Source organism: Ornithodoros turicata, chromosome 4 (assembly GCF_037126465.1).
Source record: "Ornithodoros turicata isolate Travis chromosome 4, ASM3712646v1, whole genome shotgun sequence".
NCBI classification, from domain to species: Eukaryota; Metazoa; Arthropoda; class Arachnida; order Ixodida; family Argasidae; genus Ornithodoros; species Ornithodoros turicata.
In genome coordinates this window covers 12,131,970-12,199,479 of record NC_088204.1, presented here as the reverse complement: position 1 = coordinate 12,199,479, position 67,510 = coordinate 12,131,970, and the positions used below count along the sequence as shown (strand labels likewise).

At 44.3% G+C, this 67,510-nt stretch overlaps 1 protein-coding gene across 1 annotated transcript; it reads left to right on the top strand.

Moving 5' to 3' along the window:
- Positions 1-13,051: 13,051 nt before the first annotated feature.
- On the top strand, positions 13,052-15,477 carry LOC135392716 (solute carrier family 22 member 7-like). The gene has a single exon (XM_064623437.1). The coding sequence runs from the start codon at positions 13,086-13,088 to the stop codon at positions 15,267-15,269; it is 2,184 nt and encodes a 727-aa protein (XP_064479507.1). The 5' UTR covers positions 13,052-13,085; the 3' UTR covers positions 15,270-15,477.
- Positions 15,478-67,510: the final 52,033 nt, after the last annotated feature.

Sequence of the window (67,510 nt, the reverse complement as noted above, 5' to 3'; positions counted from 1 at the left end):
AATCAGATGGCTTTAGATTTGGCTTGTGTTGGCTTAGAAGTGGATTGTGTTGGCTTATAACTGGAGTTTGGCTTACAATTGGATTAGAATACGCCATCTTGGATTAGAAAAAAGTGGTCGTTGTACAGTACGGTTCTTATACAGTATTAAACTATACTACTGATGTGGAGCCGAGACGGTGTTGAAAGGCAGGTGTAAAGGCAACGTTGAGCCTCATGCGGTGGAAGAGAGCAGTAAAGGGGCGCGGTAGTCGCGGAGGAAGGACGAGAGAAAGCGTGGGGTCTACATCAGAGAGAAGGGAGTGAGCTATGTCGTGTTCCCACTGAGTCTGCATCTTGGGACCGGTGAGTGTCGAGAGGAGGTGTCTTCGGTCGCCCGACGACATCATTAGCGGGGAAAAAGTTGCATGCTGATGGGTGCTCAATGCGGGTTAGGGGAGGAGTGTAGGTCTAAGGGGGAAAACGGGTCGCTCGGTTTTGAGGGTCAGTCTCCGCAACGTCCCAAATACTCCAATTCGGGGACTGTCAGGGCAATGGACGGACAGCTTATGCAGCGTTCCGTTCCAAGCTCGGTAATAAGGGAGGCTTCTATAACTTCTCGAGTCGTCTTGTCTTTTGCCCTCGCCACAACTGAAGTCTGTTGGAAGAGGGGATGGCATCCACAATTCCGGCAATGTAGTGCAAGATGGCCCGATGGGGTTCTGTTGGACACCAACGTCTTGTGCTCATTCAGCCTGGTATTCAGGAAGCTGCCCGTTTGCCTGACGTATTTCCTGCCGCACCACATTGGAATCGAGCAAACCACCTGTTCTTGACATTCTACAGCCTGGAACCTATGTTTGAACTTCAACATTCAATTGGTTCCCGTGGTTTATTTACCCGCCGACACACGCTTTGCAGTTTGATCGGTGCTGAGATGACTACTGGGACTCCGTGTCTTCCCCTACTTTTTTGAGGTTATTCCAAAGCCTGTGTATATATGGAACCGAAACAGGCCTCCCTGGCAATTTTTCGCGTGTGTTTTTGTTGTTGCCTCTCAACTTCTGTAGCAGCTTTTCGGCAACGTCTAAGAGAAGCACCGTGGGATATCCTGCTTCCTGCAATTTGTCAGTTCGCGATAAGGTAGCCGAGACTCTCTTTTCACGATCTTGGTGTGGGCAGAACGGTACGGCAAAACCCCTTTCATGGATCTTGGGCTGGAGACCCAGCACACGTACGTAAGGGAGCTCCTGATGTTCAGGTCGAGGAATTGTAATGATCCGTTCTGAGGGAGCTCAAGCGTGAAGTTTAGTCTGTGGGAGGAGTCTCGAAAAACCTGTATCAGGCTATCTAGTGTAGTCTCCTTGCTCAGGGTCACAATCTTGAAAAAAAAATCGTCAACGTAGCGGAATATCCTGAACTTACAGGAACCCGCGTTGAGGGCTTGCTGAATGCGAATGTCAACTGCACTGAAAAGAATATCACACAGGGCAGGCGACACTTTGGATCCTATTGGGATGCCAGTCTTCTGCAGATAGTTAAGACATGTGGACAGTCTATCGGAATGTTGCACTACAGTATAGGAATACTCTTAAAAATGCTAGAACAAAGTTTTATAGTGTAGACCTTGGTGGTATGTTGGCCGCTAACCCTAAAAATTTTTGGTCAGTTGTGAAAAGCCGAGCGGGTGCGAGTAAGCCTGTGATTGTTGATGGCACCAATAAACCCCTTGCAGACACAGCTGCTGCTAAGAAATTCAACGAATACTTTTCTTCGGTTTTTACTTGTGAAAATGAACCATGTCCAGTTGGTGTTGCTGACACTTTGCACGAGTACACTGTTGGTCCAGTCATAATTTCGATTTCGGGTGTTCTTGAGATTATTAATAATTTGTCATTATCATCATCCCCAGGTTGTGACAATATCTCTTCAAAGATTTTAAAACTTATAAGATACTTTTCAAGCAAGATTCTTGCTATCTTGTTTCAGCAGTCTTTGGACACTTCTGTAGTTCCCAATGACTGGAAACATGCAATTGTCGTACCAGTCCCTAAGTCAGCTCATACTTCAGCCGTTGAAAACTATAGGCCCATATCTCTTACATGTGTGTCTTGCAAAGTACTCGAACACATTTTGTACTCTATTGTCGTGAAACACTTGGTTCGATGTAATTATCTTTATAGCAATCAACACGGCTTTATGAGTGGCTTTTCCTGAGAGACACAGCTTTTCGAATTTGTAACTGACGTATGTACCTCTCTTAATAATGGTAACGAAGTGGATGCGATATTTATAGACTTTAAAAAGGCATTTGATCGCGTACCTCACTGTCGTCTGATTCAAAAGCTTTATACTCTTAATCTTCACGCTACTTATGATTAACTGCATATTTACAGAACAGGACTCAGTGTGTTAAGTGGGGAAATTCTTTTTCGGACTCTTCTGTGGTAATATCAGGTGCACTCCAGGGATCGGTTTTAGAGCCGTAACTATTTTTAATTTACGTAAATGACTTACCCTCTTCAATTCAGTCGTGGATTAGGCTTTATGCTGATGATGTTGTTCTTTATCGGTCAGTCAGGTCTGAAGATGACCGTACGACATTGTTGTTTTTTTTTTTGTCATACGTTAAAGACCCAAAGGGTACTACATAACGGAGGAGGGAACGGCACCACAGGTGCGCAAGTAAAGAAAAGGAGCAAGCAGAACGTGACATGAATTGTAATGGTCAACACACAAAGATTATAAGAATATTAACTTGGTAACAGTGATGCAAGATAACACTTGCGCACTCGTTCTCTGTGGTACACTGAGGAAATTCGACAGACAACATACACAAGGGCAACTAGCCATCAACAAATCGGCTTACTGCAGCTTTAAAATCCTGAGGGTCACGGAGATCAACAATGGACTGGGGAAGAGCATTCCAGGCCTTAGCCGCCCGAGGGCAAAATGAGTAGAGAAAGAAATCGTGGTTGCAGTGAGTCATCCCTACCTTGTAGAAATGATCAACCCTGGGAGAAATAAATGATGCTCTCAACAGTAGCTCAGAGTGTAACATGTGGTTATGAAAAATCTTATGAAATAGGCACAGACTGGAAACCATTCGACGCCTGCTGAGATTAATGATAGAAAGCTGAGTTTTCATGCTGGATATACTATTCTGGGAACTGAACTCGTTATAAATGAAGCCGACAGCTCGATTCTGTACTGCTTCGTGAACATGCGCATAAAGTGACTTGGTATGGATCCCATATTGGAGAGGCGTACTCAAGCTTAGGCCTTATAAGAGTGATATAAGCAAGTTTTTTTTACTGACAGTGGGCTCAAGCGAAGATTGCGACGTATGAATCCTAGAGATCGGTTGCCGTTAGAAATGATATGAGATAAGTGTTCTGACCATGACAAATTACAAGACAGATGAAGGCCAAGGTACTTGTAAGAGGAAACACGTTCTATTTCATAACGACCCAGAAGATATGATTCATGACCCATTGCAGTTAGATCTCATGAAAATTCAAAACTGGTGCGATGAATGGTTAATGGAGGTGAATGTGTCAAAAACAAAGTGTATAGTCTTTTCGAGGGCAAAGGAACGAATTTTGTATGACTACCACTTAAATAGTAAAGTAATTGAAAATGTAGCTAGTTTTAAATACCTAGGTGTGCATCTTACGAATGACCTCACTTGAAACAATCATATTACAGAAATATGTCATAAAATTAATCAGGTATTGGGTTTCCACGGAGATCGTTGTATTTAGCTTCACCCACAGCTAAATTGCTAGCCTATCAGACACTCGTACGCTCTAAATTAGAGTACGCTTCGCTGATATGGAGTCCCTATCAGAAGTACCTCATTGATGAGCTTGAGTCCATTCACAACACAGCTGTCCGTTTTATATATAACAAATATGACAGGCAGACTATCACAGATTTAAAAGAAAATGCAACTCATCCCTCTCTTAGAAAATCGAAGAAAAATACGGAGACTCTCATTCATGTATAAACTTTTCCATCATGGGTCTCATTATTTGCAAATGGCACATCACTCCTCAAGACGAGTTGTATGTAAACTGCAAGCAGCTTTTGGTTACACTGATTACTTTTATTACTCCCCAATGCAAACATCCATTCGTGAGTGGAATGCCCTCCCTGCGAATGTTGTAGCTTCAGCATCTCATGAACATTTTGTGAAGCAGTGCGAAATGTTGTATTTGTTATGATTTGTTTCTTAACTGTTTGCGTGCTATTTGTCTCATGTTCGTTTCTGTTACTATTTGTTCCCTCTTTTTTCTGTTAACCCCCCTCATGTAATGCCTCTTGGCATATGAGGTATATAAATAAATAAATAAAATAAATATAGCTGTTTGTTATCTGCGATTACAGTGGAGCTAAGATAAGCTCGTAGAAACTCAATGAACGACGGAGCGCTCATACCCGCTGCATTCTGGAATTGTGTTAAACCCTGGTTTTCGATGAGGTCTTGAACGGCGCTTAGAAGTGGGACCTGTGGTATGGAATAGAAAAGGTCCTGTACGTCTATCGATAGCATTTCATATTTGCACGGGTTGTCCTTTCGAAGAAAGTCAATCACATCGGAGGAGTTCTTTACGACAACTGTTAGTTGTTTCAACTTAGAGAGTAGAAAGGTAGACACATTTTTTTGCCAAGTATGTTTCTCAGATACTATGGCTCTGAAAGGAATATTTTCCTTGTGGGTCTTGGCCGTGTAAAACACATCCAGAAATTTGTTTGCACTGCATTTGATAGAGCGGCTCAGGGAGTTGAGATCGTTATCGTCACAGATGCATAGAACCAGCTTATGGGCTGCTTTCGCTTCTTGCTGGGTCGCGGGACGGAAATGTTTCGACAAGGCCTGCTCGCTTTTTTCTTCGTAGACGCCAGACGGGACGGTGGCAAAGCCACCTTCCTTGTCGGCCGCCAAAATCCTGGTGTAGGTTGTACGGCAGAACAGCACTACCTTGTTGAGCGGCGTGGTCGTTTGTTTGGGATCAGGCCAGTTCCCACATATAGCGCTTTGCTACATAGCACTAGAAAATTACGCTATATTTTCCTCCTCGCATTGCTACGAACCGCTATAAAACCGCTCTTGTCGAAGTAGAGCCCCGGTCAACTTTTCTAGCGCTATATTGAGCGGTGAGTCTGCGTTAACCAATCGTGAGCTTCTTTCAGCCTTGACGTCGCGGAAGCTGGGGTTTGTTTTGCTTCCGATCACTCGAAGCAGCAAGACGGGAATGCGACGACGACGACGACGACCACGACGACTTGAGAATGGCCACGAGTTTCATCGGCCGATGCATGGGTGTTTAGTTACTATAGTCTGGTATCACGGTCACAGCATCGAAAGTGTCATCCCCCTTGATGCTGCGGATACCCGACGCCGACAGTAAGCAATCACGGCAGCACCGGTGCATCACGTCGCAAAGAGATATCCCATGACCCCAGCAGGATAGCGCTATGTGCTCGGTTGTATGTGAGAACGGCAAACGGAAAAACAGCGCTAGGTTTCGAGCGCTATTTTCTAGCCCTATAGAGCGAAGTGCTATATGTGGGAACTCGTGTAGCGGCTTTCACAGCATCGGCTATGCACGGCTCTTGTTCCTCTCCCGGGGCCGTGCATATCGATTCGATATAGCCGTGCAGTCGTCACTTTCAAATGCCAGATTTCTTTTTAGAGGAGTATCGCTGGTACGAATGGCATTCCCAATGCCATCATACCTCCGACACTTTCTGTTTTCATTATTGTTGAACGAAGTTTCATTTAAAATGAGTCAAAAATTTTTATAAAAATGGTGCATTGCACTTGAACGAGACGTGCGTAATGTTAGAAAGGGTGCAGAGATAATCAGTCTATTTTTTGTTTTCTCGTAAATTACATAATTCGTTAATTAAAATTATTTGAACCTTTTAACTGCAGGGACTATAGCAAAATTCTCAATGACGGAGTTGTAGAGGGGTAAGAGGGTCTTGGATTCTCTTACCCGTGATTATGTACCTCCTCTCAGTTCTGTTTCTTTTTTTCCCCGGGTTAAAAAAAAAGTGCCCTTAAAGTTTCGAAATACCCCCCGACAGCAGTACAAACGCATACGAAAAAAAAGTGATTTGTTCGTTCAAACAAGAGGCGGCATCAGCGCATGGGCGGAGTTGATGTGGGAAAAACCAACACCTTCTAGATAGCATCAGGTCTGCTCCCGCATGACACGGCGTCACACAGGAAGGCCTGCTGTGAATGCTGCTATGATGTCGATGAAAAAGCAAACGAGAAGAAAACTTGAAGCAGGTCGCAAAGCCGTGCAGGCCTGCTGCTAAAATGGTGCAGGCGCATTTGCTAAGCAGGCGTGGGGTGACGTAAGCACTCAGGCCTGATGCTGTCTAGGAGGTGTTGGAAAAATTAAATGAACGCAGCCGTGCGAATGCTTCCCGCAGGTGCGACATCGGCTGTGTTGCACTGCTACACCGCTCTCGACTGTCCCCTTCCACAATACCAGTATAATTTAGAGCTATGAAGGAATCAGACAAGTGTCGCTAAAAGACCAAGTTGTTTATGAACGTTATACAACGTGACGATCTCTTTGCGCTACACATCGACATCTGGACAGCCCACCCACAAAACATGCCGCCGATCACAATCACACTGTAGTTTAATATTTTCGCCGAGCCGGTTCATTGCTGATATTGTGAAAGCGTACAAGTCACTGGAAGCACTGGGACGTTTCGGGAAACAGCGCTGATTTGGCACGGTGCACCGGTTCATGTTAGCGTCGTTTTTTTTGTACACAGGTATCGTGAGGGAATCTCACAAATGCGATGTCAGGGAATCTTACCGTTTACCCGATCGAAACGACTCCAATCAAACGATTTCTTCGTTCTGCGTTGCGCAGAAACTTATGAAAAGTTATTTCAACCTCTTATCAAATGATAAAAAGTTGAAAGTTCGATATTTCCTGTCTGCCTCTGTGTTGCTTTCGATCTCTTGGCTAATGACTCTCTAAACTTGTCTCAGCGTCAAACTTTTACTCGATTAGTATTACTAGTACACTCCTACCAAACTTCTGAGCAAACCCTGCAAGGCCGATTTGTAATATTAGTGTCTTCAAAGCTACTAGACACGGACCGGTAGGCCTGGTGATCTCCAAGATCCCAGATGATGTGTCAGAAAACGGCAGAATTCGGCAAGCTCTTTATGTTGGTGGGGTAAAAAACCGACCTTTACTTGGCAAATTTCCGAGTTCGCTTCGCAAAAATTTGCATAATTAAACTTAGGTTACATGACATGCACATCAGGAGGTGGCAAGAGCCAAGTAAGAACAAATGCCGTTGACCGCGTGATTCAAGGTGGCGTAGTATTTTTATTAGAATTCAATGACACGTTTTCTGGGACACCCTGTATACCAGAAGCAGGCTACCCCAGAGCAGTCGTATGCGGCCCGCAGTACACGAATGAGTTCGGCACCCCTGGTGTACACACACACAAAAAAAAAAAAGAATAAAGAAAAAGAGGAAAAAGAAATGATCGGATGTCGCCATGGTGATGGGAATATTGGGGTAACATTATCTTAGGCTATTGACAGTCCTTTGTCGAAGGCGAAGTACAACATCACCTCGAGTGTTTGCAAAACTCGCTCAGGGTGCACCATTTCACGCGCAAAACATGCTGATAAAATAAGCAGGCAACTGCACAGAATGATGCATATCTGCGATCATTTGCTTAAAGCAATGATCAAAAAGCGCGCTTCTGGCAATGTTTTAAGTTTCTGCACACGTACGCCGCCATGATCGGCTTGAAGTCAAGAAAACATTGACACAATACGATTATATGCGCTAATTTAAGTAGTTGTACGAGGGGCATATGCCTTACTTAGACGACATACGCATTTTGTTCGTGAGTGACGCTCCCGAACAGCGCAGGCGCAACGGCTCGGCCATGCACAGTTTAAGCATGTTGTCGCCGAGACAAGTGTATGCATGAAGAAAAGAAAAAAGAAGAATTGCCTTGCCTTTGCTTCTCCTAAATAGAGGTATATAACGTCGTTAGACAAAATATGCGATTTTACAGCCACTAAGGTACCCATCAAATTTGATACTGTTGGCGACCAAGCTTCCCCGTGGTGTTGCGAGGAAAAATTAAGAAAGAGTGTGAAACATCAAAGTAAGCATACATTGTATACATACAAAAAAACATGACGGTCGAAGATAAGGTAAAGATGAAAAGGACATCATCGACGGGCATAACACAATGCAATAACGGTACACTACAGCCATAATAATTTGTGTACATCTTTTTAATGCCATAAGTACAATGTCAGAAAGAGTTTAAGAAACTGATACGAAGAAGAAGAGAGCGTTCGATTTCCCAAAACGTGAACCTCAGTGGAACGCGGTATCTGCAGCCTTGTCTTTTCTGTTGTTAAAGCAGAAGTCAAAAGAAATGTTCTTCAGCCTCTTTGGCCGAGAAAGCACACCTTTATTTTGTAGATGTTTTTATCAAACCCGTCTTGCGGTGCTGGTTATCAGAGGAGAACGGGCGCTGAACTCTGACAATTCCCCTCCCTTTCGAGTTTCATTCCTCCTCCCATTTACACGTGCTCAAATGTACAGTCGGCTTTCCTACATGCAGAAGTGTCGATAGGCTAAGCCCTCTTTAAGTGTGATGTCTCACATTTTAGTCGTGCTTTGGTGCCCCCGGGAACAAAATTGGCTCGCTACAAAACCAAGACATTCACTTTAGGTTCCAAACATGGTCCCCCTAATTGTGAAACTGCAGTGGAAAATTACCTAAAGCGGATATATTTTGATGTATAAGACTGTGAAATCACAATGGAGTGCGAATTCTACTCCTGTCCCATTCAGTACAATGTGTAAGATTTCAAACGCCGGGGGAATAAAAGCCTTAATAGATATACGTATAATTCATTTTCGGCATAATTCCTTGTATATAGATCTCACAGGATCCAGTGGCGAACCAGTGGAAAGTGTAGGCGTTCTCCGTCAAAATGAAATTATACATTGAAATATATGAAATTATTTTCTTATGCATTGCGTCTATGGGTGTAATGCAGGCGAAGCACGCCTTAAGTTTTTGTCCGCGAATCTTGGGCATGCTTCGGGTAGCAACACACATTTGTCCAAACCTGCAAGCTAAACGTCTGGTTCCTATTTACCGGTACCGCTTTCTCAGCAGATAAATATTTCTGGCGTAGCCACAATTTCATTTTAGGACTCGCCTGAAACGCCGTGAGGATTGTACGTGTGGCGGTTTTACGGTGGAGCCCTTGCAGCTCAGAAGAATGGTACTAGTATAACCCGATATTCATATTTAGTTATTTAGTTATGATAGACACCTCAAAGGTGCCCGTGGGGCTTTACATTGAAGTAGGTGGGGATAAGATTTCTTACAACATACGACAAGAGGGGAAAGAATACGTAGATAGAGCACAATGCGAATTACACAAAAATGGAAGTTTATACAATACAGAGATAGCGGGCGAGTTCTTGCTTGAACACAACATAGTCCACAATTGAGACCATCAGCTCCGTAAGATAATACTCGTGTGGGGAAATAATGAACGATGGAAGTGCACTGTTTGACACCACGTGATCCGACTGACCATAAACTGATGATCCAGCCTTGATGATATGTAGCACGCAGGTTGTATGAAGAAGATTCTCAAAGAAGGGTTATGGAAAAACTTGTGGTAAGCACAAAAACGAAAATATTTCCCGCGCATTGCGAGCTCAGGGAGACCAAGAGAAAGCCTAACAGTCACGCTTCGTAATTACGACTACGACTCTGCATGTAATAAAGGCTCCACGATTCCATAGGAGTGAAACTAAATGGACCACTAAGAATAATTTAATTATTGTTCCATCTTGAACTTTTTCTTATCTACTTGTCTTTTTCAAGAATCAGTATCTGATGGCTCGTAAGGTCAAACTGCTGGAATCCTCGTTTAGTTTTCGAACAACAAATACGCAATCGAGCCGTCTTCCGCGACATACAAAAATGACGCCCTTTATTTGTAATTATCTAGCCATGAGATTGAGCTACAATTGAACTCTTAGAACACCGACGCACTTTCCAAGTGTCCCAACGGCAGTGCTTCTAGAAGTGTTTCCAAGATTACGTGCATTGTTCGATATAGTCGGAAGCCTTTCAAAGATAGACAATTTAGTGACCTGAGAGAATCAGAGAACTGATTGTGTCACTGTAGCGCTCAAGTCGGCTGCCCCGTGCCCATGTTTTGTTGTTATTACGTTAGGATTTTTTCTTTATTGTACGGGAAGCAACATCGAAAGGTACGTTGTAGGGTCGAGACGTGCTTTCTACCCCTCTACTTAGAAAACTAATTAGGAAATCGTCTCGATGTGTTGTGGGCTGTTCTTCAAGTTAATTCAGCGCATTATCGGCAACATTTCTAACATACAATTATCGCTCATTGCCGGCAAACTGCTTAATTAGATCCATTAATTAATTGACCAATTAGTCCACCGTGGCAACGATCATTATCACGGCAATGGATGAATACACGTATATCCCACATATATTTAAATAAGAGTTACGCAATACAGCCAATACGGTCCTGTATGTGTTTGTCAATAGTCGTCATCATCATCATCCCATTTATGTGTGTGTGTGTACGCGTGTCAAGAGACCTCTGAATTCGAGAAGATACGTGATCCTTGATCATCGTTACAGTCTATGACCAGCGAAGCTCTTGACCATCTCCTTGCGTATATTGAACTGGGTCTTTCGTCTCAAACCGTTTTCCTCGTTTCAGCCAGCAGCTAACAACACATGAATGCAGAGCAGTGGGTCTTATATGTCGTAACATAACCCCTTTGCGTCATCTTTTTATTACTATCACCTCCCCGACGGGGCTCTGCGAACTACTGAAAAGTTACTGTCGCAAAGATATAAGAAAAATCGCAGATTGGGTTTCGCACGACGTCTCTGAGCTGACTGAGACCCTCACACTGTTTTACATTGCTATGTAGTAGTTTCTGCTTGTAGGACAAATACCGTATTTTCCGGTATATAACGCGCGTTATACCATAAAAAAAAAGATGCTCTGAAGAGGTCGTGCGCGTTATCTAACTGCACTCGTTCAACCTATTGCACTCCGAACCATGAAGTCTCCATTTACTGTGTCAACTGGCACACGTTCAACCTATGAGCACGCGGTTCTATTCGATATGTCTGCATTGTAAAGTTCCCGAAAGGATATCATATCACCTGAAGAAGGCCTCTCTAACTGATGGCCATTTCCACCATGTCTTATTTCATCAGAGTAATTTCGCAATCACTTGTGTCCAGCACAAAGCAAACAAACCTCTTGCAATCGTACTTTGTCCGTTTGGAGAGCCTGCTTCAGTCAACGGGGGGGGGGGACCGTTTAACTAAAGAAATAAAAAAATAAGAAAGAGAGGGCGGTCTGCCTGCCGAGACGGGCGGCAAGTTGTCACAGAGCAAGAAAAAAAAAGGCAAGAAAACAGACAAAACGGGACACAGCAACTAGACTAGACACACGACACATGGCGATGATATGTTCAGTGCAAAGTTCGGTGGCTGTGCCATCTGGTGGTCACCTCCGGCTCACACCATACAGTTCACCATAATCACTTTCAGCTGGTCACAGGTTCGTTGTTCACAGTTGTCATAGGTTGTTGGTTACTCAGTTCCCAGCGTTGTCTATTTCTTCTTTGCTGTCAGAGAATACCTATAGGAGGTTACTCTCCTTCATGAAATCTAGGACTATGGTTTGTGTTGCCCGCCGCGTTGACATTGGTCCAGTAGGGTAAATGAGTGACTCCAGAAGGGGGGGTTTGGGTGACCTAGGTTCCTCATTTTTTCCATTAGGCGTTTCCTTTGCTGTTCGTATGTTCTGCAGTGACGCAAGATATGTTCTATATTTTCTATGACATCGCATCTTTACTTCGTCCTGTGATGCAGAGGACGTCCTTAGTCTTGGCGCTTCGAGTTCGCCATCTCATTAGAAGTGAAGTTTCTTCCCTTGTGAAACCCCTTGTGACGCAGAGTGGGGGAGCTGTTCGCATCGCTGTCCTGGCATCGGGGTGAAAGCGCCATACATGTTCATTTATAGCAGTTTGTGCTTGAGCATTACTTGGAATAGCGGGGAGTGTAGGAGGAAGCCTTGCAGCCTCCTTGGCTAGTGTGTCGGCTCTTTCATTTCCAGGTAGGCCCTTGTGCAACGGCACGCCAAAAAGAAGTAAACCCTGTAATAAAAGAGAGGTCGCTATTTTATTAGCGAATCGCCAATTCATTCTTTTCTCCGAGACGTGTTCGATTACAAAGCTTGAGTTGTCACCCTAACGCGTACAGCTCAAATACATAAGGCTTCCAAAAAATGTAACAATGGTAGAAACATGTAAGTGGATGTAGTTCTTTCATTAATTTCTATCTATTTTGCTGGTAGTGTCTAGTACTTGAGCACTTGAAGCACTCCCCGTCACAGATATCGACCCTCCCCAACTGGTCAAGACAAGAAAGAGCAACGCTTCATGGAAGTAAATATTGGATTGAATTGAAAACGAAGAAATATACGAAATAATAATTCATCATTGAGCTGGAGCTCTACTGACAGGCAGGAAATAGATTGGACCCGAAAGAGTGAAATAAGGCAGACGTCGAAGAAAGCCAGGCCGCACTCGAACCAACACTTCTTGATTGAATTTCGTACCGATCATACACGCTGGCACGATTTCTTGACGGCTTGCCAAGGGGCCTCTTTCAGTCGTTCAGGCGCTCTCACTCTCTCCACGCTTTCGCTTACACGAGGCTAGCGACACCTGGCGAGCACCATGGAAATTTACCAAACAGAGGCTGACACACAAACACACAAACATAACAGAGAGCCCTTCTTGTTCAATGTTCTTAGGCTTTGAGGGGCGTTGTTTGTGAGCCCGCCCGACGTCACCTAGGAGTGATCACCTCCCAGTTTTTACGTTGAACATACATCACTTTCTCTACGTAAGAATCGAAGTTTAAATAAAAATGAAGAGGAAGAAGAACACACTCTCGCGCTGAAAAATCTCGCGAAGATAGATTACACGTCAGTTGAATTCATGCTTCCGAAGAGAATGCAAGACGAGAAGATGGAAGGGCCACCTTTGGACAATGTTGAAGACGGCGGCCTTCCTCTGCCCACGGAGCACCCACGTAAGGAAACAACGGAATCAGTACCACCGAAGGGCACCGGAACCATTCCACAGCAGACGCGGACCAGATTTTACCCAGTATGCTTTTCCACCGATCCGTCTCCACCAGCGCAGTCCTTCGTAAAGAGCGACGCTTTCCAATCGACACACGAGGAGTCTACCATCACTCGGAAGTCTGCCCTTCTTCATTCGAGCGGCGGAACTTCCCCCATGCCCTTGGAAGTCTACGATACCAAAGATGAAATCGGACGGGCCGACCTCTACGGCCACGGCTATTTCCAACGCATAATTCTTTTCTGCTTCATCGTCTCCGTGATCGTGCTTCACTGTCACACCCTCGCGTTCACCATCATCGCCCGTAGGGTGGAGCACTGGTGCAAGCGACCCGAACGCTTCGACCACCTCACAGTTGCTCAGTGGAAAAACGTCGGCATACCGCTAGAAGCCGATGGAAGCTACAGCCGTTGCCGAATCTACAACGATCCCCTGAGCGCGAACCGAACTCCAGTATCGTGCACGGCGTGGGAGTACGAAAGGACATCCATTGTTAGCACTTGGGACCTCGTCTGCAGCAGGGAATGGCTTGTATCGTACGCGTGGGTTATCTACATGTTGGGGGCGGCGACCGCTTTGCCCGCCGTGGGAACAGCGGCCGATCAAATAGGCCGATACCCCGTCGTGTGCCTCGCCGTCGGTTTCCTCCTTGTCAGCGGTTTCGCCACGTACTTCGCCACAAACTTCCACTTCTTCGTGTGCATACGTGGCGTTGTGTCGGGGGGCGTCAGTACCATCTTCGTCAACATCTTCATCCTGCTGTTTGAGGTGACGGCCCACGAATATCGCACTTTCTACGTTACTACGGGCGCATCTTTCGGATTCGTCATCTCCGGTATCATATTGAACACCATCGGTCAATTGCGCCTGCATTGGACAACTGTGCAGCTTGTTTTGATGCTCATCTCTTCTCCGCTCACCTGTACGTTCTACTTCATCGAAGAATCCCCTCGGTGGCTTCTCACCGCGAGGAAGACGAAACGAGCCGAGAAAGCCCTTCTCTGGGCAACGAAGCTGAATGGCGAACCGTTGGAACGTGCAATGGAAAAGTACCGGATGCTCAACGAAAGCTTATCGAAGCGAAACGACTTCCGTACACCGCCGAAAGCGACACCGGCGGTGCTCTTTAGAAGCACCGTTCTACGATGGCGTTGCGGGATGTTGTACCTTTGCTGGTTCGTCGTCATGTTCTCTTATTACGGGATACTGGAGACTGACGTCGACGAGTTGAACTACTGGGCGACCATCGTTAACATCGTAAGCCCGGCCCCGTTGGTTGCAGCCGCTTACTTCGCCATGAACAGAGTCGGCCGCAAAATAGTCTTCGTAATGGCCGTCGGCCTCCTGGGACTCTCAAGCATTGCCTTAATTATATTGAGCGCCGGAACGTTCCTTAGCAACATTTTCTTCGTTGTCGCCCACGGTGCGACGACGGTGGCGGTGGCGGTGATCATTCTTTACACGGCGGAGCTTTTCCCCACTGTGGTCCGAAGCATCGGCATGTGCTGCGCGTACTCTTGCGGCCGGCTCGGAGCGGCTACCGCTATCATATCTTCGCCCAACATAATTTCTCCCAACATAACGATGGCCCTCATTGGGATCTCGGTTGTGATCGGCGAGTTTGCCCTGTCCAGACTTCCAGAAACTCTTTCGAGGCCGCTGGCAAACACCGTGAAAGAGATCGAAAGAGGCGATTTCAAGAAACATTTGCAGGACACTCTCCCTTCTGCCGCGTGCGGAGCGACGGAGAGGAGGCGAGCGTCGTCGGTTTCGTCTAAGATTCGAAGACCGTCGCAGGTCTCGGTCGTTGCTCCGAGAGAGTACAGGTCGAGGAGGGAATCGGATGCGTCTATTATATGTTCCAGAGTATCCTACATGGCTCCGAGAGAATATTCTACGCGAAAGGCGTCTCAAGTTTCCATGCAGTCCTTGTCGAGCGGAAGGCCAGCGCGGTCTTCGAGTAGTGACGGAAGGTTGAGAAGGTTGTCGTCGGTGTCTTCGAGACAGTCATTCCAAATTGAGTCTCCTAGGGACTAGAATAGTAAATATATTGTAATTTATGTGTCACGTCAGAACACAACATAAAACATGCGAACAATAAATTTCAACGACAATTTTCATTGTGGTAATAGCCAAATACGTAGACTGACTTCAATGTTTCCATATTACCTTGTTGCTGATGCAAGGCCATGTTTAGCAATGTTGTATGCCCCCTAGTGATACCTAGTCTTACCATGTATACTAAGCATGCGAGCAGGCCCCACAGTTTGCTAATCTTTCTTCTGACTTTTGTGTCCGCTGACCAGCGCGTTTGCGTGCCGCTCGTGATTGCGCTCTGTGTAGTATTACCACACATGCCCCACAATGTTACACGCAAACAAGACACACAGAAAAAGTACATATCATAAACCGCGTTAAAAACAGAGGTGAACAGATGAATAAAGTTGAAAATTTTAAAAACTAAAATAGATAAATAAAAGAACGGCACTTTTTCTTATCGATCTATAAACAGCTCTCTCACCTTTAGTCACCAATCGCGTTCATCTAAAAGCTGACGGCAGTATATTTTGAACTGGCGCCTTTACGACTACACATATTAAAAAGATTTGAGTCCTTTTCAAGATCAAATGCATTACCACGGCATGTCCCTTTCTGGACTAAATGCATATTACTCGAAATCACCGAGGGGGCACTGCATTTCACACTTTGTCTTCACACTATATGCACATAATTTATGTGCCTAGAAATCAGAGTACTTTGGAAGTGTAGATTTTTGGGCTTGTTGGTATATTATATTCCATGGTAAGACTGAAGCACTCAAAGTATGGACACACACGAGCACAGATGAACACAAACGCCTGTCTCTCGTTTTCTCTCTCCGTCAATGTCTCTCCCTAGAGATTACTTTGGCTCTGAGTTAAACGGATACAGTGAAAACCCTTTAATTTCGCGACCCCAGTTTTCCGCCAATCGAGCACATATTCACGGCCTCTAAATTTCACAGAATACAGATGCCACAGTACGTGTGTTCATCGTCTCACTTTGTGATACGCCTTTACTGGGTTGCCTTTACTACGTTAATAAAAGCGGCATTGCACTTGCTTGTGCGTTACAGCTGTTCGAGCGCTTACTAGCAACCAAGTGCGAAAATAAAGTTTCCGATGGTATCCTTGTTTCCGAAGTGTCAGTTCGGGTTTTCGCGTGCCCCAAAAATTCGTAAAACTCGCGAAAATAAGGGGCGCACGTAAAAAGAAGGGAAAAAAATGAAAGAAGAAAAGGAAAAGGAACAAGATAAGAGTTTTACACATGTCAGGCTATCAAATTGTTTGACATGCATATAGGGCCCAATTTGGCACGAAAGGATCACTACGCATTTCTTACTCTGTATAGGCAGAAAATTGGTTTATTATATTGCCTTGCTCCATCAAGTTCGCGAAGGACACATATTTACGTAGACTGTTGCATTCGGAAGATCATTTGGGAGGTTTAGGGACTATATATGGTGATAGGGAATATACATCAGGAAGAAACTAGAAGAGGCAATTACTACCCAATAGACCTCTCCCCATTTGTAAGCAAATGACGTCACAGTGTTGGACAGCGCCACCAATTTGGTAGAGTTGACCTACGCCGTCGAAGCTAGTGGCGAACAACTTTGCGCCCGAAAGCCACGTACTTGAAGGGATTACGTTGGTCCCTGAAACGAACGCGACCGTCTGTCCTACTTTTCTTTCAATAGGTTGCAGCGAACAATTGCCCATTCGTGGAATCCAGCCCCCCCCCCCCCCCCCCCCCCTTCCGATTTATTTCGGTTTCAGTCCGTCCACCAACGTCATCATGACGTTTCTCGGGTAGAGGTCTATTTTTAATACACGCCTTTTGACGCACTTTTTTTTTTCGCAGGGTGTACTTATACCTGCATAGGCCCCCTACATGGCGCAGCTTGTTTCGAGGATATTCTAGATGGTCGAGCGGCCCGACTGGAATGACTCGGGAACGGGGGTGCCTGTTTTCTTGGAATGACTCTGTTTCATAAGGTTTGGAAATGGATAGTGCAGGTAGGTGTAGTTGAGAACCGTACGTGTCGTCGAGTATCACTGCAATATCAGGGCTAATGAAACTGGACCCCATCTGAGTTTATCCTTCGTGGTTTTTGACCTAATATCACTCCCTTTCTGTTTCTGCCCAATCATTTTTCCTTTAGCAAATCATCGTCAACATCATCCGGTCGCATTCCTGTTGCTAGTACACCGATGGTGCATGAAAGAGATTTTGTGTGAAGGCCTTTTCAAGCACTGACCTCCACCCTTCACTGATTTAGCAATCACGACATATTTCGATCACGTTGCAAAAATACAAGATTGAGCTTACCCCGTCTCAAACTTTGCAGATTGATGGCCACTTGTCTGAAGTTTTATAAACCTTATTGGTTCTGTAGAAACAAAAACTAACTTCTTCGTCATCATGCTAAATCACCAACTATCCAGACTTTCTACGTTGGTACTAAAAAATAAGGAAGATCTGAGCCCACACATTTTGAACGGCCTATCTCACTCAAAACCTACCGGCGGGAGGCAAAGCAGAGCCGGTCTTGCATATATTGAAGAAAGGCCCCTTGATAACAGGATCCGTCTCCGGGGAGGCCGCGTCTTTGATGGCGCGGCCTATAAAACGGCCGTCGGGGCGGTGCCCTTTGTGGTACTGTTCCCGGCAAGATATTTTCCCTAACATTTTTGCTTTAGTCTCCCTTGAAATCCTCGTACGCGGTGAAAGGAGGCAAAGGGGGGCCAGTTGGATCCTAGGGAGTGACGTCTTCTCATTTTTCCAGAGAGGGAATTCCGGCATACTCTCAACATCCGGCGTCTGCTCTCGTCATGTATTCCGTCGAACTACGTCACTATTTCTAGCGGGATTTTCGATACGGTGGTCACTGGTCCAGGAGGAATAATGTAACACTATAGTTTGGAAATCGACTAGAGCGGATGCCACCGTCCCTTTAAAGCGCGTTTTCCCGGTACAACGCAGAAGAATGATGCGACTGCAGCAGCGCAGCAGGGAGTCTCATGTACATGATATACTTACATAGCGGAGACGCGATTCGAAATACCGTCATTTTGTTAGGGCAAATGCATGTTGTTACTCCCGGGCATTAAAAAGGCGACACTTGAAAAGAAAGTACACTCGTTCTTACAAGATTTAATGCCTATTATACTGTGTAACATTTTACGAACGTGAGACCAATACAACCGCACGAATGTCCTCTACTTAACAGCAATAAATTCTGAACAAGGCAATCATCCCGCCACCCACTTTTCCATAAATTAAACCAGCATGTACCTCGCTGTCTCCTTTAGCAATAATATCCCTTTCTTTCCCCTGCTTTTTTATCCCTACGTTTTCTTGACGGCGTACGTATACCTAAAAGACAGCACGAAAATTTAGAGGGGCATGAAAAGAAAAATTAAATGAGGTCGAAAGAGAAAATTCCGCGTGATCATTATTTCCCAAGTTACGCTGTATCATCATCCAGCCTCCTGCGGTGTACACAAGCACGGCCGCTCAGCTATATTAGCTATATTAAATGGGCCGCTCATAATTCAATAGAACGTTGTGCTTTTTGAAGTCGCTGTTCAAGTGACCTCTTATTTCGTTACAGTCCGGCAGGTTCGTGTAAATCGAATTGTGTTCCAGTGCTGCTCTGGATGTTAGAGTGTAATGCGTAGATGGGACTCCTCTTCAGGAGAGGGCCATTACTCATTGCAGTGTCTGGGTTTTCGAGAGATTACCTTTTATGCGTGCGTAGGCACTTGTGAGAAGGAAGAAACGTAAAAGGCAGGCTGCGCGCCGCGACATAAAAGCTTACTTACTAAAAGCTTACTCAAACAAAACCTGAAAGTGTGCGTAAATCAACATGTGCGAAAATTTATAAGGTGGAACAAGGCGGAACGGCGTCATGCGCGTGGCGGTAGGTCCATTGATAATGCTGCCATGCTGCTGCTGATGACGAAGAATCAGTTACAATAAAATAACGTCTCTCCACGAAAAGTCGCAAAGAATAGTTGGGTGAAGTTAAACAAAACTCGCGATTTCTGGTGTGTCTGACTCAACACTGCAATATATTTACTAATTAATGGTAATAATTAAAGTATACCCCTTCATGAGGCATTACATGAATTACAACAATACAACGCGACGCAACACTGACATTCAGTCATCGCACAGAAAAATAGCAATATTCTTTCGGAACGCATGAAAATCTGCAAAGATGACTATTAACCATTTCGAACTCTCTTTTGTGTTGCTTCCGATTCAGTCAACCGACGCTTCATCCTGCACTTTACACCACCGTTTTTTTTTTTTTTGTTTGTTTTCGCTCGCGCTAGTCCTCAATTCTCCCGGAACTCTTTCTGTCGCGCAAAATGAAGAAGCACAGCGTCAATATATTATCGCAGCAGGACCACGGGAGCGGAATTGTCGCCACGGGACCGGTCTGGGCCGGTCGCCTCGATATTGCACCATATCATCCATTGCAGCAGTTCGACCGCAGAACGCCATTTGACTCCCATCCAAGCACTTACGCTCGAGCACGACATAAATGGCGCTGTCCATCGATAAAGATAAATATTTCGCCATTTTCTGTCCATTTTCTCAGCGGCGCAGGAACAACTGGTGAACGTGTAGTCCATGGTTCGACCTGTGGAGTGAGGCTGAGTAGAATGGACCACTGATAATGCGTCACGGTGTAAACGGGTGAAGACATTAATGCGCTAGCGGAACATAGAGATGCAAAATTTCCAGAATTATGAACATCTAAAAAAATCACGTTCCGGAAACTTAAAAAAGAATACACGCGCGCTTTAACAATGAATATCATGCTGCTCGATGTCAGCGGCTTCTTTTATTTTTATTTTTATTATTATTATTCTTTTTTTTTTTGGGGGGGGAGCACGTTGTGGAGAAACAAGAAAATTAGCTGGCTTTCACCGTTTCCCGTGATTTGCACCATGCGTATGAGTATGACAGTATGACAGTAACTTGGGTCCCGTCATCAAGCCTCCTAAAGTGTAACTTGCGTGTCTCTTTCGATTTATATAATGCCTAGCTTGTTACGCACCTATAGGAAAACTCCTCACGTCTGAAGAAGCGTCGCTTTATTTCTCAACGGCTGTCGAGGTAATAGCGCTTCGATTGTTTCTGTGGAGAGTCCTTATCAGGCTGCGCTGCCAGTTGCTCGTAACAAATCAATCGCGTTCGTTGTGCAACACATTGAGAACGGGGCAATAACGGTGGAAATAATGAGCCAATTGATTGAAACAATGAGATGTGATGTGACTGACGATGAGTTCCCATTGACTCTGCCGCTACCACGCTAACCAGACGTGCGCTAAAGAAAGTTTCACAGTGGTCGTTTTGAGCTTAAACGATGAGTGTACGATAAATTCGGTAGCAGAAATAGAGTTTCAGCATTGCGGTTAACAAGGGCTTCCACGGACATGGTATATAGACATAGCTGTATAGACATAACATATATATACGAGTATATATATATATATATATATATATGTGTGTGTGTGTGTGTGTGTTATATTATTATTATTATGTATGTATGTGTATGTATGTTATATTATATATATATACATATAAAAGTAAAATAATGAGACGTGGACGATATTATATTACATTATTTTATTATTATATTATTTTAATTTTATTAAACTTCTCGTCAGCCCTACGCCGGGCTGACGAATCCCATGTAGGACGAAACAGCTCTACTCGGCTGGGAGTGCACGGTCAAACTGTAAACATGTGCTCAACGTGCAGCTACAGAGCTTCGGCTATTTACCCTTTGTGTATATATATGTATGCTATATGCTATATGTATGCTATACGTATGCTATTTTTCTTCATTTATATATATATATGCTGGAAGAAAGGGGTTCGGGCGACCGCGAAATTAAATAGGTACTAACAAAATATGAGGCAGACAACGAAGATGTAGGAAGTAGAAAAAGGGGGGGAGTTATTTATTTACTAGTGGAAAGTTAAGGGGGAAGTCAACGGTGCCTGTCCTTCAGTCCTGACGAAGACGGAGCTTCCGCCGCAACGTTGACTTCCCCCTTAACTTTCCACTAGTAAATAAATAACTCCCCCCTTTTTCTACTTCCTACATCTTCGTTGTCTGACTCATATTTTGTTAGTACCTATATAATATATATATATATATATATATATATATATATATATATATATATATATATATATATATATATATATATATATATATTTATAGCTCTATCGAGGTATAAAACAACAGGTCGTATCCTCTCCATACCTTTGGGAGGGGTGGAACTAGAGAGGAGGGCATAAAAGAGGTATAGTGACTGTTAATCATACGTATTCTGCACCCCTGTGCAAGGAAAGCGGTTGAGTTTGAGTTTCATATGAAAAAAAAATGGGAGGAGAAATTAAATTTGTCACCCGACGAATTCTGCTACTACCACAATGAACCACTAGATGAATGAACATCACAGAAAATAAATCAGGTATAAATCAGCACTTCGTACCCTTTCATACCTTTTTCAAGTGTACAAATTCAATTTCTCAACTTTCCAACTTCAAGTGTCAACTTCTCAACCTAAGGTGTCAACTTCTTCTTCTTTTTAAGTGTCGAGAGAAGTCAACCCCTCAAACTACTTCTCAACGTCTCAAAGAGCATTGGATCGACCTGACCACGATCTGGCAGGTCGAGATGTTACACGCTAGGTGGCGCACCGCGCTTGTTCCATGGCAATTGAGTTCGATTATCATTGAAGACTATCCGCGTGACAAGGGTGCCATAGTATATGCGACTTGCATCATCCACAGCGCTAGTCATGGCTTCTGATTCTCAGATGTGAATTAACTGCGACTGCGATAAGCATCGGGTGCGTGATATCAGAGATGACCTTTAAAGACATATCTGAGTCGTACTACAGCACTGCATGAAACATCAATATAAAAGGATGCTCACATTTCCTGCTAAACCCCGCAGGATCAATTTCTATAAAGTTTTGTATATCAGGATTTCGAAGCGTCTTGAGTATGACGTACAACTTGTGGAGAGGCAATGACTCGGAAACGCTGACAGAGACACACACACACGTTCACTCCGTGCGTTTCCTGGGAGTAAGTGATTGTTACCCCGGATTGACGTTGTCGTGCTGAAGCGTTTCGGGTCGTTAGCGTTGCCTAGTGAGTAGAGGATGCTCGGTCGCAGTTGCGTTAAGACTTTCTTGTATGTGATGAAGGAAAACCTAGCTAAGAGTGGGGGGTAGAGAAAAATACGCACACAGAAACAAACACAAATAGAAATTACAATATGTGCATGCGAAGAGTTGAGTAGTGCAATATATGCGCGTGTGCGTGCTCCCTTTTTGAGCTGTCTGGTTGGCTGCTTCTTGGAAACGAACGGAAAAGTAAAAATATAAAAATAGAATAAAGATGTGCTGGCAATTCATAAGGGGCTGACTTATGACGACTTGTCTTGGATCAAAAGCGCAAACACACACACACAAAACGATCCATCATACATTGCTGATATGCGAAGTTGAAATGCCAGGCGAAGAAACGAAGAAGGAATCGCGTAATGAACGATTGCCGTTTGATTCAACACATGGCGGGACGTCGTGTTCGTTATGAATTGGAAGGAATGAGTTCTATGTACGGGTGAGGGCACATGAGAGGGTCGTTACCCCATGTTCCCTAACCTGTCCCTTTCGTTAGTGAACAGAAAAACTAATAATAAAAATCTCTTAAGGCAACGAAACAATACTACGCAGAAAAGTTTCACGCTATCTTACGTTTCACATTAAATGGTTAGCTTTTTTTTTTGTATTATCAAATAAGCGATAGAGCAGGTCCTTTTTTTATTCCGTGTTAGCACCCGCCGCGAAGCAACTATGGCTATAAGCGTCGTACAGACAAGGACAGATGGAGAGAGGACGGCAGGAAGGAGTAGGGGCCGACTTCGGGGGCAATTGTGTCGACTTTCGTCTGGAAAGTCTGCCGGAAAGCCCAAGAAACACCCCAGACAGCACAGCCGGAGCGGGGATCCGAACCAGCGTCCCAGTCCTGTAGTGGAAAGCAGGTCCCTTTGATCTTTCGTCAGTCAGTAAGACAAATACGACTGTTCCCGCAGATACAGAGTGAAGATACAGAGAGATTCCTACAGAGTGAAATGCAAAGAGGACATATTCACTGACTTTAAATGTGTGCACACTATTTGAAGAATTCGTGTAAAGCACGGATCGCGTAAGGCGTAGACTTGTGGCAGCCATCGAATTTTTGGTGCGTCGTGACAAAATGTAATCTCTCTGTAAAATTCGCTGAGCACATTCTGAGTGGGAGGATTCTTTTGTGGAGCACTATTGCGCTGACTCCAGCTTCTTCTGAAATGAAACGAGATAAATCCAAGACATATTGTCCGTTGCTTGATGAGAAGCAGCACCTTTGTATTATTATATCCGCGACACATTCCTTTGACTTCAGGGAAGCAGGGTACTTCGAAGATAAAATGTACTCACTGCACAGCATTATTATGAGAGGGTTGCTTGTAGGAAGGGCATTATTCTGAAGTACCACCTCTAACTCTTACACCCTTTATAGTTCAAGTTGCACCTTCCCAGTCAGTTAACCACCGAATGCAGTGTGGACAACGCATCAACGATGGGGAAAAAAATCAGTATTATGGAAAACATAAACGCTGGATCCGCACAGCTTCGCTTACGTTGCTTTGGCAAGTAGCCTGACTTCAAAACAAAGGGACATTGGATAAAGTGTCACTCGGCACAGCTAAAAGATATTTCTGCATCCTTCTTGTTTCTGCGCCGTTGTTGTAAACATGTGAACCGTCAGCTGTTTGCATGTGTATCACTCTTACGCCTACTCGTGAACAGGATTGCACGAACGCCAAGAAGGTTCCTCAATGCCGTCCTCAAGTACATTAGATTAGATTAGATATAGATTAGGGAAAAAAAAATAAGAGTAAAGGTTTCCTTGGTAGTGCTCTACGCACGAACAGCGTTGAGGGCTGTAGCGGGTGCCCGGAGCACAATCGATGCGATGGAGAACACCACTGAGGAACCTCCTCAGTGTGCAAGATTCACGACTCACATATAAAATGAAGTACCCACTTAATGCACGCCTTATGAATATCGTCTCACAAAATATAATCAGTAAATAAGACATACTGGCGTAATGCAGTTTGGGGAGTACTGCAGTCAGTTGCATGCACTTACATTTACAAAGAAATAATAATAAGAAGAAAGTATAACCATATAGCCTTGACACCATCCGTGCAAAATAGAGCTTAAAGAAAGAATGAAGGATTTGCTTCAATAACTGTGTTTACGTGAACGGATATGTCGACTGAAGGCCCCAGATGACTGATCGTTAAAGTCGACTGGCGACGGTTTGACGGTGATGACTGTCACAGAGCTCTGCAGGATTCAGACACGGTTTCACGAACGCCGATTAACATTTAAACCGAGTAAATCAAAGAGGGATATTAAACGGTACGAGCAACTTATTTATTTACACATAGTAACGAGACTTTCGTGCGCGAGACTGTACTTCTTCAGGTTACAAAAATATGAACATGGTACAGGAACATATATACAGTTGACGGGGGAGTTTTGGCATGAGAGGGTAACAGCGTGATGGAAAGGATGCAAATACAGGTAAAAATGAAAAGAACATAAATACAAACGCAGGGGTACCAGAAGCGCAACATAATAATAGCGCAACCGAGATTAACAATCCATTAACTTGAATTTAATTGCTTAACTCTTCTTCACCAAACGAAGTTATTGTCACTGAAACGTTCATCACGTCACGAGCTAACGTTTGTAAAAAAAGAATTCAGTTCTAACTTCAAGTGTTAGCAACCCTTAATCTCGGTTCAAAGTTAACAAGCGTTAGTGAAACGGGGCCTCAGTTGACTAACCCCCCACTGAAGCGCCACCCTCGTCTTTGAATTGTAACACCGAAATTTAGATAGGTCGCACACAACTTTGACGCACACAACTTTTTTTTCCCGGCCCCACCCAGAGCTAAATGGGAAACAAGCAATTTGAGTTGAACTTTGACATCGCGTGGATTTTTTTACTTGTCAAATACTTTTGCAGCCTTTCGGCACGTCATTCTTCTATCCTACTTCTTCTTCTGCCTCTGTCTCTGGCCGTCATCCACCTATTCTTTTCTGAGATGAGGGAGGACGAGGCATTCCTCAGTGACGTATGGAAAGTGACTGAATAAGTCGATTGACGCGATCCACATGGAGGTGTTCGGTCAACATTTGGCGTCTTAACTACCCAGCCCGAGCGACTTGCCTTTTATTCCGTGTTAGTGCAGCGAAGCAACTGTGGCTATGGGCGTACGTACAGACGTGGACAGGTGGAGAGAGAACAGCAGGAAGGAATGGGGGAACAGGGCGTGGTATGCGTCCAGGGCCGACTTCAAGGGGAACTGTGCCGACATTCGTCCGGAAAGCTTAGGGAAAACCCGAGACAGCACAGCGGGTGGTAGGATTCGAACACACCACCTGACTTATCCTGCATCCTCTTCCCTTTTAAAGTCAATATAGGCCGGTTTACATGCAAACCATATATCGGTTTATTCAGTTGAGTCGACTTGTGTCGCCTTAAACGCAGTAATTATCTAAACTTCAGGATCGAAATTAAAAATGTCCCTCCGTCAGGTAGCATCCTGTGACTACCACATCCCATGTCATCATCTCTTCTCTATCACTTATTGTTGTTGTTGTTGTTGTCCCTCCGTATTCACGCTGTCACTACACCATGCGAATCATGACAAGATCGAACCTTCCTATCTCCACCGCACAACTACTTCTGTACGTGTAGAGGTTAATGAGAGCGTCGTATATACAGGCAGCTTCGTGTGTAGAGGCAGCGTCATATATTCAGCGGGTGGACCGGATGTGGGTAAACCTTGCTGTCATCACGTGACACTCGATCGTCATCACTTCCCCCACCTTATTCCTTGCCAGACATCGACGTCGGTGCAGAAACTACAGTTTGTGTACTGTTGTTGTTGTTGTTGTTGTTGTTGTTGATAATGATGCGCGCGCGTGAGGTACTTTCGTTCCAGAGTGGACGTTGCAGTATACGCGCAGCGTAAGAGTGGCGGAAAGGCCCCGCTATATTACGCGGGCGGATAAGTAAGTGCTGAGAGTACGATGATCCTTTATGATTGTCTAGGAATCCCTTTCCTGAATTGGCGAGTGTGAATATGTAGCTGCAAGATAGAAATTGGCGTCGGCGTAGTTGTAGGAATTAATGGAAAAGCGGCAGACGAAAGTTTATGTAGTCTCAACGCGTCGATAGTTATTGTGAAGTTTACTTACTTAACGATTGTACCTTACTAGCGTATGTGACGGAGGCAAGCGGTGTGAGCCCTGAACACGACTTCCAGATTACAGCCTCAGAGAAGACGTTACACCCTCTAAAATAACCCATTTCATAGGTAGGACGGCTGGCTTTTTTTTTTCTATTTTACTCATTTGATGGCATCCAGTTATATGAATTCTAGCAAAAAATAAGAAGAAAAGAAAAGAAACTGTGCTTGAGCAATAATCTCACAAGCCTCTGAAGAGACGATAAATAACAAATAAGATGGCTTTGCCGTCTGTCTTTGAGGTAGTACACCTAAGGTCACCGTATGAGGGGAGAGGTATGCGAAGATGCGAGAAAAAGATCCTGAATCGAAAGCTTTCCCCCACAGCCAGGTGTTTTCTTTTCAAGAAACGGGTGACACTCGATCGGTGACTCGCGCTTGGGGCGAACATCGCCCCGAGCGCGAACACGGGTGCCGCTCTAATCGGCGCGAGCGTGACGTGGTTAGTAGGATTACGAAGGAGACGTCAGTGGGGTTGTCAGCTTGTGGTCAGTGACTGCGGTATATCCACCAACTATTTAATCGGTAAGTTCATGACAGCAAGGCACTTTTTTTGGGACTATGTCGTCTGACTAAATGTATTATGCACTCTAAATGCAGGTCAGGCAGATAAAGTTCTAGTACATGTAGTACCTGTCGTTCCATATCTCATCTGGCTTTCATAGTATTTTTTATGTGTGTGTGTGTTAGACAGAAGCGTCAGGTGCAATAGAAGGCGTGACCTTATCAGAGGGAACAGGTTTTGTGCGGCGAAGGAATGTCAAGAGGGTGGAGCAACGACGGCCTCTTGGCGCTGAAATACGCGCGCTCGGCAAATTGCGAGACACAAAACGGCGGCTTTTTTTCTCTTCTTCTTTTTCTTTTTTTTTTTCCTTGTGTTTCTGCTGTGATGCTGGATGTCATCAGTGATGTTTCGCGGTAAATCATACATGCGCTTTCCATTGCCGTTGGATTGACTTTGCAAATTAACGAGATCAATTTAAAAAATTCAATTTCTGTTAGTTGAAAATTAGCAAAATCGGTCTTTCCCGGTGGCAAAAGTGCAGCGGAGACCAATGGAGCAAGCGGCATCCTTGTACAACGTCTAGATTTTTAAATATAATTCGTGAACAGGTTACAGCAAACACCCTGTCCAAGCTTACGGGCACACAATTTTGAGCACGACCGTTTTACATAACCTTGAATCCTCGAAGTATTCGAAGCAACTCGACATTCCATAAGCAATAGGACGCCGACTCGAGACGACTCGAGAACATCCAGCACTTTAGGATTTGTTTACGCTGGAAAGTCCCACGATGCAGACAGGGCAAATACAGGCATGTTGGCCCGACTTTCCCGAAAGAAATACGCAGTGTCATTTAGTAGACTTTCTTCGTCGTCCTGGCGATAAAGAAATGAAGGGAATGAGAAGGCATAATGAAACCGGGACTGAGGTTAGTCTGCTCTCAAAAGCAGGGGTGCGCCTCCCTAATGCGTGTTTTGAGCAGCAAACGAGGGGAATTTGTGGTTCCGCACTCGGCTTTGCGTGAGAGACTTATTGCGTCTCTTTCGCAAACCCACATGTATACATATGCGTCTGCTTTTCTTCTGAGCTACGTCGCCGTTGCATCAAGAGGTAGCCACAGCATTCAGTCTCCAGCGGATTCCCCGCGCATTTTAAAACTCGTATAACGTCGCCCGGCATTGTTGAGTTTCTTGTGAAATATGTCTTCGCTGGTAGATCTCGGTGATTTACAGTGCTCAATGATGATTGAGTTTCGTTGCTGCATTAGAAACTCTCCTACGGCACTCTGGAGATGAGAGAGAATCGCATTTCCAGCTTCATTCTGCGCTCTTTGAGCACTCAGAAAATAAACGCACCTCAAATGAGGATTTGAATCTCATTCGGCCCTAAAGTATATGTCTAAAATCAGTCCATCCAGTCCAAACATTGCTTCCAGCACCGTATGTCGCAGATTTCTGGCGCACGTCAAAAAAACCCCAGGTGGTCCAAATTATCCGCAGTCCTTCCCTGCGGCACGTGCAACCATGTCGCCACACTGCGCAGACAAACCTTACGTGTAACGTCACGGTACCATTACCATTACCAACAATATTTTGTGTACGTACGGCTATGAGTCTCCTACACCGTTTTTTTTCTCAGCTGTGGCTAGCTAACAAAATTCGCTAAGACCTCGGGTCCGAGCTATGTGTAAGTAGAAACGGTCACCCATAGCAGGTATATAACACATAAAACGCATAAAATGGGTAGTAACATAGCTTCCGTGTAGAGCGGGGTTGGAAAAACAAAGACGGAGGCGTGGTGGTGGTGATGAAAGGGCTCGCCATTGTTGGCATCACAGATGTGGACAACGTCACGACTGACGCCCTAGGGAATGTGCGTCCTGGGCCGACTTCTAAGGAAACTGTGCCGACACATGTCTGAAAGCGTTTCAGGAAAACCCAGGAAACACCCCAGACAGCACAGCCGGCACCGGGATTCGAACCCGGGTACCTCCCAGTCTCGACATAACATGGCCAGCAGGCCAGCACGATGGAGGCTGTACGACCATGCAGCTTGGCCGTGCGTGGACATGGATGCCCCCAACCCTCATCGTGCTGTATACACTACGCCGGTATCCCCTAAAGGCAAAGTCAAGAAGTTCCTTCCAGCCAAAGTCTTCAATTACTCTGCGAGCAACACCTTCATGGAACAATTGAAGGAACACAATAACATACACATGATTGGCATGGGAGACTTCAATAAGGACATTAAGGTGCCCCAGAACAACTGGTTCGCAGACTTTATGAAGGAAAGCTTCGACTAGTCTGTGACGATAAATTACCACAACTCGTACGCGAAGAGTTATAGATTGTGTCTTTGTCGGGAGCATGGACAAGCTAGCGGTGGTCAAGTACGTGAGCTACTTGAGACTTCACAGGCTTCTATACTGGCCATCGTCGGAGAACGCCAGCGATGAGCTCTTAAATGCTATCGCATTTCAATGACAATGTGCACAGCGATTTCTGCCGCAACTTTTTCTGTCTTTCTTAATTATGATGCCCATATGGACAACTTAGAGCAAACGATCAGAGCATGAAACTTGATCCCCTTAAATCTAAATTTTTTTTCTTCCTCTATCACGTCACATCACATCGCATGGAATTTGATCATAAACCTTTTTTGTTCAATGAAAAGGAGTGTAGTATGTCAGGTAATTTATTCTGACGTCATAATTCGATGCTTCCTTGAATGTCGCGGCATGAAGGATGTTTTGAAAGATGTCGTAAGAATAATTTGAGCAGCTCTCCAATTTCAGACTCTTCAAGAACCAGATGCAGAAAAAGAAAAAAAAAAGTGAAGAGGAAGACCACACAAAGAAATATTGGATGAGCTTTCATAATGTACCTTTCAAGCGAGTTGAGGAGGTGAAACATTTAGGGCTCATATTTCAATCATGCTTATCGAGGAATTCACATATAAATTATATTATTAATAAAGCACAAAAAAAGCTCCCGACAAAAGCAATCTAAAGCCTTTAAACAGAGACTCGAAGCCTTCTTTATATAAAACAGTTATTAGGGCTGTATTTGATTACGCGTGTCTAGCCTCAGAAGCATAGTTTTGCAGGACGCAGAATCGGGCATAGAAGTATATACATTAACGCCTACGGTAATAAATATTCCATATACAGGAACTTCAGTATAAACCTGATTTGGATAATATTCAGCGTGGATTTAAACTTGGAAGGGTATTATTGAAGGCATGGGGGGGGGGGGGATATACATTTATTCAAAGGAAAGGTCTGCCAGACCAAGGTCTGCATGCTATTCCATTAAAAAAAACGAAAAATAAATAAAAAGAAAAGAAAACGAGGAAAAAAAGGATAAGGTGAGAATTCATTAAAAAAAATGAGACAGAAGAAAAGAAGAGAAAAAGAAAAGAAAAGGTGAGACTCCAGGAGCGCGCAGCTCAGAGCTTAGAGGCCAGGCCAGAGCACTTTAGAAAGTGCAATAAAGCTTTATTATTGAAGGCTAAAATTGAAGTCTAATACTGAAAGGCACCGATGTTGCTATAGGATAGATCGACATACTTATGTGGGCTAAAGTTAGTAACCTGCGTCTGATGAGAAGTTTTTGTATCGATGTTACAAAAAGACCTCATTCACTAATAAACACCTTTATGTATTCTTTCCTCGCACGTACCATACGTGGTTGAAACAAACTCTCTTCGTCTATATCAAGTGCAACAACTGTTAAGCTGTTTCTTGTGGGAAGCTGTTCTGTGAGCAAAGTGTTTGTGTGTTCTGAAAAGGTTACTCCACAGGGGCATGTACCAGGAGCCACATGACCCATATAAGTTGACCATGATCTTTTCTGTCTTCTATAATTTACGTTCACCTGAAATATTAAAAAAATCTACAGAAGGTGCTGTGCAAAACGAAATATGCTCTTGTTTGATGATGACCATAAGACATATGTCGTCAACCAGACATAATTTTTTTCATATACTCAAGACATATTCAAGAAGATATGGACATCAATGACAATTGTCGTAATGATGCAGTGGTATACTACAGTATTACTGGCCATAATCGGACATCGGACAATTTTCTTTTTCCAACTAATCAATCGGCCCTCCTCGCGGCCGCGGAATGAGAGGTCTGTTTTAACGTCAAGGCACGAGTACTCGATACTGACCCATCACTCGGCTTGATCTAATTATTTCCCCATTTTAGTCACCCAATCAGGTAATCCTCAACTACAATTCAAGGAACAACAACAAAAGTCATGTAGACCTTTGTGTCCGAGCATCGATACAGAAGCGTCGACCAGACGCGGTATATGACTAATACGACCAGGGCCAACAGGTCATTAGACGCATGAAAACTACACAGCGCCTAGAGAGAGAGATTTCTGCCGAAACGTAATGGAATTATCCTATAGCCTGCATAGTAAAGGCGGAAGGGCAGTCATCACTAATGATGGAGTCATTTGCCAAGGGTAATGCGACTGAAAGCGTTCTGGGCCTGCATCGCATGCAGAAAGATATATGGCGCCTTCCTCTCGCATTATGGGCCTCGTCTTTGTTATTTGTCCGATAATCAGCCCGTAGAAATGCTGCTCTTTTCCGCTCGGTCTTCCACTTCACCCTTTCCTCCTGTCCACCATCTTTCCCTTCCCGAGAAACATGCCGCCTAATCAGGCAGGCAGACCTCTCGGGTTCCTCCCAACGACACTCCTCCTCCTCCTCCTCCAAGACCGCCTTTTCAGCACCAAGAAAGTTCTTGGGTGCTGGCTTGCAGGGCACCAAGTGCCGGCCATGCACACAGTTGTGTAACTTATGCAACCATGTGACCTTCACGACACTCTCTGAGGTCTTTGTTTGTTTGTTTGTTTTTTATTGCGTGTTAGCGCCGCGAAGCAACTGTGGCTATGAGCGGCGTACAGACATGGACTGATGGAGAGAGGACAGCAGGGAGGCGTGGGGTACAAGGGGGTGAGGTCTTTGTGTGACTCGGCTATTGTCCTCAGGGCAGTGTACATTCTTCAATACACATTCTGTGGGCTGTTGCTGTATTTGGATATACGGTATTTTGAACTATGGTATCATTAACTGGGCTCACTCATTAGTTGAATACAGAGGAATGTATGGAAGAACACGAAACCTACAAAACGAATTTTTGACATTCTGATTTTAACAATTTTTTTTTTAAATTTCAGCTGCAGCTGAAAATCGGTGCTTACACACGTGATGCACGCTTAAAGTTTGCACCTTGCAGCCGTTATACTTAATGTTACATTACGCTCGTGCGTACCGTCGGTAAATTAGTTTATGTACACACACAGAAAAGCACAGTCTATTAGTCAGGTTCTAACAGCCGCGCTCGGTCACTTATTCTCTCATGTCATCCGATAAAAGATCCCCCCCCCCCTTATCTCTCTTCACGTGGCCATGACGCGGTGCATTACTACCACGTGGTGCTATGTGATAAGCACGCGTGTTCAGTGCAGACGGGAGGATGCGTGTGACAGACATCGGCAGGATTCTGTTCGGTGGTCTTCTTCACGCTGCTTTAATCGATGTGGCATGAAAGGTATGGTGTTGAAGTAAATGGCAGCTGCGAAGGCAAGCTGTGAAGCGCAGTGGCTTTGAGTTTGATGACGTGTCGCGTGATCGAGTTCGCACGTGCGGTTCTGAAGAAAGTGAGAGATGCAGTATAGTGACATTAGAAACGTGAATTCACGTCGTGAACAGCTACAGCAAATCACTTAAAAAGGGCTCTCTTAGTGGACTGCGTGAAATGACCTTCTGGTGGTGAGTACAGGAGTTTGCTTTGATCACAGCTGCAGTGAGACGCGCGTGAGCAAAAAAAGATAAATAAAGAAGTAGGATTCTATTCCTCAGAATATTGTGGGGAATAACTTTTTTTTTTCACGTGTCGTAGATATTGCGAAAGAATAGGTCGAACTAACTGATGTCAGAGGAGCGACAGCCTCGGACATTCCTATTGGTTCTCCAAAGCACGTGATCGCGCCCGCTGCCGTCTCACCGGCGGTAAGACCCGCCGTGATGAGTTTCAGGATTCGCGGTGCAAATTTTTTATTCGTCTGCTGCCCGCTTTGCTATAAGACGTGTAATACAAGTTCGCATCGACGCATATATCTTTATTTTACTAATTTATTAACTAACTAACTAACTTTATTTATCGTACATAAGTCCGGGCGAAGTGTCCCGACCGCTTTAACGAAACCCTAACGTATTCCTAACGTGCCACGCCCCTGTCTCAGTCCGCTGCGTGCACTACTTATAGTGAGAGAGAACTTAAGTCCTACAATTGGGGACCGCCCACTCATCCGTGGAAGCCTCCTGCAATTGGCTACCAGCTTTTGCACGACGCTTCCGCTTCGCGACCTAGTGCCGGCTCTCTCTCCTCCAGTCCCCAATTGGCCGCGCCGCACTACATTCGCGCGTGCGGAACGATTCTTGCGTGGGGGCGGGGTTAAGTGTATGACTTTTGTTGTCACTGACTATAGCAGGGCATTAAAGCGCAAATATTTCTCCTCGCGCAATGAAAGATGCCGTTACCCTAAGAGCAACACAAAAGGAACGGCATTCATCAATTGCGTCATACGTGATACATGAACGAAAGACACCACAATGTACGATTTCCTTCTTCGTTTCTGTTAGTATCGTTACAAATACTAAACGCATAACGATAGGCGTTTTTTTTATTTTTATTGCCCTAATGTTTGTGCTGAGGTCGGTCATCAAGGCAGGAGGCGTCATCATCAACAGAGGGCGTTCCTTTGGGCAGAGATTGCAGAGGGTCAGTTCCAGCGTCATAAACAAGAAGTAATCGTGAAAATGAAAGGGCGTCTGTTGACAGCAAATGGTGCCGTGGCGTGTGCACTCTTCATCGTCCCTTCAATGACAGAGCTAAAAAAAAAAAGAGAGAGAGAGAGAGAGAAAGATATTCATGCGTGAAAGAACAGGTTTCGTCGTGGTTATTTAGGTTGCCATAAGACTATATTGCGGAAAAGCGACCCCCAGCGCAAATGATGTACCGCTCCGCACTGCTCTGTGGCCCCCGCAAGCTGCCTGCTGTGATCTGCAGTAAATAGCTGTGTACGCTGTTCTTACCTTGTTGACATTCAAAAACATTTTGGCCAGTACTACTGTGTTTATTGACGTTAAGGTCACTGTATGAGGGGAGAGGAACACGAATGTGCGAGAAAAAGATCCTGAACCGAAAGCCTTCGCCCACAGCCAGTTTTTTTTTTTGGGGGGGGGGGGGGAGGGGGGCGGGTGACACTCCCGTTCGAAAGCTCTTTCTGGTTTTATCGGCGGGTGCGCGTGGATATCTGCACCACATCATGGTCTTGCGGACAGAAATAAAATGTGTAAATCCAAAGTGGTGTCGAAATTACTCGCATTATTACTATTACTATTATTAGCATTATTACTATTATTAGCCAGCTGTGAATGGCATAGCGCCCCTGAGAAAGTTTGTATGCTGAAAAGTAAAAACGTTTGTAATATAACATTTTATCGTGCAATTTTTCTCTTGCAAACGCAATTACCGCAGATGTGCGGTATACTCAGTATCTGCGCGGATGTGGTACATTTATTTTAACTAGTGCGGATACGCTCGCGAATATTATGCGAATGTAGATACTGTCAATCTTGTATTATTGAGTGATTAGATGAGTCACAAAATTAGTGAGTCCATCTTCCTTATCTTTTAGCCTACCACTCCCTATATCCTTAGTTTACTGATTTGCTTTATTTTCCCCAACCAAGTCAACAACTGAGGCCAGTTCTAAAACTTATCCTTATCTAAATCTTATCCGAGCTCTCCTCGAGCTATAATATCAAAGCAATCGTTGAAAACCGAGGCATCCCATGCAATGAGTTTATGTAAGGTTGGAAGCTGAATAATTGGCCTGGTGTCTGAGCTACCTTTACTTCTACAGCGTGCGCGAGCTCTGCGATATCGCCCGGAAGAGGTCGTTGTTTTTGGTCAACTTGGCATTTGAGCTGGTGCTGTTTTTGTCTTCTGGTACACAGATTGGTTGCCACTAAAATGAGGCTCACGCAAAGGTTAAAAGTGATCCTGTTCGTGAATACCTGCAGCGTCCAGCTTGCACGAACGTCGTGGGAATCCGGCTCCAAATTCCTTCTGAATTACCCCGAATCTGCACACCCTTGTGCGCTGTAGACACCCACACTTCGCGCTAAAAAAAAAAACTGGCAAGATGGCCCAGTCGCGTGGGAGACTTGAGCATCGCACGCAAACAGAAAGTTCCCCCGTTGTATCGTGGACACATAGTCAAATTCAAATTTCTTTCATCATATGATGATGAGGAGGCTCGACAAAAAGCACCAAGGCTGCTTAACAAGTACTCTTGACAAGTCTAGTACTCTTTTGTCTGACGTAACTTTGTCGAACATTTTTCCTGTTTCCTTTTTTTTTTTTTTTTTTTTGTCCGTTTCGAGTAAGCACATCGAAAAGCGTTTGCAGACTGGGCTATCCAACGGAGATCTTAGCGACGCCCAATGTCATTTTACTGCTTTCGCTAAATAGCTTTGGAGTAGAAGCAAGGATTAGAGCTCAAAATAAGTAACTAAAAATCGTAGGCTGTCATCCTCGTGCTATGATGGATTATAGTCATGTGCTGATGTCATGGAGTTATGAGGACTGGGACGAGGTAAACGATGGATGAACCTTCGAGATCCAATATTGCGCTTTCTTTCCGTGCTTTCGTGTAGTATCGAGAGCATTACAGGGAATGGAGTCATCAAAGCAAAAACAAAAAAAATAAAATGTCACTCAAATGTCATCGCACAACAGGAATAGTCATTACCCGAATTCAATACCGGACGAAAAATTCGTTTCCGTTTCTGTTTCCCGTAATGGACGACCGTGGTATGCGTTTCCGTTTCCGTTATCGTTACCATCTCCAATTTCGGTAATATACCGTTTCTGTTTCCGTTACCATTACCGTTACCTTTCCCTGCTTCAAACATTATTTCATTCCCCGCATCACCATCCAGCAACTCCCCATTCATCATCTCATAATAAACTTGTTGTTGTTTTATACTTGAGAATGGAACATGCCCAGTGGCAGCTTGCGTGTCGGGGAGCTGTGCAGCTTATTTTTCTTGCAGAGGTTGGTGTTAACTACAACGAGACAAGTTTCAACTGCGTGCAGCGTATCCGATTTATCAGTTGTAGTGGAATCGTCTTGTCTTCTATCTCAATCTACTTAAACATAGTGTGCCGTATGTAACGATAGAGGAGACGTAGAAACGAGAAAGTATACAATGCTCACTCTATTCCTCTTTGCATTCGTTGGCGCGTTAGCCATGGTGAGTCGAATAATAAGCAAACAAAACAAAGGAATAAAAGAGTGCTAGTTGTTCCTGACCAATCAACCTTGTTGACTGCGACCATCACCTACGGGAATAAGGAATTTTCCTTGTGTATCAAGAATTTTCAAATTTCGAGGACATTGACCCACGGCTTGCAGCTGTAAGCTCCAAAACGTGGCCCTTAAAACGAAATATACCTCGTTTGTCAACCGTATAGAAAAGAGGCCCCAATCCTGGTGTTATCTCAATGATGCTGTCAACCGCATATGCTCCTTACGTCGTCCCACGTTGCAAGAGCAGAAACCTTCGAGATGTCCCAATTGCATCTGCTTTGGTTTTCATCAAATCCACCGTCTGAAAAAAAAAAATAATAAGATGCAATGGCATGGGTGCAGGTTGGCGTGTAATGCTTAGCATGAAACTATAGCCTGCGAAACAAAATCCGATCCCATGATTGACTTTTCATTTAATTTTTTTCACCGCCGCAAGTCAAGCGTACGCGTACCGAAATAAGGAGAGCTAAGGTACGCTAGCGTGCGTACTTTATGCGGGTTGGCGATGGGAAGATAAAAACTTCCAGAAAGCTTTCAGAAATGCTCAAAAATGTGAACTCGGGAAGCGTAATCAGAGTGGTTTGAAGAGCCTAGTTACGAGGGCTTAAAAGCTTTTTCTGCACTTATCCTTTCCGTGGGGAACCAATCAAGAATCACTTCGCCAGTGGACGCGACGACTTTTGCACTTTGGGGATATTATCGACCGCTGTGGTGTCAATGGAACTTTTGAAGGCAAGCTCGCCCTTTATTAGATTGAAAGGTCTTCTTTCATCCCGCTTTCATTCTGTTTCCAAGCAGGAAGCGGTTTCACAACAATGTATCATGGATTATTCAACAGGTCCCAGGAGTTCAGATTCCTTGGTTCGTAGCATACCTCTACACCCTCAAAAATGAACTTCACCGCATAGCACGCTCCTAGCCAACCATCATCTCAAATGATGTCGTTATCTGCCCTGATTTGTTGAAAACGGGAGGCGTAAGCCTTTTTTGTGACACTTATACTGTTCATAATTGTCCCACAAAAAACGCGTACGCCTCCCTTTTCAACCAATAAGGGCAGATAACGGTATTATTCGAGATGACAGTTGGCTGGGAGCGTGCTATGCGGTGAAGCTCATTCTTAAAAGTGTACGTCTGTCCTCTTTTTTTCTTTTTTCTTTACCATTGATTGATTTTATTATTGATTTCAATCGGAACCGAACATTAACGGAAGCAACAAAGATTGGTTTGGAGCGGGCACATGTGGCATTGGTTTAAAAGTACATTTGAAGGGGCTATACAATACATTTTCTGTGTAGCCTCTGTATTGCAAGTGTTATTCCGTCCGATGCTACGTCTGCACTACGAAGGAACATTTTACCACGGAGACCACACACACACACACACACACAAAAAAAAAAAACGTTCTGGCATTCGTTCCCCGCAACACCAAAGGACATCACCATGTAACAAAGGGTTAAAATCTCGTTGCGCAGGTTACATTCCATCGTACTGCACACTGTTAAAACAGAACTTCACCACATAGCACGCTCCTAACCAACCATCATACTGAATGATATCATTCTGTGTCATGATTTGTTCAAAACAGGGGGGAGGCGCCTATCTGGGACAAGATAATCTGTCTCAGGTAGGCGCCTCCCGCCTGTTTTGAACAAATCATGACACAGAATGATATCATTCGGTGTGATGGTTGGTTAGGAGCGTGCTATGTGGTGAAGTTCTCTTTTAACAGTGCATGCGGGATTCGGTCGCTGAATAGACGCATTGATATAACGGAACATCAGCTGCATGCTTCTCCTGCGCACATCCGAGTCGTGCAGCAAAAGCACGCTTTACAGGAAGCTGCACCAAAAAGGGGGGATATGTTTCATGCTGATCAGAATAGTTAATATGACCAAGTAAACTTGTGTAGTACAAGTTCGATACAACTCAATACAATTCAATGCAGTTTCAATATGATGTAATAATATTTAAAAAATAGTAATAAAACAACCACCAGAAAGACGGAGATCCGGCTTCTCTCCTGCACTAAATGGAAGGAAAGCTATGGAGAAAGACGAGAGGGGTTTTTAAAACGAGAAACCGCGACACCTTATTCCACTTCTACTGTGAACACATTGACAGCGCAGTGTTGTGGCATATCACTCTGCGTTAACGTATACTCTAGTCGCAGATGCGCCCATACTTACTATTTTCGTTTCATATTTTCTCATCCTCTTACTATGATACTTGTGCGACTCTTGTATAGAAAAAAAAAAGAGAGAGAGAGAGAGAAACATCCTTATCTAAGCCAGCACGTGCGCACCACTGGAAAAACGAGAAAAAGAAAGTTCGCAGTTCGATTTAAAGTTGTTTATTCTGCATTATCACGACACGTTTTCAGCATTCTTTCTCTCTCTTTCTCTCTGTCTCTCGGTAAGAATAACAACCTTATTTTTTCTACTGTAAGCTTTTACAGATGTAAAGACGAGCACAGGCGGGGAGGCGCCTCCGCCTATGAGTGTTATCGAAAGTCGATCGGCGCTGCTGTAAGAACGGTGGCATAGATGCTGACTGTGCTGTTGATTTGTAGGAAAAAGATGGATGAGAATGGATGCAAAAAAAAAAATATATATATATATAACGCAGGTTACTACCCCAAGGGCCCTGCGTTGGTTATTCGCGCTGTTTACGATGACTTGCTTGAATGTCTCTTCTCTCCACGCATTAAAAATCAAGGAGTTCCGATTTAGGTGCGGTATCAACATGCAAGAAAGAAAAAGTAAGAAACAAGGTGGGGGCAGTCTCAGTAAGGCTGAAAAGTCCGCGAGGTTTTGGACGTAGAATTTACTATCTTGGCGTAATTCCACATAATCAATGTAGTTATTTATTAATTAGTCAATGTACTTTAATTATTAACTATTTAATTTAAATTAACCGACTAATTAACATTTTCTATAATTTCAATAATGTGTTTAGTTTGGTCCAATATCAAACTGTAACGGCAGAAGGTTACATGAACTTTCTCATGCGTCAGCACCATGAAAGATCGAAAACACAAAAATTGTACGTAAAAAAAGAAGGAAATACGCAGAAGAATCACAGACGATTTGCTTGGTCTGATGAGATGCTTTACGCCAGACTTGCTCGATGGGGAAGTTCGGAGCAATTAGCAGGTTTTCCACACGCTCAAGTAGGTAGTAGATGTGACTGGGGTTAGAAAGACACTTTTTTAAAATCCTTCCTCCTTTCGAAGAGTGATAAAAATGTTGCAAAAGAGAGAAATTAAGCTGCAGCGAGGAAGCCCATTAAGAAGCTCATGTTTTCTGACACGTTCACTTTCTCGATAATGCCACTGCGAAGGCTTCTTTCGCGGCCTTCGGGTGTTCAGTTGACGTGTGGCTTAATGCACACGTTCGTTCACCCTCTTCGGTATTGCTCCCTGCGGGAGTTTTAACACTACTTGTAATGGGAAGCGGGTACCGCTTGAATCTTCATTAGCGCGATGCGCGCGCGCGCAGGTGATAGCGGCCTGTCGTTAATGCAGAGAGAAGCCATATTCAACTATACATGATGCATGCGGGTTGTTAAGCAACCGATATCCGATGCGCGCAAAAGACGACGGCAGCGTACGTGATTCATACCTGTTTGATGTAGTTGTCGGTTTCTAGGTTTATTACCCTCACTCTCTCGTCCTTGTTCTTGGGTTATGCTCCGCAGTACCATGGATTACACCGGTCTGAACGCTCAAGGGTGGGCGGTATTAGTAACATTTTGAATTGTAATATTTATTTCCTGTACATATGTTTGAGTATTTGTACTACGTATTACATATTCTCTAAATATATTTGATGCATTTGTATATGTATAACAATGTACACAATCATCGTATTACGTGTATTATAATGCTCAAAAAGTTGCGATACTAACTGAGATGTCCTAAGTCCAACCCGGTTCACTTCTTTGCTAATTTTCCCAACAGGGACAGGAACACAAAACACAAGTAGACCTTTGTTCATCTACTATTCGTCTAGAATAAAACGTGATCGGAGAATGACTCCCTCAAGTAGTACGCGAATTGTGCTTAGTTTTTCTTGTGCCTCGGCAGCTCAGTCGGTAACGTGTTCGGTTCAATCCCGACCGAGGGCGGTCGCAACGTGTGGGAGGTAAACAATTGCTTCCAGCGCCGCGTGTCGGAGATTTCCGGCGCACGTCAGGAGAACACCAGGTGATCAAAATTATCCTCAGTCTTACCCTACTGGAGCATGCCACCACACATTGCATCATGTCGCCACACAAATTATCCTCACTCCTACTCCATTGCAGCATGTCCCCGCACAAATTATCCTCCTACTCCATTGCATCATGTCCCCGCACAAATTATCCTCAGTCCTACTCCATTGCAGCATGTCCCCGCACAAATTATCCTCAGTCCTACTCCATTGCAGCATGTCCCCGCACAAATTATCCTCAGTCCTACTCCATTGCAGCATGTCCCCGCAGAAATTATCCGCAGTCCTACTCCATTGCAGCATGTCCCCGCAGAAATTATCCTCAGTCCTACTCCATTGCAGCATGTCCCCGCACAAATTATCCGCAGTCCTACTCCATTGCAGCATGTCCCCGCACAAATTATCCGCAGTCCTACTCATTGCAGCATGTCCCCGCAGAAATTATCCGCAGTCCTACTCCATTGCAGCATGTCCCCGCACAAATTATCCTCAGTCCTACCGTATTGCAGTATGTCGCCACACAAACAGGCTGACACACCTTACGTGTAAATCTACTAACATTATCTAATTTTTATCTGCCTTTTCTTTCTTGATAACACGCTGTTCGAGTATCAATGTATTACTACTATTACTCGCTCAATACACAGACATATTAGTAAAGGGTAGCTACCTATATAAGTTTACCCAACATCGCTTCCAATTTAATGGTTTTCCCATAGGGATTTGGATGTTTTTGGTTGTAACTTTGGATTGCGATGTTGAATCGGTTCGAAATTTTCCACCATGAAAAGCTCCAATCAGAGTTCCACGCGGACACAGGAATTTTCCACCTGCATCGAGTAATCGGTGAATAGTACGACGCGGCGGAATTATATATTTGTCTTTCATATATTTTATTTATAGCTGTCCCGTGTTATGTATAATAGTAGTACATCAGAATCAGAGGTGGGGAGTAATGAGTAATGGTAATGCATTACATTTTGACTGAGTAATGCAAGGTGGCAATATATGTACTCATTACTTTCGTTGAATGAAGGTCCCGCCACGTGAAAGTTGGGAACATGAGAAGGGCCCAGTATGTGTCATTAGCGTCCACGTGCTGATATCACATCCTTTCTCCTGTACGAATTTCGGGTAAAGGAGAATCAACGGAACAGAAACGTAGCCTCTATGCGGGTAACAAGCGACAGTTCACTAGCGATTGGCTGTTTTGTTCTTGTACCGTGTTAGTCCGTCTTCGTTCCCGACAGCCAAGAGGCTCTTCATGCACTACAACACGGGAATTCCATCATATCCTCCCGCTGAACGAATGTCCGGTGAAAGATGAAAGAAGGAAGTCACTGAAAGGTTAGGCAGCTGTAGGACTCGAACCCACGTCTTCTGGATTACCGGTCCAAAAGATGTGGGTTCGTGTCCTACAGCTGGCTAACCTTTTCAGTGACTTCCTTCTTTCATCTTTCATCGTTCTTATGCACTCGAAGCTTTGTGTACTTGTTCCTTATTCTGTGTTCCAGTCTCCCAACATTAATCTCCATGAGTGTCCGGTATGGCAAAAGATGGTCGCCGAAGCGGGCAAGGCTAGCGGGTGACAACTTTGAGCATCAACTGATGCTACGTTGCAATAAATCTTATCCGTAGTTTTTGCCTATCAGTCTCGTTTCTGCAGGGATTTAGTGGCACCGATTTGGGGAATATTCGGGTAGCTATTGACGATAACAAAGAAAGCAATGAAGAAAAGTCATGCGTGGCACGTTTGAGCCTTATGCATTAAACACGTAAATGTAATGCCAGAGTAATGCCATTACTTGATGACAGTGATGTGATGTGATGAAGAAAAAATGGGGATGTGTTATGAAAGTAATGGCATTACTAATACATTACTTTATAAAGAGTAATGATGATGCATTACAAAATAAAAGTAATTTCCCCACCTGTGATCAGAGTCAAGGTATTACCTGTTAGTATTGTAATATTGATTTCTGACAAGTATGATGTATCGGTATTGTACTACAAGATACGTGTATTACCGCCCATCCCTCAACCCGATCAAAAAGTGGAAATATTATGAAAAGGTACACCCTTAAAAATAAAGGAAAGGGGGGGGGGGTAATGGCAGGATCGACTCACCGTTGTTGGCCACTCAGAAGTTTGGCGTCGCCACGACTATAGCAAAAAGAAAATGAGAGACGGATGGAGGATAGAGGATGAAGGCTGGAGATGCGTAGAGGGTGCATGAGTTCGTCGGGGAGAACAAAGTGTTAGATGGGTCGTTGACCAAGACCTGCCTTCTGCAGAAAGAGAATTATAGGGAATATAAGGAATAAGGTTTCTTGCTTCAGCAGAACGTTCGGCAGAAGCACCATCGGGGTAGAGGATGTCCGCTAGCGTGCCCGATCTGGAGCGAGGGAGATGAGAGATGGGGTGATGGGATTCTTAAAAATGATGGTGGTGGTGGTGGTGATGGTGATAGGGCTTGCCGTTGCTTGTTGTTGCTGGAGGTGGAGCGTATTTTGTACCATTATGCCGTACATAATGGCAACAGAATAGGCTCGGCCTCCCGTTTTCAACAAATCAGGGGCGAGAACGTTTTCATTCGTGATGATGGATGGCTAGGAGCGTTCTATGCGGTGAAGTTCATTTTTTAAGGGTGTAGGTACGGTATAAAGAAGAAGAAGAAAAAAGATCTCCTCAAGAGCATGACCTCGTTCTCTATATTTTTCATTTTCCTTCTAATTTAATCGAGCTTTAAAGAGTCAAGCTTTCTGAGTAACTACCACCTGCGCGTAAAGATATGTGCCAAGATACCGGGTATCTTTCTTTGATTATGACCCTAAATGCACCTCAGCGTTTTATAGGAGCCTCGACCATACGATCCGCAAACCGTAGCCTTGTCCTAATAACGCGATCGATGCGGACGGAGCCCAGACCACGCTTCCACCTCGCTGCATAACCGACGTTTACAAACGGAAATCGCGAGCTTCCTGTCTTCCTGTACTGGCGACACTAAATGGTGGACAGCGTTTTTCACAATTGAATTTATCCGAAGCCTATCTCCAAATGGAATTGGATGAAGAGGCCAAGAAGGTCCTGGTCATCGACACGCTCAAATGCCTTTTTTAGTTTACGCGCATGCCTTTTGGCATTGCCTCACTGCATGCTCTCCAGTGGTGAATCACCCCAGGTCACAGTCACAATTTATTTGTTGTTGTTTTTGGTTTTGTATTGGTATTGCCTCGGCACCGGCACTTTTTCAGCGGAATTCCCCCAGAGGCCTGCTACTTGACATTATTGCTGTGGGCAGGACAGACGCTGAACATCTGGACAATCTCCGCAGTGTTTTGAGTCCGCTTCGAGATTTCGGCTTCACGCTGAAACGAGAACAGTGTGCTTTTGTTCAACCCGAAGTGGAGTACCTAGGGCACGTGGTCAGTGCTAGTGGTCTTCGTCCATCTCCAAAAAAGGTGTCTGCCGTTCTCAACATGCCACCCCCGACGAATGTCTATCAGCTACGTTCCCTTCTGGGTATGGTGCAACATTATGGCAAGTATTTGAAGTCACTCTACGATGTTATTTCACAACTGAACGATTTGTTGAAGAAAGAAGCATCTTGGGAGTGGACCGGTTCATGTGTAGAAGCGTTTGAGAAGGCCAAGGAAACGCTGGTTTTCGCGGACACATTGACACATTTTGACCCTGCAAAGCCCATTTTCTTAGCCGCCGACGCATCATCTACAGGACTCCGAGCAGTCATAAATCGAGGGCAAAGAAAGGCCTATAGCACGGGCATCGAAAACTCTTGCGGATGCTGAACGAAATTACGCCCAGATCGAGAGGGAGGCCCTCGCCATAATTTTTGGAGTTAGAAAGTTCCATCAGTACTTGTGCGGCGAGAAATTTACGTTGTACACCGCTTGCTATGATTTTTGGTTCCAAGAAGGGAATTCCTGTAAGATCGGCAAGCCGAATGCAACGTTTGGCGTAGATTCTAATGAATTCCACGTTTGATATAGAGCACGTACCGACGGCCAAGTTTGGAAACGCAGACGGTCTCTCCAGACTTCCGGAAGGCCCAGACAAGTTTTTTGACACAGATATGGAGAAGGGCGTGCTTGATGTCTTTCTCACAGAAGCGAATGCTGTCCTGCGTCATACTTTTTCCACCTTGCCAATCACTGTAGAAGATATTGCGGAGGCTACGACATCAGCCCCAGGTCAGATTTTGTCTTCCGAAGGTGCGGAAAGTTTGTTTGGCTGAACTGTGGGAAAGGAAAATCTGTGACGCAACCAAGCTTGCATTTCTTTTTATCACATCAACATCACAAGAGAATGAGTTGTTTGGGTCAGTTTTGAAATGCGCTCGACGTGTGTTATCGCTATCTTTGAATGACATGGAACGCCAAACAAGTGCTACGCGCTCTCGAGGGCACTTATTAATTTCTGGACGAAGATGAAGCAATGCCTAGATCAGGGGACCGGGGGTCGTTACAGAGGACGGCCGCACGCGGCCCGCAGTCAGCTATTCTGTGGACTGAGGGCTCCTGTCCACTAAACAGAATAAAGCAAGCCTCCCTCAAAAATAATGAAGAATTAGGAATGAAACCAGGTTTTCAGGCACTGTTTTTACCCTTGCTCGTCGTACTTGTTGCTGCTGTTCATGTTAGGAAACAGATAAACATTTTAGCAGTTCTTGTGGCTCATGAACCTCAACAAGTAATCGTCACAGGGACATGGCCTGCACGTTGATTTTGGTAAACTACAAAAGGTAATATTATAATTAAGAAGTAATAGTGAAGAGAAGAGAAGTGAAGAAAATGGCTTCACCTTATGGACCTGCAATATATAGCAGCAGCATCTCCGGATATCATGCGCGAAAAACTGTACGGAGCAGAGAGGCGCAGAGAAAAAAGAAACAGAGATGGAACAGTTATGTTCAAGGGTCATTGTAATAAAATTTTAATTATTGCTGTTTTCTCTTATTTGTCTTCTTCTTCTTGTATTTTTTCGCGTTGAAAATGCAAGCAAAGGCTACAATACAGTGTGCTAATACACAATTTCAGTGCTCCTGAACATTGCACTCTTAAAAATTTACTTCACCACATAGCACGCGGAGGACCAACCCCCAAGGCGCACATCATATATTGGCTGGACATCGGCAATAATTGGCCAATACTGGTTCAATATTCAGCCAGCATTGCCTATATCCAGCCAATATTGGGCCAATATATTGTGCTGCACGGGCCATTGTCCAGAATGATACGGTTATCATGCCGGATTCGTGGAAAGCACGGGACATACGCCTCGTTCGTGGCTCGGATCGGCTACGGACCGTCGGGTCTGTGCGCATGCGCAACGATGCGGCTGCCGTTGGCCGGTGCGCCGCTGTCGCGTATTACCGGTCCCTTCCTCTATTTTTGTTTTGTTTTTTTTTTTGCCCCTGGCTTGTGGACTTGAGAACCGCTGTCACTGAGTGTCCATGAGGGGTGGGTGCCGTGTTGCCATGCGCTCGCCCACAAGCAAAAAAAAAAAAAAAAGAGAAAAGAAAAAAAAAAGGCACGACGTTGCAAAATTTTTGGGCTGCGTAGTTGGGGGTGGACTAAGGGTTTTGTGAGATTTGTGTGCAGAGTGTGTGGATGGGGGAGAGGGGTGGGGGCAGAGAAAATTACTGGGTGGTTGCACACAACACAACACTTGCCACAAGCCAAGTTCCTCTTCTTTCCTTCTCCTTTTTCCCAATCTACATTGGTAACAGTATATCAAGGTGTGACCGTTCATAATCTTTAGTCGGACTATCTAAAAATTCAGCACTCCAGCACAGACTTGTAGTAAGTGTTTTGTCCGAGCAACCACCACGGAATTTTCCTGGCCCCCTCCTTCTCCCTCATCCGCACACTCTGCCACACAAACCTCACGAAACCCTCGACCATTCGGCCCAAACCTCTTGCAACGTCATGCCTTTTTGCGTGTGCGCGAAAACACATGACAACACGGCAACAGCGTTCCTATTATGTCACCTCCCCACCCACCCCTCTGGGAAATTGGGAAAATTGTGAAGAAATTGCGTCAACTGCAACATCATGCGGTATGGATTGATGTCACGCTGGTACTTCAACACGTTTTTGCTAGTAGCTTGTTCCGCGGTGAGTGGGCTCACACTAGAGCCCTGCGCGGATGAGGTTTTTGGCATCCGCATCCGACCCGCATCCGCGCACACGTTATCCGCATCCGATCCGCATCCGCACCATACACAACAGTTTACATCTGCATCCGATCCGCTGAGTAAAACGCACCATCCGCATCCGATCCGCAAAAATCCGCACGTTTCGAAAGACGCGTAAAGACCGCCGGAAGTATGTTGGTATAATTTCGGATGCCTCCATGCTGTCACGGAAGGACTGAGTCATGACGACAAGCAAAGGTAAACCTTTCAACAAACGCGATATGGAGAGACTTCTGGAACGCGTGGAACGCTACCTCGTCGGCGCTCGCGCGGTTCGGGACGCCTGAATGCCTCCTCTCCCGTCTTGGCGCCGTGCATGGTCAAAGGTGAACCAGAGCATGCGCTCGCTGTCGGCTGTCGGCGCGCAATACAAATAAATTGCGGGTGGAAAAATGAGAGCACGCGGTATATCCGCATCCGATCCGCTGCCTTCGTATCCGCATCCGATCCGCATCCGACCTCGAGCCATCCGCATCCGCATCCGCACACCGCAAAAAGTGCTAAATTTTCATCCGAATCCGCAAGTATATTGCGGTATCCGCGGATATCCGCTTCCATCCGCGGATGGTGCAGGGCTCTAGCTCACACCTCCATCATCATCATCATCATCATCATCATCATCGCGTTTTTGGTACGGAGTACCCCTTAAGGATGAATCATGTTTCGAACGCTTCTGAATGAAAAAAAAAAGGACAAAATGCTTTACTGAGAGAAACGACTTCAGTGCACCGTTCTTTTTTTTTTTTTTTTGTTCCGACAGTGTTGTCTTGATTTTTCGAGCCGATACGTGACTGCGGCATAATCAGCCTTCACGCACACGTACACGGATGTACCCACACGAGCAACGCATTACGGTGCGGGTCCAGCTCAGGATAAGTGGAAGAAAGCATTCTTGAACCCACGTGCACCTCCCTCTTTGTACCATGTGAACTTTTCCGTCTTCCTGAGGAAGTAAATCTGCGTCCTTGTTTATGTGTTCCCGCACAGCCCTCTGGAAGTGCTCAACCTGCCGGTAAGAAGAGTATATGCATTAAAAACTCGGTTTCGTTGCGAATGTATACTGGAAGGCCGAACTTGACATTTCGAAAGAGGATGATGACGATAGAGATGATGATCACGATGAGGATAAAGACTCGTTAAGTGATATAAAGGGATACTTCGGAGCGATCGGTGAAAAAAATTGCTGCACATCGTAGTTGGTGCATAACGTCCACAGTATACACGTCATCAACTTCGTTTCTTTCTCATGTCACCAATTATGCCACAAATAAGCGAGCAATCAAACCGAAACGGGAACGTGGAGAGGCGTCGCAGAAACCTTCCCCTCTCAGGGCCAACGCGTTACGTCGCCCTGCATATGGAGCGGACACGTAGTATATCACGCCGTTCGTAGCCGCTGTGTTCCTGAAGCAATGGTACCTGAAATGGATGAAGATTAGGGATCGGATTACTCAGACACAGATGGAAAGAAGCAGCGGTCACCTGCTTTACTGAGAGTCAGGTAGCAGCGCAGCAATGATATGACTAATGCACGGTGACGTTGGCCGACCAGATAAAGAGACAAAGAAAGAAGTGCTTCCATCGACGCTCGGAGGGAGCAAGACTTTTTCAAATTTCAAAAGTAGTTTTTATGATTCCACTTTCGCTTTCAAGTGAGATATTTCACAGCTGTGTTCAGTGTTCGTGTAAGTGATTGTGGGAATACCGCAAGCTTGAATTTTTGCGAATTTTGCGAAATTGCGAAGCGTGAATTTGGTTGCGAAGTCTCCCTTTAAGTCTAGAGGTTCTTTCAGTTCGCCTCACAGCTATAATACTGTGATTCACTACTGCCGTATGCATGTCTTTCGGATTTTTGAATAACTTCGTCTCCAGTGTTGGATTTGAGCGTGTCCAATGTTGAATATCGGTGTTCCTACGTAGTAATAACCGAAGAATAATTGGAAAGGAGAAGGAAGTAGAAAGTAGGAAGAAGTTGAGACGATGGAGGGGGAGGAACCAACAAGGTGAGGCGTTGGGCGTGTTGGAACCACGACCTACTAGATTGTAACGACCATGTCATAATCGGCAACCCATACGAGGAGCCTGCCCTAACGATCCGCTAGGGGCGCTACTCATCAGCCTGCGAGATCTACATCATGATTGAACAATGGAAGTTTCAATTTTGAACGCGCAGAAGCAGACGTAAGACTCACGACTACCGTAGCAGACGACAGCAACAGCTCCTATGAAAACGCGTAGAATGATGACGATAATCAACTTTGGGAAGAAGCAACTCCCGTGGGACATCCCCCCGCTTGTACAAAAATACTAAGGTAAGCTGAAGTACAAAGTATTGTAGAAGTTGAAGAAGCAATAACCGGGCCGACGAGTAGCGCCACCGCTAGCTTCCAAATGCGGCGCTGGGAAGTGGTACCTATGACGTGGTCGTTGTAATCTAGTAGGTCGTGGTTGGAACGTAATTGAGGCAGAGTAGCGCCGGAAAAGAGACGGACACAGAGGAGAACAAACTAGCGCTTCTTCCAACACTTTTGGCGTTTCCGATTGACACGGGAGATAGTCGAGGCAAACGTAATTGTTAGGAAGTGAATGCGTGGCGACACCGTCGATCAAACTCTCTGGAAAGGAGATAGCGTTTCTCCGGCGGAACGAAAAGTGACGGTAAGGTTTTTGCGGGTTTCTTTGTGGCCTGTTTGTGCTACGTGTTCTCTGAAAAAGTGTTGAAAGAAAGATGCTTTTGGAAAAAGGAAGCTCACCGATTCTAAAGCGAAAAAAAAAAAAAAACGAAACAAAGCTTACAGAAAGAATGGCCAAATACATCAGAGTACTTTTATTTCAGGTAGATGTTTTCTTGCCTATTGGTACTGCAGACCTTTCTTTTCTTTTCGTTCTCGACTTCGAATTACAGTTAACAGGCTCTTTTTTTTTTTTTTTTTTTTGTCACACTCCCAAAGACATTTATGCAGCAGTTATCCCAGGGCGTCCAATCAACGTGGATCCGCGGCAAACAAACTTGACCCGCGTGTGTTTCGTTGCTCTGCTGGTATCGTGTTTCCAGCTTTAGCCAATGTTCGTAGTCGTGGTATAGCTAGTATGGGCTGAAACTGTTCATTCAGTAACGACACATAGCAGCGAATGTGTCGTTTCGTCTTTCTTGTGCGTTGTCTCTTATGTGTGTCTCGTTGGTGTTGATGAAAAAATAATAGGGAGAGATTCAATTCGACGCACGATAAATTCGGCTGCTCCCACAAACGGACCCACTCCCCCCCCCCCCCTCCAAAAGGAGAAAAAACAGGAAATAGAAACACTCCGCTTTCGTGACAACTATATCTTGTCTTGTGTCCTGTGTGTTTGTGTAATTGTCTTTCTGTGTTTGCCTTGTGTACTTTTCCTTTCTTCATTCTCGTGTGTGTCGTTATTTTGCACAGCTAGAACGAATAGTTTCAGCTTTAGTAGCCACGAAACTTAGCTATCGAAAAAATTCTACGTGTAAGCCTATGTCTGCACTTTAATTATGCATTGCGACCCGTTTAAAATATATTGATGATTTTATCTAGAAAGGGAAGCAGAGGCCCCATCAGAATGAGGCGCTTTCGGACGCTTAAAGCGGAAGTGCGCTTAGATCACGCAATGTTGATCCGCTATTTTCAGCCCCCCCCCCCCCCCCTTCCACTATGCACAGTCATGATTTGAGTGCGCGGATTAAATTATCCTCTCCTGTTACACCACTAAAGGCGGAGTAATCCGCGACGCGCTTTCGAAGTCTGAGGGAAGTTTCACTTGCGAATGATAAAAAGAGAGTCTAATGCAAAGTTGGCCGGACAGACAACAAAAAAAGGCCGTTGGGTATAATCTGCTAGAGTGGGCCTCAAGTAGCGGTTGCGATAATTAGGTTTCAGACACGTAGAGTATCGTAGCATGCGCGGGATGACTTCCGCTGGGTGGAGCGACTAATTGCGAACACAATGCTACTGAACACAATTAGGGTGCGCAAAGTGGTTGCGGCGTTTCTTACTCTCACCAGTTTTGCGTTTACTTATTTGCTATTTGGATGTTTGATGCGTTTCTTTCTTTCTTTTTTTTGATAACTGCGAGTAACACCGCAGGCGGAATGAAGTATAGGGTGATCTCCTCCTGACGCCCTTACCTTTAGCGTTTCCTAATCCGTTGGATGTTTTACCTTTCTGCCAAAAGATTTTCGCACCTCTTAATATTAAAAATTAAGGCCTACTCGGTGCCCTTGTATAGTGCCTGGGTATAGTGTCTATTATCGTCCTTCTTGTGAAACTTTATTTATGGATGTCAATATAACCGTGTGATGTGATGTCATTGAAAAAGATAACTGTGTTGGTTGGTTGGTTGATTGGTTGGTTTTAAGAAAAAATAAAATTGATTTTTTGGCTTCACTAGTGTGAGGCCCGCAGCCCCTCGTCGCTTGCACCAGTTACTTGGGTGGAAACCTCCTGTAATGATGATGCCAATGAAGAGGATGATGATGATGATTATGATGACTAGTGGTGGTAGTGATCCCGGCAGAAAACAATTGCACACACACTGAGATGTCACAGAACGCGCAAACATGCAACACGCAAATAGTCGAACACCAAAATACAGATAATCGTGTCTTAAATATATCCGGCATAACTTGCAGCGTAACTTAAGCGAAGTGTCACTTTGTCACCACAGCAGCTTAGTGCTGCATTTCAAGGCCACAGCAAGACGCGTTATCAGCACTGGTACTGTAATAATGCGCACCCACTGTTGGGACGTCAAGTCCAATGACACAGTTACACTTGAGGAAATATCATGCAGCACACATGGTATTCAGTTTGGGAACATAATTTGAAAGTTTTAACCGTTGACTGTATGCACGCAACCTGTTTTCGGACCAATGAGACAGGACAAAAAAAAAAGAACGGCAAGGAATGACATCGCTCTAGGCCTGACATGATTTCACTAGTGATGTACTATAAAAGAAGCTACGCAATACTGCAACAGATGACGGCACAGATGAGGTCCAAAAATACTCCCCGTTTAGGTAGAAGCGCACTGTATTTTTTGTCAACTATCACGTCAAGATAAAGTTGTTTTTGTGCTGCCTATAATTTTATTTGCTCGGAAAATATTACATGTAATTGATGTATTCATATCAATACTGTCATTGATACGTCATTTACCAAATTAGAAGATCGATGAAACCAAACACAAAAACAAATTTTTACCACATATGTACTTGACTTGACTATACTTGACTATCGACCCTATTTAGCATCGTTTATCACCTCATCATCAGGCCTCATCCTGCCCCATTGTGCCTTGGGGTAGTGGGCCGCACCTTACGTGGCGAATTTCCCAATTCATTATCATTAATTTATTTGTTGACTATACTTTGGCATGTTTTGTTTCCTATCTTTTTTTTTTTCGGAGTGACACTCACTCCTGAAAAAAAGGAAAAAGAAGGAAAGAATGAGTTGAGGATGAGTTGAGGATTTATTGATGATATAGATCCATACGACTTATGTCATCATACATAGCAGAGCACGAGTTTCGTAGCCAGTCCCGAGTGGCTCGGGACTAACATCTCCAGTTTTCTTTTACAAATCAATCAATCAATCACGAGTTTGGTTCGCATTGATGCCTTTCTGCATCCCGTTTTACGGTATGCTTTTATGTCATAGTAAAAATTTGGATCCTATGATGGTGCAACTAAACAAGATGCGAGCCTCGCTGCATAAATAGCTAGCAGTCAGAGCATACTACATGCAACGATAGGCTTATGCACGCAACTTCCGCTTGCATAATGTGACTGAAGAACTCTGCGATACAAATCTGTGTGCCAGCGCAGAAATAGTTAAAAACAAAAAGAGAGAGAGAGGATGAACTTTGGGGTCGCGTCTGTTCCATAGAAAGCAAAATAAATTTGGTGGATGTTTCATAACGTTGGAGTCTACCAGTCTACGGCATGGTATCAACTATTTCTAGTGGCTCTTCCCTGGGTAAAAGTACTTGGTAGGGGTCTCACAGTTTATCATTGAAACAATGGTTTAAGGACGCGACTAAAGACTTTTTTTATTTTTTCAGTGACGAATTTTCGTATTAAAACGAATATGACACACTCATGACGTACATGCTTATTGTTTTACGTTTAATTACGACAACATTTACAAGTGCTTGAGTATCCCAATTAGAGAATAATGCACCTCGTTGCATCACTACGCCCGTAACTAAAGCACAGTCTCTACTTTCGTGCCTGTCAGGCACCAGACGTGTGTTGTGCTTTGGTGACGACTGTCTGAAGAGAAGCTACCCGTTGAAGAACCTCTTATGCCACAGATATCTTGATGCCTGCTGCCTCTCGACCAGCCTCTAGGGCCCCCTTGTGTGTGTGTGTGTGTGTGTGTGGTTTCCTTCTCTCTACGCCTGACTAACCTTTCCTCCCTTTCGTTTTCAATAAACATATCCCCCCCCCACCCCCACTACCACCACCACCATAGATATATATGAAAAATTTTCTGATATCAAAATTGAAGACTGCAGATGTAAAGATGGAGGCAAAAAGCCATTCCCTGTAAATGTACCGTACAGTAGAGACTTCGCTGTGCCGCATCCATCCTTGTTTCGTTACAGGAAGAAAGGAGGCCCATACGGAGTTTGAGATTGGCTAGATGGCCGGATAAATCTTCAACGTATTTTCAGAGAGGAACGCCGTTTCGAAACGCTTCTGTTGTGCAGCACACAGGGGTAACCGCAAAGGAAAGAATGGGATGGGACTCTTTGCTCTTCTGCTGCAAACCTTAGGCTGCCACCCCATGTTTTTACTTTTTTTTTTTTACTGTTCTGTCTTGAAAGATGTACGTGCATCATATATATAAAGAAAATTTATTACATTAACCTCATGATATGTACAATATAAGCAGCAGCATACGCATTTATTCCGTATGGTCACGTGTTTCCGGTCATAGCCTAATCTATCGATTCCCAGCTCGCCAAATGTTAACAATGATGGCTGTATGTGTGCGTGTGTAAACTAATGTCTTTAACTTTATATTTATTTAATAATGAACTTAAGCAATATGATTAATTTAACTTTATTAGTTTTATTTCTACCAATAAATGAAATTAAGAGTCAACAGAAACCCCGCGGTCTTCAGCTACTGAGGGCGACACAAACCCAGGAGAAACATGGAGAGAAACATTTATCAGGAGAAACATGGCAATTCAACATTAATGCATGAAAATGAAAGAAGGAAACGCGCATAAATGGAACGATGGGATGGGAAAGAAGGAAAGGGAATGACAACAATGGAATATCTAACAATGAAGGAATATCTATGAATATCTATGTGGAATATCTTCTATGAATGGAATATCTAATTCCTCACGCTATTATGAAAAAGCTGAGGAAAGAGACTCTTCGCTTTTAGTTCAGCTGCACTCCACTAGTCCTAAGGTATGTGAATAAACTACGATGATGCACACAGTCGGTACGTTGTTTACTTGAACTGTCACAAATCTTCTGATTTCGGATGTCGCTTTCATTGTATTGATTGCCGTTGCTAGGCCTCGTGTTAATCCGCGATGTTGACCGAGATGTTGACGTTCTGTGTGCCGCTGTTTAATTCGATCTTTATTTTTAACTAGAGATCACCTTTTTGCCGCGTATCTATCATCTGTATCATTCTTATCTTGTCTTTCCTTTTCTCCCGGGCCATCCGTGTGCGCAGAAAAGATGAGCTACCGTCCCTGACTTGGACGAAAAAGACGGAAGACTAAAAGAGCCTAAAGACGTAAACACCTCAACTATATCATAAAAAGACTAAAAAAACTCCAAAGACGTAAACACCTCGCCTCCATCATCGGCAACGGCTCACAAACAAATGACGTCATTTTGGGCGGCTCAGCTCCGGCAGAAAGCGCTGTCGCGTCTCAAGACTTGTTTCCCGAGGGACACCAAGCTCCTGTATACACATGTCGTTTATAAGGGAGCACCATTTTCCTTTCTTCTCATTCCCTCGTACCTTCTCATTTTCTGATATGCCATCACCCACGTTCTAAGCTCCTGCCTGGGCATACTTCGCCGCAAAGCCGAACATACACTGTACTGTTTCCCTGGACGTGCGTTGGACGTCTTCCGAAGCGAACTACGAAAAGCGGTTGCACCACAACCACCATTACGCTGCATGCCGTCGATGCAATAGAGATCCAACACGATGTGGGAGACCCTTTTCATAAAGCAATACATGAATCAAACTGAGTATGTGAGAAAATGTTGTCCTCTTTATTGCCTTAATGGGTTTCAGTAACCAGAGAAGTTCTCTCATTCTCTGACATTATTTTGGAAATTGGAGTAGCTTCGTGGCCTTGTTCGGACACTGTACAGGAGCGACACAAAGGGTAGCAGGTAGAATTAATTTTCTACCTCTACTTAAATTTCATTCACAATGTGCGAACATTGTTAGGTGCGTTCGCCCATAATTAACGAGAGCGCGCGCTAAAGCCACAAAAAGCAAGGATGACACGTTGTCGTCTGCAATGTGTGTCGAAGGCCTGTCGTCTGCTTCGTCGTAAACCCGAAGAAGAAAAGCGTTGCGAGAAACTAGAAAGAGTGGGTGCGCCCAGAATGGGGGGGGGGGGGGGGGGGCCGAGGCAACTGACTTCTTTTCAGAGGCGGAATAATTAATGAAGTGTAATCCCTCATGCAGTGGGGATAGCTGCAGGCACATAAAAGTGAAGACGGCTCTAACCTTCTTCACAAAAGTATTCCAGTAACACTATTAAAGAAACGTCAACGTTTACGCATTGTCACTAACGAACTGTGCCTCATCTTTTTGAAGGTAAATTATATAATAGAATAGAAATAGGAATAGCAATAGAAAGAAAAAATGGAGTAACTGCCGCATGAAATTAGATGCTCGTTCAGTCAATAACAAACATTATTAGTGTTGAACTTAACTGTCTCGTGTATTGCTTCTAAGTACAGGAATGGTGAAATAGAGAGAAAGAGAGAAAACGAGAATTGAACACACTTAAATAAGAAAAGTTCATGACGTAATAAATTCCATTCTGTAATACGTCTTTCGTTGACACATCTGCCAGTCTGCCCGAGTCTAAGGGTACATTTATGCTGCAGCATCGCTGCTCGCTGCAGCTTCAAGCACATCGCTGCTCGCATAACCGCTAGGGTGCGTTTACCCTGCAGATTGCTCAAGATGCTGCTCGCTTCCGCTATATCAGTCGCCTAGCAGCGTTCACTGTGGAAGGATGGAAACGAGGAAAAGTGGGAAGGAGGAAACCGACTTCATCACAACCAATCGCAGGTCGGATTTCAAGACGCCAGTCATCAATGATACCAGGAAGACAAACATGTTTACATTCCTAGGTGCAGCGAGCAGAGCGGCAAGCAGCGGCGAGGATAAGCGAGCAGCCAGGCTGCAGGGTAAATGCACCAACAGAAAGCTCTGTGTTTGACCTGTCATCGCCAGAAGTCAGGTAGTCCCCGGGCATGTTCAAACATGTTTGGCAGCATTGTTGTGGCGATGATCATGGCGTGCATCTTTGGCAAGCAGCGATGCTGCAGCATGAACGCGCCCACAGAGATACATGTGTTTGTTTCGTCATCGCCAAACAGCGATGTGCCATGTGCCAGCAGCGATGCTGCGGCATAAATGTACCCTAAATGAGCACAAATCTGCGTGCGTGAGCTCCCGTATCTCAAGTCATCTGGCCACTTGTGGGTGCACTTCTGCGTTCGACCGAACTACCACCCTCGCGAGTGACTGCAAAACTCGTATCGAAAGGAAGATAGTGCGCCATCCATTAGAAACAGTGAAATGTGAAAAACAGACTAATCTTTTAAATCGCTATCTTCCGCGCGCAGCGCTAAAGAACTTGAATGTTTTGCCCTCCCGTCGTGTTTTTCCTCACCCCGTTTCTTTGAACATTTCATTTAACAGCCCAAGCAGCACAATGTACTGAAAGTCGAGTGCAATACGGGTGGACGGGTAGGTGGAAGGCCTTGAACAGACTTGTGAAACTAAAGAACATTGACAAAACACATACCGGCCTTTCAGTACAGTCAGTACAGTCAGTTTTTCAGTACGGCCTTTCAGTATTGCACTCGACTTTCAGTACATTGTGCTGCTTGGGAGTTGATTGATTTGATTTGTAAAAGAAAACAATGAAGATGACAGTGGTGATTAAACAGTTGCTAGTGGAACTTGTACTGTGTGCAGTGTTGTTCTCTTGTCGCGTCCTGTTTTGTACTCCTACGCAGTGCCTAAGCTTTTGAAGTATGATTATTTCTACAGGAATAAGACTTAAAGCAGCTTTCATTCGTCTTGTTTTCTTTTTATCGTTTTTCAGGGAGCAACGTGTAAGTTTTGCTTTAAAAAAATCTTTAGGACACCTGAGAAGATTCCAAAGCACTGCTGCGAGATTGCGCTGGGCACGCAGAATTGTTCTGCGAACGGCTGAGTTCGTACTGAAGCCCTTTATTTGTAAGATGGAAAGTAATTGTTCTGAGGCTGGAAAAAATGAAAGAACAAACACAACATAAGCCTCAAGTCGCCTGGGAACACGAACAGTTGAAGTATGTGGCAGTAATTGACAAAGCCAGACAGCGGCGTCTGGCTTTTTCGATGACTGGCATGCTTGGACCCTTTATTTATGTTTGACTCACTTCCTCTGTTTATTAGCGTATTTGTTTCGTACTTCTGTAAGATCCACTTGCTCAGGGAAATTTTTCTCGCGAGACCGGCGAAATTTATGCAGCCATGTTCCTCGAAAGATGAAAGATTCTTTTTTTTCTCTTTTGCATCTGAGGAGGAGGATTGAAATAGGCTGCGAAACGATTCTCCCACATTTGGACGAATCACGTTGATGACGCGAAAATTTGTGCTCTGGAGGCAAGTGTAAACTTTCTTTATCGACAACAGCAATAGATGAGGACGATTAGATGGGGTGTTTCACCGCGGTGGTGCGGTACTCTACCCCCATGCACGTGGAACATTATATGAAGATGATGAAGGAAGGATGAAAATACAAAGAAGAATTAAAGGGTCTGGAGCAATCGAGAGGACGACAGGAAGTACATGAACAGGTGGAGAACCCGACGACGGAGCACAGGATCTTCATAGGGGTGTCAATGAATGGTAATGGTACTGTGATGTTACAAGGGCCAATGAGTGCAGCTAAATAGACGAGTTCACAAAATCCCAGAGTGCTTAGCATCGCTTTGAATTGTGGGAGCATGTCTACTAATACGAGAGAAACGGGTGGCCTCCAACCTGTTTCGATTTCACACTTACCCGTCTATTGTCCACGACGTTTCAAGCTCAGCGAAAGCGAAACGTGAAGGGTTATTCTTCGTTCCACCAGTTAGTAAGCACCCAGGATGCCATGCGTGCGCAAAGAGCTCTGGGATTTTCCGAAAACGTCTATTGAGCGGTCTCTTGCTGATACAGGCAAGCTCATCACACAGTATCCGCCCTTGCAGACAGTGGTGTGCGCATTCCATAAGAATGTGCTAGGTACTCGCCACGACACCGCATGTGGAACAGAGGCTTGTGTCACAGCATCGGATCATGCACTTGAATTGTGGGGTGAAAGCCACATTGAGGCGGAGTCCACGGGGGAGGAAGGTAAAATGACTTAATAAACGGGCAGGGAAAGAAAACGACAAATTTGGGAATTTGGGAATTTGTGTATCGAGTATAACAAACTGCAATATTACAAACAGTGCATCAAACACGCGTGGATAGTGAGGCATCTCAACTCCTTCAAGTGCACATCACAGGGGATAGACGATCAATTTCTTCCTTTATTAGTTGATCCTATCATTTCTAGGGCCCTTTTAAGAGGTGTAACTTACTTTCGGGGTCGTCATAAAGAGTTTGTGATCTAGAAGGTTGTTTGTAGGTATTGTGGGCGCTGAAAGCATTGCATGACCTAGTGCAAGTAGAAGCGCTTCTGCTGAGAAAATGAGCAATTCCAAACAACAAGAAAAGTTGTAAAGTACAATAGTTAGGCCCTTGTTCATCACCCACGCAGGATAGCAGCCCCACCCCTGAAAGGGTGCAAATAAGTTACTGGAAATGATGATAGTTTGAGGCGGAAATAATCTCTCACTCTTACTCTGACATGGAGGTGGCGTTCACCTTTCCAGTGGTAGTATTTTTACATTGCCACTGGACGGGTTTTTATGTCACAGTGTTGTCGGATGCAAACCTTAAGTAACCTATCAACACGATATGTACATGGGAGTTTGTACCAGGACACTCTGGTCGAGTGTATAACATAATAATTAGAAATGTCGAACACACAATAAACTGTCTTCATGGTTACTTGACGCAAAAAAAAGCATCGTTTAGTTTTAGGTTTTTGACCCACCCACCGTACCCACGATTGGCAAAGAAATAATCCGAAAATAAAATAAAGCTACCTTTAAGAAAGTCCTTTAAGAAAGTAAATCACGACGTGCAACTCATTCAGTGATGCTTAAAAAAAAAGACAGAAAAAAAAAGGAAAAGGTAAAAGAGAGAGAGAGGAAGAAAAGGCGTTGGACGTGCCCTCTTGGTACACATTTTCAACTTGGCGATAAATTACTGTTCCGTGAAGCTATTGGTTCTGCGTAATCACAAGCGCGCTACATCTGAGCCAAACTGACGCCATTATAAGGACAAAGAACCGTCTATCTTTCTTTTTTCCCCTTTTTTTTCTTCCTGCCACCGTTCCTCCTACCACACTTTTCACGATGCCGGTGTTATTATGTCGCAGAGATTTACACAGGTTGTCGCCCCTTTTCTTTATCTTCCACTTCATTTTTGTTTATCTCCTCGATGGGCTTTTTTGTTCCTTGATGTTTTTTTCTTTCTTTTTTCTTTCTCACTTCTAGTTTTTCGCTCCCGATCTCAAGGAGGAAAGCGGAGATATACTAGAGTCCCACAGTGGATGTGGAGGCGGCCGACGACGAAAACGAGAAGCTCCTTCCGTGGGCGAGCTTCCTACTTTTAGAAATATTAGATTGTATCCATAATGTGGGAAGGCAGTGAGCAAAGTCTGACAGCCGCTGACGAGAAGAGACATGCGATTCCATTAAAAAAGAGAAGAAGAAAAAAAGGAAAGCGAGAAGAACACGGAAAAGTAAACCAACGGGTCCAGGTCAGAAGGCCGGGGTTCGAATGCTGGCGTCAGCACATTTTTCCTGAGTTGCTTGATTTCATTCTTTCACTGAAGGGTATCAGAAGAGTGAAAAAAAAAAAAAAACTCACTAGTGGTTCGCCACTGATTCAGACTAATACGTCACTCGTGTGGTAATGTGTAGAAATAGTGCGTATAATGTAGTGCCCACCGTTAAAAAAAAGGAAGCCGGTAGCCAGTTCTGACTGGGTCGGGACTAACCTCTCCATATTTTTCTTTCTTTTTCCAATCCAATCCAAAAAAAAGGAAGAAAGAAAGAAAAGAAGGAATGTGAACCTAATATACAGGGTTCGTCACGTAAGACTTACAAGAATTTTATTAAAATCGCGATTTATTTTTATTTCGCAAAAGTCGTTGAATATCGATTCCCGATGGGGCCTCTAAGGCAGTGGTGTGTCAGTAATAGGCGCTGCCGTTAATTAACTCTCATAATTAGTGAAAATAGGTTGACTGCGTAATTGCAAAGTTGTAGAGCACAACCATGAGGGGTCTACCATGCAAAAATCGAAACCGCAGCGCTTTTCTGTGCTCTAGTAAAAAAATATGAGAAAATGCAGCATATTCAAGCGCTGCGTGGGTTTTGCGGCCACTTTCTCCTCTCCCCATCTTGGTGTCACCCTTTCTCAACTGACGTCAGGCTGTTCCTCAAACATGGAAACACCCCATCAGTTTATACACACACAAAGTCGCCTCGGTTGGAATAAGTCTATTTTTTCTTTTCTTTTTTTTTTTCACTACGATATGCGAGCGTGTCATGACCACGTCACGAGTGGGCGAATATGGAAAATATGGTACTGAAGTTGCGCATTTTTGCCTTACCATCCCTCACTAAACGCGCGTCACGAAGTACGTCCGAGATTTTCCAACAATCTATTTTATATGAATGGAAAGAGAAGAATGGAAAGAAAGACGAACAGAACGATGCCGCATATGTTAGCATTCTGGGATTAGCAGAAATGCAGTTACGCGACGAAAAAAATGCGACTTTTTGCAAATGAGGCGATTTTGCGATTTTTTATCTGGACACCCGCAAAACCTAGAGCCTCAAAGCTAGAGCAAACAGTACAGTAGCCCATAGGCAATAAGCGTGGACAAAATTAACTACATGGCCTTCATTGTTACGAAAATACGAGGCCTGAAAATTGCGACGAGGCGCAGTGCTCGAAATGGTCAGTCTTGGAGATTATTTCTTTAAAAAAAAAAAACAAGTACAGCAAATATATTTTAAGCTATTTACTCCGCCAATGTACTTCCTTGCACCAGGCTTCAATATATGCTGGAACAAAAAAGAAAATCTGCGAGGTCCACCAGACCGCCCTGCATGACTCTGCCTGAAATAACCATGGAGGTCTAACTATACGTGCATCCTCCTCAGCAACTTCTTTTGTTTCTTCTCGCTTTGCAAGGCGCATTTTTTCTTGCGAACCATTCCATCCAGATATCAAGCCGCGGAGCTAACTTTGGGCATTCTGCAAAGTATGAGCAGTTAATACAACATTGGCCTGATGGGAGTAAAGTAATTGTATACTATTTACATATTGCCTTCTAACTGTTCTTCATTCATTTTACTCACTTTCATTTGCCTCATGTCAGTGAGAGGGCGCTGTCCCACGGAATAAGTGGTGGAGAAAAGGGTAACATTAGCGACGCGTAACATTACCACGCCCACAGCTAAAAGGAGTGACAGGGGTGACAGCGATGACAAGCGAGTGAAGTGGAAATGTCATTCTTGATTGCGTTGTAGAGTAACATAGCGCTGCCTATGTCTAACACTGATATCAGACAAGGCGCTAGAGGGTGTCAGTCACCGACGGAGGTCATAGACCTCGTTCTATTGCTGCAGATAAAATAATGGAAGTTAGATAAAATTTTATATAAAATAAAAAGTTATAGATAAAATAATGGAAAATAAAGTTACATTAAAATAAATGTACACTAGAGCCGGTGATTTAAAATACGAATTGAAATAACGGTTAAATGCGCCCTATCGTTTGCTAAGGAAGGCTTTCGGTTTTTTGCCGCATGGGTGACGTCAGCAGAACAGAGACGACCGCCAGGTGGCGTACACGATTTTCTTTTTTTTAGGCACGTCCGCTCCTCCCGTGACGGGGTGGGATTCCGTATGCGGCACGCAATTAAAAATCTTGCGGTCTCTGCACCCCGGACAAACTTATTTCACGGGTGGGCTGTTTTTCGCAGTTTACGCACGGAGCCGTTTCAGTCAGACATATCTCAGCGAATTTTAACTGTAAATTAGTCATGTTTATTACTATTGATATACTATTTGTATTCACGTATACTAGTGTATCTTATATATCTTATCTTATATCTTATATACTTATTATTATATATATTTATAGTACATATATTATTATATATTATATATTTATATTACTATAATCACTCCAACGGTCGGCTAGTAGTATTCCCAAATAAACAAATAAATATCCAAAGTTGATGTTGATGTTGATGAAGAAGAATAAACCCCCCCCCCCCCCCCCGCTTTCGCGATCACCGGTGCCGAGAAGTTTGGGTGACGCCCCCTGGTGTTGTGGGGATGTGGGGGTGTGTGGAACGAACCGTGTCGTGGGGATGTCCCCGGGCAGTATTCGCATATTGCATTGCGTATCAAGGCATTGCACGTGTAAGAAACTGTCCAGCGTTGATATTTCCTGGTGATTCATGACGAAAACGACATATGTGTTCCAAGTAAGTCGCATTTTCGTTCCAATATGACAGTTTTTACTGTAAGTAACAGAAACGAAACCGAAACGGGGATCCCCACCAAGAGGCGGCACAGTGGCGCCCCTAGTGAGGGTCTCGCCGCCAATAGCGCTCAATGAATCCCACGGTCCTCATAGGCTGACCTTTCCTTATCTTCGAGGGCAAACGTATGATGATAATACTAACAAATCAGGCCATTCGGGCTTTCGTGCTTTGACACTTGTCTAGTGCAGTTCGTTTTGTGTTCTGTCCATTTGCCTTTTCAGCAACCTCGGGGATATTTTCCCAACGTCAATTCTACGCCTGCTGACTTGCATAGCACATTTATTATAGCATTTATGTCCAATTCCTAATTATCCTTGTACAAGGCAAGCAGAGCTATACCAAGAGTACATAGATAGAATGGCGCAACCTAGATAGATGGAACAACGTGAACTACGTGAAAATTACGTGTGGGACTATTTCGCCGTCTTCGCATCACGTCAGTGTCACTTAGCGAACTTTACGAAAGAATCTGCAGGACCGCTTTTTGAAAAATTGGGTTTCCGTAATTGGAATCCTGCGTGCTTACGAAGATAAGATAAGATACGAAGATAGAAGAACTCTATAACATAACTCTACAGGGTGTTTGCTCTAACGTGTCCGAAAAATATAATTTAAGCGAGCGATAAAAGAAAAGCAAGTGGTACAGGTACTGCTTCACTAGTAGCACTTGTTTCTTAGTCAAGTAGCGGAAAAGTATCTCTCGTTTCTCTTTTATCGCTCACTTTAAATAAAATTTCTGGACACGCTACAGCAAACACCGTGTATAACTCCGTAACGTAGCTCTATAACGCCGCAACATGACAACGTCACGTTCACGTGATCACGGCAGCTCTTACTTGACAAGGTTGTCCATTTTATTTTTACTATTCTGTGGACGTAGTAATACAATGCACAATGGGCGAATAGAAACGCTGCAAACTTTCACGTCATTACCCTCAAAAGTTAGAGGATTCTTGAACATTTTTTCCCTTCGCTGGTGAGCGGTGGAACATTTTTATGAGTTGTCCTTCTCTGTCTTCTGCCTTCCCAACCTCTCTTCTCTTATTTTTTGTTGTTTTTTTTAATAACGCGGACGCCACAATATTTCTCGCATATCTCGTGCCCCAGAGCAAATTGAACTCCACCCACAGATACGGGGACGCTGCAAGTTGCGGGATAATACGTGGGTGTCAGACGCACGTTCCTTTCGCTTTGGGCGATTCGCACGCGGGGCAGTTGTAGAAAAAGAAGTCTGTGAAAAATGGGCGGAGAAGAGATCGTGGCATGGTAAGCCGCGGAAGTACCATCATTGACCTCAGGGCTCCTAGACTGGAGTGAGTCGTTTCCATCATCACACGAACAAAAAAAAAAAGAAAAGAGAAAAGGAAAGAAAGAGAAAGTGATTTATGTGCACATCACCCGAGGGTTTCTGGACGCACAAGAAAACAGAGGCATTTGACACCGAACATATAGCACGCATGCATGAATAACGTGCACGCTTCCATGTCACCCCATAAAATGAGACTGACACGTGACACTGTAACACACTTGGATTGGTTGTTTATTGATATAAAGGAGCATACGATGAATTCGCAGAGGATTGCGTAATGACCTTCTAACTTCTAACATGCTGTCAATACTGGCACCGTACCGGCAGGGCAATATATGTTTTACTCGTGACGAAAACCGCACATAAGGTTTCTTATCCCAAATTTGTGCACTAAGGTATCAGTGTTGCCAACGCAAACTATACTATCAGTTGCCTATAGTAACACCATTGTAAAAACCAAGGATTCTCGTGACTATATACATACACACACACACACACAGCCGACAGCAACAAAGCACAGAACGAGTGCAAGCTGTGTGCGAAAAAAGTCGCTGAAAAACATCAATAACGAAAGCATTGTTTGCCTCTTGAGCACGCTCTTCTTTTCTTCCTTTTCTTCAAGCACTATTAAATATGGTTTCTTGTTATTCTCCGTTTGTTTGTTATTCAGCGCATAGCTAACGGCATACGGAGAAGATAAGGGCCGTTCTGGAGTAGCTGTACGGCAGTAGCTGGTCTTACGCTAAGTGGCGTCATCGCCATCGTCGCCGTCGTCGTCATCAACAAGGTCCTTCTCTACGCCAACACCATCTAGAAACAATGTCTAAATGACTTGACGTAACAATTAAAAGTCCGCCAATAACGAGCGTGCTTTCGGCCGCCGTTGCTATGGAGACAGGGCATTAAGCATGCCATGTGGGAGCCAGTCCTTGTGACTGGTGTTCCGCCTCGATGCCAATACATGAAGCATGCTTTTTGTATCTAGGTGGCGTTGTCGATGCCTACTCTCTCCCTCTTTCGCAACGTTAACATTCACGTTGTCACCGCCCAGCCAGTCGCCGCGGACGGTTTTGAACACACAAAGCCCGCGGCTCCGAATGGCAAGCAGGTGCGCCCATCGCTACGGCTGCTATCGAGGAATCTCGATCACCGATAATATAGGGGAGCGGTGCTCATAAAACCGGTAACCTGTAATTTCCATACCCGTGCATGTGATGCACCCGATACAGTATAACAGATGAAAGAGTCAAGGAATTCTCTATTTTGCGTTCGATCATTTGTGGACGTAATAACGAGGTGGTGTCGAAAACAGTAAAGATACAACTCATTGTAGTGCGGTGGCGAGTGTAGCTTTCTTATTTGAAACCTTTTCTTTTTCAATTCCTATCTTGGACGCACTAGAAAATCCTTTTGTATTTTTTGTTCGACAACCTATTCTGTCCTCTTTGCAACTTCCTGTTTCAGATATAGACCCTCCCTTTTCAATCCATTTATAGAACGGGGCATCATGTTATTATTTTTGTACACCTAGATAGTGATTAGTGGTTGTGTGATAAAGTATCGCGGGAACAACGAGTGGGCGGTGCTTAGACAATAATAATTATTATCTTTTAGATAATAGCGAGTCTTTGAATAGAATGCGTGAGTATTCATGGCAATAGCTTTAAGATGATGGCAATTGATGTTCTGAGGCTGAAACACATAGAAAGGACAAATACATACAAAGCCTCAAATGCTAAAGAAATTAATGATGAAAGAAGGAAGTCACTGGGGGGGGGGGGGGGAAAGGTTAGCCAGCTGTAAGACTAGAACCCAGAAGATGTGGGTTAGAGCCCGACGGCTGGCTAACCTTTTTAGTGACTTTCTTCTTTCATCATTAATAGAATTAATAATGCACGCAGAGGCATCTCCACGCGCACTCCTTCTTTGGCAGGGTCTTTATAAAGCAGAGTGGATGCAGCGCCCTTTTTGTAAACATGTTGCTTCATTAGTGGTAAAAATAAATGGCATCGTAGAACGACACCGGATGTTGCAGATATTTTCGCAGGATGCACCGCTGATGAACTGGTGCGAAATATTTGCTGGTTAACAAAATGAACGCGCAGTTAAGCGATAGCGTGCAAGTTCAACTGAAAACAGCTAGATGAAGCAGTTAGTGAACTGCTGCTGCTTCTAGCATGCTAATGAACTGTCGAAAGTGCATTTTTATCTTCTTTTATTCTTTTTACAACTGCAAATGCGCCAGTGGAGCGCTGACGCAAAAATGGCTTACGCTTCGGACGCATCGAAATTCAGGGAATGTTATATCGGTGCTGTACATGCCCTTGTAATTAAAAAAAGAAAGAAAGAAAAAGAATAACTTGTGTGTAACTTGTTGTTGACGTTTCACTGTAAAAAGAAAAATGTCCCTAAGCATCAAGCTGTTGCAGTATCTCTTCACGATACTATTCTTTTTGCAGATGAAAAAAGTATTTCTTGAAATCAGCTCTTGTATCGAAGGGGGGGTACTTCGGGCCGTGAGTTTTCGCGTATTGTGGAGCTCTAGCTTAAATCAATGGAAATACGAATGGAAGAGAATTTGCTTACGCAGCACACGCACACACATACACAGGGGTGGTGGTGATGGTGATTATGATGGCGACGACGATGTAGAGCTGTTGTCCGTCACCAAGACTGAGGGGTATTGGGCCTGCCATTGCACCTCTATTGTCGGAAGTTTGCCCCAACACCGCTGACGCTGTTGTTAGGTCACTTTTATAATCCTCATATTCTTGTGGAAATATCTCTCGATTTGTTGTCATATTGCCACGCGATCAGAACGTAGTCTTCAGAAACATTCGTTAATGAACTGTCATACTGTTGAGCTCCGTACAAATGACATGCTCCATTTTCTTGATGGCGCCCACATTACGTTTTATTGTGTCCTTCGTTGTGTTAGAGTTACAAAAAGCAAACCTCATAAACTTATCTCACCAGCTATTAGCTGTCACTCAAGTACTTTTATTGATTAAGTTGGAACAAAGGTTGCCAGCAATAATGGAACTTCGGACGCAATCAACTTATATGTAATTAGTGGCCGTTTGTTCATTCCCGCTAATGCATTACCGCTCCTGGAAAAATATTTTCGAAATTTTGTTCATTAGTCCGTGTAATTAGTCCGTTGGTCATTTGCGATTCTTGATCGTTTGTTCCCGCCAAGACATTGGTGGTGGTGGTG

Excerpts from the sequence above, each read along its gene's own strand:
- LOC135392716 (XM_064623437.1), top strand. The coding sequence starts at position 13,086 with ATGCTTCCGAAGAGAATGCAAGACGAGAAGATGGAAGGGCCACCTTTG.